Source organism: Callionymus lyra, chromosome 18, assembly GCF_982586985.1.
Source record: "Callionymus lyra chromosome 18, fCalLyr1.hap1.1, whole genome shotgun sequence".
In the NCBI taxonomy this organism is placed as follows: domain Eukaryota; kingdom Metazoa; phylum Chordata; class Actinopteri; order Syngnathiformes; family Callionymidae; genus Callionymus; species Callionymus lyra.
The window spans coordinates 22,612,365-22,684,453 of record NC_141835.1 but is presented as its reverse complement, the minus strand read 5'-3'; positions in this window follow the sequence as shown (position 1 = coordinate 22,684,453).

Below are 72,089 nucleotides of genomic sequence, written 5' to 3'. Positions count from 1 at the left end.
AGAGAGAAAGAGCACCTTTATCTGCCAAAATAAAGAGTGTGATGGCGACAGCTCAAGATTTCAAGACATCTTTTAAAAGTTATACATTTATATATATGTACTGTATATATATAAAAAAATATATATAAGTTGTATATCGTGTTTTGTAACATTATACATATTTCACAGGTTGCCAAGCAACGAAATTTCATTGCCAGTTTCACTGCTGTGTTCTTCTGTGCAATTTCAATAAAATAAAGTTTAAAGTCTAAAGTTTAAAGTTTTGACTTAGAGGAGCCTTTTCTGAGCGATGACATCTCCGTCAACCATTGAGCAACAACCAATCCACACAAGCTCCGGTGATCCTTCTCCTGTCTTTCCCGTCACTGACGTAGCAGACGTCCCAGACCTGCTCGCTCAACTGCTTCAGGATTTATTCCTCGTAACAAATCTGCAACAGCTGGAGAGCCGGGGAATGCATGTAAACTTTGTGTGTGTAATTTGGTGACAAGTCAGGCTTAATCAAGCTCCCAGTGGCTGGATGAGAGGCGTGCAGAGGAGCGGCATATGGGGAGCTGAGTGGCGAACAGGCAGCGGGCAGGGAGGGACACCGAGCCGATTCAGAGTCATGGACAGCCGGCAGTTAGACGACCTCATCTCCAACAGTTGCTGACATGAAAACTGCAACACACTATCAAAGTCACATTGTGGTTGGTATCATTTCAACTTGAGTCATATCAGCAGAATTGTATTTGAGTGTATGTGGAAAACACTGTTTGGCATCTGGATGGAAGTTGAATTCCTTTATTTTTTTAATACCCAAATGGATGCCTGTCGAGTCAAACCTGCCAGGTGTCAAAGAAGATCATTAAGTATCTGTAAGATCTCGACCATACTTACCTAGTTTCCCTGGGTATCTCTCTATATATATCCTTCAAGGCTGTTGCTCCTAAGCTTTGGAACAATCTTCTTCTCTCTTTGCGCTTGATGGATCTACTGACTCATTCAAGAAACATCTTAAGACGTTTTTATTTGTTCAGGCTTTTCATTGATTTTCTGGAACTCCTGCTGTATTATCAGTTTTATCTTGACCTTTAAAGTATATATTTTATTGAATATTGTTTTGATTGTTTAAGCATTTTGTGACCCTGGTCTGGAAAAGCACTATACAAATAAAAAATTACTTGCTTACTTAATTATATCCATGATAAACATTGAACCTTCTCTTAAGGAGAAGACATGTTTGCTATTTCAATGTCATTTCAAACTTAACAACCAGATTTGTTTGTATTTTAATAAATGTTTTAGATGTTAAATCCACCGACTTTAAAGTATATTCATGAAACTGCAAAAATACTTTAAATTAATCGATTGATGATCGTGAGAAAAAACACACAGCACACATCTGTTCACTTACCACGTCTATAAGGTCGTCGGTCAAGTAAAGATTACCAGACTTTTCTCAATCCAGAAATCCCCTGCTGCCCCTCTGTGAGAACATGGTTCCCAGGAGAACTTGGAGGGATCATCTGGCTCGAGCATTGTTTCTGGGTCTGCCGCAGGGCCTCCTCTCAGTTAGACATGCCTGGAACATGAGGGAGGCGGACGGACAGAGAAACTCATAATTGTGGCCTCTATCAGTATTTCTTTGTTTTTACTCCCAACGTCAAGTACAAGCAGGAATTAAATTTAGTGCTAGGAAATTGAATCACTCTGTCTGACTTCAGGTACATTCACACCATGGGGAAATTGGCAACTTTACAACTTTCAGCCTAGAGAGTTTATTCTTTATCTTCTTGCTGATACATGTTTCCTTTCTGTTTACCAGGCTGTGATGAGTGGTGATGGTCTGATGAAGCTTCATAAAGCAGTGTCAAGTTGTTTAGAGGTCATTAGGTGGCGCCATCAGTTTGAAAATGATGTGATGTTTCATTAGAACAATTGTTCAAAACAAAGTAAAATAGTGCAGAGACCGCCATCTAGTGGGCCCTGAAAATAATGACGCTGCTTCATGAAGCTTCATCAGACCATCTCTACTGGTTGCACCTTAAAGGTCATCCCAGTTCTAGACCTGATGGAGCCGAACGATCAACATCAGCTACAAAATCAAATCTTGAGGTTACTTATCCAAAAAAACAAACAGCCTAAAATTGTTTCCATACAGATTCTGAACGATGGAGGGAAGAACTGCGGTCAAATCTCTCTGAAGGTCATAATTCGAATAGACCTCATCTCCTCTGGGCACCGTTCTTTGGCTCCAGCAAACCATTACCCTGCCTTGTACAAAAAACAAAAAAACATTAGATATACAAGAAATTATTCCATCCATATTTTTAATTTCACTTTAAAATGCCTCCCACGTAGCAAAATATTGGTGGTGCTTTGCATCGACACACAAAAGAAGGATATTTAGAATGGTTGGCTTATTAATCTGCCTTTATTAGACTCACTGGCACCTCTTTTTTACATTATTGTACCTGTTATAATCACATGCTGCTGTCACTTCAGCTGCTAAATCCCACGTGATTAGCTCTAATTGTTTTATGCACACAAACCCACACCACCTTCAAGAGAGTCGCATGAACATGCCCTGGAACAGCTATCCTTACCAACCTGCTTACTTGGTCACGTTATAATTGTAGATCAGAAAACGAATAAAAAAAAAATCATCTTCAGATTTATACATTTGCTAGTGAGTTGTATGTAGATAATGATCAGTTTCCATGCTCTTGAGGTGTTTTAAGGTGTGTATTTTTTAGTTCAAAGACCTGATTGATGGTTTTTTCGACTTAAATTACATTGTAAATGTTCTCATTTTGTTTTACAAAACCAATAAACCTATGACTAAAACATCAGCAAAGGAGGTTATGTGCTTTTCAGGGTTTATCCGTCCCAACAGATTGCGTAGAAATCACGAAATGTTTATTATGGCAAGAGATGATTCAATCTTGATCACATTCATAATCACCATCTGGTCCCTCAGAGCATTTGAAGATCCTTCAGTCTCTATTATGCAGATTGAGCAGATGAAATTTGTGTTTCCAACTGAACTACTGTCATCAATGTTATTTTAAATGCTAAAAAGTTAGTTAGACAGAATTATTAAAGGCTGATATATAAAAAATATTCTGGTAAATTGGTGTTGTGTAAAAGATCAAGTCATCATCTTTGGAAGTTTAAAGCTATACATAAAGGGCATATATTTGAAAATGTTTTACAGTTTTTAGCAACATTTAGTACCACTTTGGCACTTCGTGGTATCGTTGATAGGATTTATATTGTTTAAGATCTGATGAAAGTTTAAAACATTTTTTCATTTTAAGTCACAATTATTGTTGGAATTCATTTAACAGTTTAAGTTTTAATGTGTGTTCCCCCAAGTGTTATCAACAGTGTTTAAGTCTTGTTGGGTAAAACACTGGGTCAAGGTGAACAACCTTGTTTTTAAGCCTCCGGGTCATCTTGACCCAGATACAACAGGGTTAAGAACCAAAAATAAATAATTCTATGGGAAAGAATGTGTACCTTTATAAATGGACCTTGACATTGGGTACAAATGTACGGTTGTCAAGAAAGTTAAAGCACAGATGTGCATTCGAAATATAGGTCATGCAATACAAGTAATACAGTGGTGACTAAACCAGACATTGGTAAGATTGCTTTGAAGGACAGTCTTCTTTGACCTTGGTCTTGCAACACAGAGGTCACTTGTCACCATCTTCTTTCTGTTTTTCTCTGATTTTGCGCTGCACTGGCTTTGAGTTTTTATCTTATAAAAGCCTCCCTGGTTGTATTCTGTACAGTATTGGACAAATTGCCTGTCGCCATGGTTACACATTAAATGAAATAGGACCTTTGGCAGCAGCCTGCTGATACAAAGGGAAGAAAAAAAATGTATTACAAATGCTGATAAGTTTGACTGAAGGATGTGGATAAATGGTTAAGCTTTGATTGATATGCATGAAAACATGATCTGTGGTTAGCCAATACAAACAAGACTTAACGGGGGATTCTGAACAGACGGCATAAACAGGGTGAATGATATGAATATGTCGTGCAGGGCAGGGCGGATGTGCGTGTTTTGTCATGATACATTGTAGTTTCTCCTCAGGAACACATGGCAAGGTATTTACCAAGCCATCTGCTAAAATTGCCCGACTGCATTGAGCTGACGTCCAGTTGCTAACGAAATGGATGATTTTCAAAGAGGTAGCTATTGTTGTAAAAAGATCCAGTCCCCCTTTCTTTCTTTAGCTCTGCGTGTGAAGAAAGAAAGAAAAACATCATTTTAAAATTATCTGATTAGTAATCCGTTTTTCAGCTAAAATTTTGCTGAGAAAAGGTCGCTAAATAAAAACAAAAAACTAAATTTGTCGCAAGCAAAAATGTTTATAAACAGGAAAAATATTTTTTTGGAACAGACTTGAACAGATGCAGTTGTAGTCAGTTCCATGTTAGAGACTTGAATAAAGATGTGTTCTTTTATGTCAACATCAGGTCTAATTAAAGTACTAACACTCGTATGCCAAAGTTCATCAGGCATGACTTCACCAAATCCTTAATAAAAAAGTTTTGAAAATACAACTAAAGATGGATGGAGTGGACATGATCTAGTGAAGGGTTGGCCCAGTACTGCAGCAACACACTTTTCCCTGAAGGAGTGAGTGATTTAGAAAGTATATCTGGTGCGATGAGTGAGAGGGGGACTGCGGGGCAAGGCATGACCTTTGAAGAGAAGCTTTGTCATCTCAGTCACAGTGTCCAATCCCTGTATGGCTGACATCTATAAAGGTCACCACAGGACCAGACTAGTGGTCATTAATCAACAAGGAAACATGGGAGGTGGTTTTCTTTCCTTATGGTCTCATTTCTACTTCCATGGCCTACATTTCATATATATATATATATATATATATATATACAGTATATATATATAAACAAAATACAGATTTGGAGATGGGAAGCACATCAGTCACCCTGCATGGGTTACATCACTGATTCACACTAGGATCTACAGAAATGACATGGGTAAGTTGTTCAGGCGGGAGAGGTTTAGCAGAATGGTGGCAAATAAAGGAAAAGGAAGTCTACAGAGGGTATAACAACAAAGGTATGGAGTTTTGTAATTTTGATAAAAACTGAATTATGTCGTCTGCGAATAATGCAATACGATGCTCTACAAGTCCTGTCATAATGCCATTAATTAAAGAATACGATCTAACTGCAATTGCCAAAGGTTCAATGGCTAACACAAAAAGTATTTGAGATAAAGGAAAGCCTTGTCTGGTACCATGAAATACCTTGAAAGGATGTGATGTTAAATTATTAATTCTTAATAATTCGGGGCCGTTGACCCAGCAGGATTCCAAATACATTTCCAATAGTGGCTTAAAAATAGAACCCTCATGAACTAGACTACATTGTAACATACACACTCTAACTATTAAGATAAATCTGTGCTTACCGGCACAAGGTGTAAATATCACGATATAAAATGAATAATCTGTGTAAAAAGATGAAATAGTGAACGTAATTTGTCAACTATATAGGATCACAGACTAGACTGGTCAGCACAGGCGAATGCGTTTTTCAGAAGGTGTCAGAGCAGACTCTTTTTCCTGAGGAGGCTGAGGTCTTTTGATATGAGCAGTCAACAACTGTTCCACCTTTTCTATCATCCTGTTGTAGCTAGTGCTGTGTTCTTTGGGTTACGTGTTAGGGCTGTAAAGGCTTTTATGCAGGGCATCCGGAGTAACCCTCAACACCCTCTGCATGTCACCATGGCGGCTCAGTAGAGTAACCGCATTAACATGCTCCTCTCCATGCACTGCAGAACGAAACACTTTCACATCCTTTACTCTTCTGCCATACGATGCTTCAATAGAACTCTCCCTTATGCTTGACACACTTTTTCCTTTTTTGGCAACTTTTAAATCTTTTTTTAAATTTTTTTGTATATATTTATTGTATTTATGTATTTCTTTGATTGTAATCATGTATTTCTTTTCGATTGATTTTACATGTATTTAAGGATGTTTGTATGGATGGATGTGTTATTGCTGCTGGACAAAATAATTTCTCATCCGGGGATCAATAAAGTATATCTATCTATCTAGTACTGTTGCCTTATAATGATGGCTAATAAAACCCAAGATGTCAAATACATTTAAGAGTAGGGACTATTTCTTTTTTTCAAAATTAGAGAAATCAGTTAAGATGGGGAACATTTCAACACTTATATTTTTGGAGAAATAGTTGTTTTTTCAGATTTAACTACTTGTCCTGTAATTTTAAGCTTTAAAGGTGTTGGACAAACTGTTCCGCTCCTGTTGAAGAGTAGAACTCACAAGTTTATCCATCACTTGCGATCCTAAGCTTTGCAGGGTAAACAATTCTGTAGTGATTGTGCATTGCCTTTAGGTCTCTCACCACGTCAGAGAATCTGTGTAGCCTGAGAAAAAGAAGAATTTCATTTCCTGATCGCCAAACATCACTCTGCCTTTAGATCTCGTCACTCCCATCGCGCATAACTTGTCTTGAAAGTTGAGGAACTTGAAGATGAGAACCCTTGGCGTGACATTTCGGTTCATCAAGGCTCGGTTAGAAGGAAGTCGGTGAACGGGTCAGGTCAATTTGAAGCGTTATCTACTCAAAAAGCAGAAAATAGTTGTTTTTTTATGACCAAGGAGAAATAAGTAAACTATTGGCATGACCAATAAAAACATTTTAATAAGCCATACATTTAATGAAGAATTTTTATGGGGACATAGCTAATAATCCTTTAGAGATAAACAACTGTTTTGAGTGACTTTCTCTAAAAAACTTTATACTTCTGAATATCCAGTTAATCCAATCCAGGATTTAGCAACCTTAGCACCGAGAGCTCAGAAAAATATGTCCGTCTAGTTCAACGCCATGACCACGACCTCGCTAGTCCCAGTTTTAAATTTACCAAGCCGTGGGGTATTTATTTTTTTGTGTGTTTATTTCTTTCTTTATTGTATATGTATTGTTTTATTTATTTACCGGAATCGGACTGCAGCCAAAGGATGAGGCATCGGAAGACGGGTTGGCGCAGCACTTCAAAGACACATACAGATACACATTTATTTCTAGTCTTTATTCTTAGAGCTTTTTCACCACCAAACCATATAAGACAATTGCTCGGTTATGAAAACATTTCTGGTAGATGCTTGTTTGTTGATAAACAGATTCTTCTTCCGGTGTTTAGACTAGGTATCGAATTTAAATGGAATTTAAATGGTAGCTTTTATAAAAAATCTTGGGAATCGGTTAGCTAGTGCTGTGTTCTTTGGGTTACGTGTTAGGGCTGTAAAGGCTTTTATGCAGGGCATCCGGAGTAACCCTCAACACCCTCTGCATGTCACCATGGCGGCTCAGTAGAGTAACCGCATTAACATGCTCCTCTCCATGCACTGCAGAACGAAACACTTTCACATCCTTTACTCTTCTGCCATACGATGCTACAATAGAACTCTCCCTTATGCTTGACACACTTTTTCCTTTTTTGGCAACTTTTAAATCTTTTTTTAAATTTTTGTTGTATATATTTATTGTATTTATGTATTTCTTTGATTGTAATCATGTATTTCTTTTCGATTGATTTTACATGTATTTAAGGATGTTTGTATGGATGGATGTGTTATTGCTGCTGGACAAAATAATTTCTCATCCGGGGATCAATAAAGTATATCTATCTATCTAGTACTGTTGCCTTATAATGATGGCTAATAAAACCCAAGATGTCAAATACATTTAAGAGTAGGGACTATTTCTTTTTTTCAAAATTAGAGAAATCAGTTAAGATGGGGAACATTTCAACACTTATATTTTTGGAGAAATAGTTGTTTTTTCAGATTTAACTACTTGTCCTGTAATTTTAAGCTTTAAAGGTGTTGGACAAACTGTTCCGCTCCTGTTGAAGAGTAGAACTCACAAGTTTATCCATCACTTGCGATCCTAAGCTTTGCAGGGTAAACAATTCTGTAGTGATTGTGCATTGCCTTTAGGTCTCTCACCACGTCAAAGAATCTGTGTAGCCTGAGAAAAAGAAGAATTTCATTTCCTGATCGCCAAACATCACTCTGCCTTTAGATCTCGTCACTCCCATCGCGCATAACTTGTCTTGAAAGTTGAGGAACTTGAAGATGAGAACCCTTGGCGTGACATTTCGGTTCATCAAGGCTCGGTTAGAAGGGAGTCGGTGAACGGGTCAGGTCAATTTGAAGCGTTATCTACTCAAAAAGCAGAAAATAGTTGTTTTTTTATGACCAAGGAGAAATAAGTAAACTATTGGCATGACCAATAAAAACATTTTAATAAGCCATACATTTAATGAAGAATTTTTATGGGGACATAGCTAATAATCCTTTAGAGATAAACAACTGTTTTGAGTGACTTTCTCTAAAAAACTTTATACTTCTGAATATCCAGTTAATCCAATCCAGGATTTAGCAACCTTAGCACCGAGAGCTCAGAAAAATATGTCCGTCTAGTTCGACGCCATGACCACGACCTCGCTAGTCCCAGTTTTAAATTTACCAAGCCGTGGGGTATTTATTTTTTTGTGTGTTTATTTCTTTCTTTATTGTATATGTATTGTTTTATTTATTTACCGGAATCGGACTGCAGCCAAAGGATGAGGCATCGGAAGACGGGTTGGCGCAGCACTTCAAAGACACATACAGATACACATTTATTTCTAGTCTTTATTCTTAGAGCTTTTTCACCACCAAACCATATAAGACAATTGCTCGGTTATGAAAACATTTCTGGTAGATGCTTGTTTGTTGATAAACAGATACTTCTTCTTCCGGTGTTTAGACTAGGTATCGAATTTAAATGGAATTTAAATGGTAGCTTTTATAAAAAATCTTGGGAATCGGTTAGCTAGTCCCAGTTACATGGGACGTACGAGCGACAGATAGCTGAAGAAGCCGATATGAATATGGTTGAATATTCTTATTTATTTTGTGTTATTTTTTTTACTTTCACATTTATTATTATTTTTGTTTTAATCAATTTTGATAATGGCCAACCACCCACCACATCAACCCCTTTTTCAACATTTATTTTTCTTTTCTGTAGCTCTTTTACTCCTTCATTGTCCCCCACAACAATAGCACCATTAACCTTCCATTAGTGAAATATTAATATGCATCTCGTAAAGATAATTGCCCTCGCTGCTCTCATTAACCAGACGGCATGTGAACCTACTGTCCGTCCACTACATGATAAAAGAGCCTTGGATGGAGAAGAAATATCTTGATTTTGCCTCAGTGAATTCATTAGAGCCAGTTATGGCTGATGCCCATGGGGCACCTGGGATTCGCCAGACCTGTTTGATGTGGTCTTATTCAAGCACTCTGATCATCCTGGTAAATTGAGGCTAATGGACAGGGCCTGCCACTTGCCTAGACCCAAACAACGAAGGGACAATTTGGTGACAGACACACACACACCTGTCCTTTGTAGTTGAGTGAGATGTTGTGTGTTCAGGCACATTAATCTCTGCGCTGCTCACACAGGCACTGTGGCCTGCAGCAAAGCCAGAGCTCCCATTTAGGCCTGACTAACCCCAGGTGCTATTACCTTGTGTCCGTCCAGTCAACACACACACACACACTCCAGAAAAAAAAAATGCTGCTACCTGGTGCGTGTGTGTGTCGGCTATTGTGTTCTCACACGTTTTTGTCCTTTCCATTAGTAGTCAGGACAGAGGCATAGCTGCACCTGTCTGCTCAATGAAATATGTCATGATAAAGGGAACGGAAGGCCCCGACCGCATTAAAAACGGGTTCATACTGGTTCTGTTCTCTCTTCAACCGACTCTCCCAATGTTACTTTGAGTCGCAAATGTTAACAAAAATAATTTATTTTACAATGTATTGACATAAATGACAAAATGTGTCACCATATATGATCTTTCAAGATGTGGAAGGCTCTACTTTGAGTCTCCCCTGAAAGACTAGCTCCTGTTAAAGGGGGTCCAAACATGTTAAGAGATGTCTTATTTGACTTGTTGTCATTTTATTTACTTCCTTATCCTGATAATTTGTTTCCAGCTTCGAAAAAAGCAACAATAGGAGGTAAGACCGGTAGGACTCACAGTAGCTTATTAATTACTTTAATACTGTACATATATATATATTTCGAGCCCCTCCGCTCTCACGTGATCATATTACATGTTATTGTTTTTCAGAACACAGTTGCACATAATTTTGTCTTTGCCTAACCAAAAAGCGTGCAGGGGTATCTGTTGCAAAATTGAGGCATATATGAAACTGCTCCGATAATAACTTAATTGAAATAATTAATCTAATGTTTATTATCATCAGTGTTTACCTGCAAACTCCACCCTGCTTTCCAGTTTGAGAAAATACAGTCCATTGTCTTGCGTGTGAACAAGAGGTGATGCCATTTAAAACTAATTTATTGACTTTTGTTCATAATCAACCGCTATTAAACACCTCTGCTGTGACATTTACACTCTTGGAAGTCCTTGAATGAACCCAAACCCACGACCATCTCAACCCCCTTTGTTTCTAATCAGCGACAACCTTTTTATAAATTAAGCGGAATCATTATTGTTCCTCATCAACATCCAACGATTAATAAAAGGACAACATGGCCCAAGTATACAAAAAAACTTTTTTTTTCTGGAACACAAACCAAGCAGGTAAGCGAGAGGGGCCTTTGAGAGAAGTCCGAGTCCTGGCGCAGAGACAAGCCCATATTGAATGGCACCTAACAGTTTTAAATCAAGTCTGTGTGCCCAGCATCTGATGTGGGAGGGACTGGGAAAGGCTTTCTGCGAGCACACCGGGAGATTTTTATATTTTAGCTTTTGCAATGTGTGCGTGCATGTGGACGCGTGTTTGTGTGGACAATGACAGTATCTGTGGTGCCAGAGGAACTGATGAGCAGGTGGTCTGAGTGGGATTCAGCATACTCTCTCTCCCCGCTCTTCACACTCGGCTCTCGCTCTGCTTTTGTACGTGCGCATGTGTATCTGTCTGTCTCCTGCCTTCTCCTTTATTCTTTCTGTTTTTCTTCAAGTCTTGCTAAAGAGAGAAAACTCAACTTTTCAAAGTATTTCTTTATTTTTCTACAGTTGGCACCATATAAACTGAAACGTATTTGACTCTTTCAAACCTCTGTCCAGTTAGCTGTTTTTGATTCTACAAAATAAGGTTATTTCATTTTCAATACATTATCCATCCTGATGGTTTCACTATGAAGATAAGAACTAACCCATGTATTGTCGTTAACTTTTTTTTTTAACACTTTTAACACTCTTTATCTTATTAACATTTTAAGCTTGTAAAAACATGTTTTCCTGCTGGTCCATCCATGTAACACATTCTGTCTTGAATCTCAAGAATAGTTTGGCGTTGCCTTCTGTCACTCACTCATGAGCAAGGCATTAGAGTTTGTTTTTTTGAAGCATTCTATGTTCATTATGTTACGGCTTTATATCGCCACGGATCCCCTTCTTCCTTGTGTTCATCCACATGAATTTTGTCATTGAAAGTCCACTTGACCTACAAAGTGAGGTTCTGGCACACGCTTGAATATACTGTATGTTTGATGTCCAGATGAATAAATAATCACAGGAACTCTCCTCTTCTGTTACAAAGACGGTGTAGTGTTACATGACTCTCTCACACACGCCGCTCACACACAGTCACACACAAACATGCTCCTACATACCATCACTAACCAGATGTCTGTCTATTGATTGCTTCAGTGACACGGTCCAGTGCAAGTGTGACATGCCAACTGCGGGAACAATACACAACAGCAGCGTTCACTTACACACACTTGAGCAGCTCAGCATAATACACTGTACGCTGTGGCTTGCACAATTCATGGAAGGGCTAATATGACCCATATGCTCTGGTGACCTGTTTAGACACTGACCCAGTGTTGAGTATCAGCTCCATTCAGAGGATCAGGTTGTGGATCAGCACGAATGTCTTCTGCCTCTGGTACATGACAACCATCAGTATAATGATCATGAATAACTTTACACAAGTCAATTAAAAATATTTTTTGTTGAAAATGTTTTTGTTTTAAATATTTTCACATGGCAAGCTGGTCCTCGTCAATCTTTGGTTATTTTCTTCTCAGTATATTATTAATTGCATTGGTTTTCTCCAGGCACACACTTTTCCTCCCTTGTGTCAAAAGTGTCCATGTATTTTGTCTGGCTGTTGTACCAAAATGTGTGTTCTTATATCTACTGTATTGTGGTGAGCACCGGTGGCCATGAAAACCAATTGACGTCACACTGCCTTCAGACTAACCTAGAAAACAAAGTCAGTCATTAATTTATAACATGCAAAAATTGTATTTGGTGAGGTACCCTCGGTACCCAAGATGAACATGAACATAAATAGGATTTACCACCCCAGCCGTCCAATCACAGATGCTGATCACTACATATCCCCCACCTAGGGGGTCAGTCATACCCGGTAAGGCAATCATCAAATACATCCCTCAGGTGTCTTGTGTCTTAGCTGGCATCTCTGTTGAACAGGTCTTTGAGGGGAAGAATAAGCCTTGGAAGTTCCAGTCGGGAGGACCAGTGTGTCTCTCAACCACAACGTCTTTAGCAGCTGAGGGGCCTTGGGGACTGTAAGGTGAAGGTCTGTCTTGGTGTAGCACAACTAAACAACAGCTGGCAACTACCCTTCAAGTGGTTAGACAGCTTTGAAGAAAGTCCCTTCTTGCACTCTAGAGGAGAGTATAAACAAAAGCCCTTTATTTGCACCTCACATCATAATCTCTCTTCTGTAACATAGCAGGATAGTCAAGAATGACTCGTAAGCCCTAATCAACCTTCGAAAGCAGCCCATCTCTTTCCCGCCAGTAACTTCAGGCTGTGGTGGTACTGCAAACACTAATTCCACTGGGGTTCTAGACCAAACACAAGAGCTGCTGTTGAGGACCTACTAGACTCATGTCCAGCAGTCCAATACGACCAAAATATTATGAACAAGTGGCAATTCAAGTCCTTCTGGGTGCCGACTTGCGAGGATGCCAAGTTGGGTTGCCAGGGTTAGATTTATCTCGACAAGACCATCACCTTGGGGGCAAAGGGGAGTCATTATTTTCCTTCTTATACCCAGTAAACAACAGACATTGGCAAAGACCTCTGCCATTGTTAATTTTTCCTGGAGAACCAAAGAACATATTCTCAACCAGCTTATCCGCAGTTGTGTTGACATTATGGTTGAGCATTGCATATGCTTCAGGCAACTTGTTTAAATATACCACTGCTACAAGCACACAGCGATTGTCAGATTCAGAAACAGGGAATGGCCCAAGAATATCAACCACCACTCATTCCATGGGGGCCTCTTGTCATGAGTCGAGCAGGACAAGAGACCCAGATGCGGAAGTGCGGCTGGAGATCGGGGTCTCGAACAGCAACTAAAAACAAAAGGACAAAAAGACTCACGTGAGTAAAGTAAAGAGCTGACAACGTCAGGGGTTCTCATAGGATTAAGAGTTCAGACTTCAAACGCGGAGCGAGATCAAAGCTTGCTAACCTGGTCAGGAAACTGAATACTCTGGCCAGTTCTTCCGGGTAGAGATGCTCCTTATCAGTAGGAAGAACCCGCCACACAATCATCCCCAGCCGCGCACCTGCCAGCGTCTGTCAAAACAAAACACAGGCACGTACAAAACGGAAACACAACTTAAAACAGGAAGGAACATAAACATGACAGTACCCCCCCCCCCCTCTAGGTAGCGCCTCCAGGCGTTCTACCCGGTCTTTCCGGGTTGCTCTCGGTAAAAGTCTCGGAGGAGGGAGAGGTCCAGGATGAGGGAGCGGGATATCCAGGAGCGTTCCTCTGGACCGTAGCCCTCCCAGTCTACCAGATACTGGAAGCCCCGACCTCTGCGGCGAACCTCCAGGATCTTGTGGACTCTGTACGCGGGCGATCGTCAATGATGAGAGGTGGAGGTTGACCTTGGGCGACGGAGGGAGCTTGAGGCGCATGGCAGTGGGACTTATGATCCTCTCGATCTCGAGGAAGGGGGGAGGTCCCGGGTGGACAACCAGACCTTCTGGCCAGGTGAGTAATTCAGCGCTGGCACACGGTGCTTGTCAGCGAGACGTCGATTCCTGGTGGCGGTGCGGGACAAGGCCGCCCTGTTCTGGTGCCAGACAGACCGACAACGTCGTAGGTGGGCATGAACTGAGGGAACCGCTGCCTCCCTCTCCTGAGAGGGGAAGAGAGGTGGTTGATACTCGTAAGCAGCCATGAATGGTGACCTCCCAGTGGCAGATGACGTCAGGGAATTGTGAGCATACTCCACCCAGGGGATGTGCTGACACCAGGAGGCAGGGTGACGAGCCGACACACAGCGTAGTGCTGATTCTAAGTCCTGGTTAGCCCGTTCCGTCTGTCCGTTGCTCTGCGGATGGTAGCCGAAAGGCTAGCCTTAGCCCCCAGGGACTTGCAGAATGCTCTCCAGACTTGCGAGGAGAACTGGGGTCCACGATCCGAGACGATGTCCACTGGGATGCCATGGAGTCTAAAAACATGTAGGACCAGCAGGTCCGCTGTCTCCAATGCGGACGGCAACTTGATCAGGGGGATGAAGTGCACCATCTTGGAGATGCGGTCCACCACCATAAGGATTACTGTCCTACCCATGGATGGAGGAAGACCGGTGACGAAGTCCACTGAGATGTGCGACCAAGGGCGACTCGGCACAGGTAAGGGTTGAAGGAGTCCAGCTGGGGGGCGACGAGAGGACTTTCCGCGAGCACATGTGGCACAGGCAGCCACAAACTCCTTGACGTTGCGTGCCATCTCCGGCCACCAGAATCTCTGTCTGAGAAACGAGAGTGTCCTCGAAACGCCAGGGTGACACGCTACTCTATGGTTGTGCCCCCACTGAAGCACTTGGGCAAGAGCTGGCTGCGGAACAAAGAGTCTATCAGGCGGTCCAGAGCTGGGTCCTGGGTGACTCTCCTGAGCCTCCAGAACTACCCTCTCTATATCCCAGCTGGCCGCCCTAATAAAGCACCGCTTAGGGAGGATGGTCTCATCCGCAAGACCCTCCTGGGAAGGAGCAAACTGTCGGGATAAGGTGTTAGGCTTAATGTTCTTACCTCCTGGGCGGTTAGTCAGGGAAAAGTCAAATCGGCCCAGAAACAGGGCCCAACGGGCCTGGCGGGAGTTCAGGCGCCTGGCCTCCTGTAAATAGAGCAAGTTCTTATGATCTGTTAGAACCAGAAAAGGTACCTCTGAGCCCTCCAGCCAATGCCTCCACTCCTGAAGTGCAGCCACCACCGCCAGGAGCTCCCGTTTGCCAATGTCGTAGTTTCGCTCTGCCTGAGACAGTTTCCGGGAATAAAAGGCACAAGGATGTACTTTGTTGTCCCTAGAGCACCTCTGAGACTGCACCGCTCCTATGCCGGTGTCAGAGGCGTCCACCTCCACAATGAACTGACGGGCTGGGTCAGGGTGTAGTAGGATGGGTGCAGAGGAGAACAGTGAGCGCAGCTGGTTGAAGGAGTCTTCCGCCTTGGCGGACCAGATGAAAGGACTCTTAGTGAAGGTAAGCTGGGTTAGTGGAGCGGCAACCTGGCAATAACCCCGGATAAATCTACGATAGAAGTTAGCGAATCCCAGGAACTGTTGCAACTGCTTGCGGCTAACAGGCACCGGCCACTGGGAAACTGCCTCCACCTTCATGGGATCTGGCCTCAGCTGACCCTGCCCTAAAATAAAACCAAGGAAACTCACGGTGGAAACTCCAAACTCACACTTCTCCGCCTTGACAAAAAGTCTGTTCTCTAACAGCCGTTGGAGAACGCGGCGGACATGGCAGAGGTGTTCATCACGGGAACTGGAAAAAATCAAAATGTCATCAAGATAAACGTACACAAAATCATTTAAGAAATCCCTTAAGACCTCATTAATGAGTCTCTGAAAGACCGCTGGCACATTGGTCAGGCCAAATGGCATGACCAGATACTCGAAGTGTCCTAAGGGAGTCTTAAATGCTGTCTTCCACTCGTCGCCCTCCCTAATACGAACCAAGTGATACGCACTTCGAAGGTCCAGTTTGGTGAAGACCATGGCCTTGTTCAGTGGATCAAAGGATGGGTCTATGAGTGGGAGGGGATAACGGTTCTTGATGGTGATACTGTTTAACCCCTTGTAGTCTATGCAGGGTCTCAGGGTCTTGTGCTTCTTGCTAATAAAAAAGAACCCTGCACCAAGAGGCGAAGAAGAGGGGCGAATCAAACCGGCCATATAGGTGTCGATGGCCTGACGCTCAGGATGAGAAACCTTGTAAAGCTGACTACAGGGGAGTGGAGAACCAGGAAGTAAGTCGATGGCGCAGTCATAAGGACGGTGTGGTGGTAGGGATAGCACCCTCTCCTTGCTAAAAACCTCACCCAAACTGTGATACTCCGGAGGAACGGTGGAAAGATCAGGAGGGGGAGAAATGGGAAGTGGAGGACAAGAGGTAGTAGGTGCAGAACGAAGACACTGTGAAAGACAATGAGGGCTCCAACCAAGTACAGTAGAATTCACCCAGTCAAAGTGAGGATTATGGATACGAAGCCAGGGGAGACCAAGAACGATAGGAGAAGAGGGAGATGAAATGAGAAGAAAACAAATGACCACAGAGTGGTTACCCGAAATAGTTAGGGAAAGGGGAGTGGTCTGGTGAGTCACGTCGAGGAGAGGTCGGCCATCTATGGCGCAGACCAGGTGGGGAACGTCAAGTCTAACCAGGGGGATGTTAAGGGAAAGGGCGAAGTCCCGGTCAATGAAGTTGTCATCTGCGCCGGAGTCGATCAGAACAACCTCTGCAGTAGAAGTCAGGTCAATAGTCAAAAGTCCGGGTAGAGTGATCCGATGAGTAGGGTCAGGAGAAGAGAGGGTGTGTCCCACCTGAGTACTACCACGTTCCCGGCTGCGTTCCCTCAGCCTATTATCAATCCTAATCGCTAAGCTAATAAGTGCCTCTAAACCCTCCGGTTCATCCCGAGTAGCGAGCTGATCCCTGACGGAGTCACTTAACCCCTGGGAAAAAGCAGTTAATAGCGCGGACTCATTCCAGCCACTCTCTGCAGCTAATATTCGAAAATCTATAGAGTAATGCCCCACAGACTCCTCTCCCTGTCTTAAACTAAGTAACTTTCGAGCGGACACCGCGGGTGAGCGATGTGGCAGGTTGAAAACCCGGCGCATCTCGTCAGTAAAACACTCATAACTAGCTAGAGCCGGAGAGTTAGACTCCCACAGAGAAGTTGCCCTGTCAGCTTCTCTTCCAACGGAGGAGATTTATCAAATACGCGATCTGGGCGCGACCAGTCAAACGATGATGGCTGCTGGCTAAACACTAGTTGGACCTGGAGCTAGAAAGGTGCACAACCACCCACATCTCCATTATTATGTTCCGGCGTGGGTATCGTTGGTTCACGTAGAGCCGGCAGTCTTTCAGGGTGAGCATGAGCGGAGACAGTCGGCGCGCGCACAGAGGCTGCGGCTGCTGCAACAGGTGCGGGAGGGGCCAAACGAAGCTCACCCACAGTAGCTGACAGCTGGACGAGCGCTGAGTGACTGTCCCGTGTCACTTCCTCGAGAGTACAAAGTCTGGTTCCTTGAGAACCGAGAGCTCGGCGGAGCTCCTTCACGTCCGCTGGGTCCATCTGGTGGCCAGAGTATTCTGTCATGAGTCGAGCAGGACATAAGACCCAGATGCGGAATTGCGAATAATCCTCGGAGGAATAGCTCAGAAAAAGTCTTTTAATGATCCAAACGGTCGGAACGGACCGGAACAAAAAACAAAACAGACGCTCGGGACGGAGGCAGGGCACGGCTGGAGATCGGGGTCTCGAACAGCAACTAAAAACAAAAGGACAAAAAGACTCACGTGAGTAAAGTAAAAAGCTGACAACGTCAGGGGTTCTCATAGGATTAAGAGTTCAGACTTCAAACGCGGAGCGAGATCAAAGCTTGCCAACCTGGTCAGGAAACTGAATACTCTGGCCAGTTCTTCCGGGTAGAGATGCTCCTTATCAGTAGGAAGAACCCGCCACACAATCATCCCCAGCCGCGCACCTGCCAGTGTCTGTCAAAACAAAACACAAGCACATACCAAACGGAAACACAACTTCAAAATAAAACAGGAAGGAACATAAACATGACACTCTACCACATACTGGGGCGTGCGACTGCTGAGTTGGACCTTTAGACCTTCTTTAGAGTCAAAGCAGTGCAGGTGTTGTTGTTCGGGTAGAATCTCCTTCACATTTAGTGGAGGTTCTTTGAGTTGCCAAAATGCACTGCCCCGACTAAACCATGGACAGCTAAGAGGACTTTGTGCTCCTCGCAACTGCCATCTCTGTAGGAGCAGGAGGATGCTCACTTGAGAGTAGTAGGCTTTCACCTCTGTTACCAGGGCCGATACTTCTGGCCACTCTGTATGATGCTCTGCTTCTAGCCAGCCTTACACCAGATCCAGCATTGGGTCCCCTCCTTGTAGCTAATTTAACTGCTGAGTGGTCAGTGGAAGCAGTCATTCATAATAATCACCTGTTCCAGCAGTTGCCTGAGTCTCTAACGCTTACATCTTAACATAGAAAGTAGCTGCAGTAGCTGTAGGCTGTCTTTCTGTGTCCCTATGCTGAATGTTAAATTATTATTCTTGAACCTAGTGAGGGCAGCCTTGAGTTGGACAAAAACAGTGGCACAAAAATCATCCCACTGTAAGGAACTGTCTATAGTGGCAATGGTATGTCTATTTTGAGTTACCACTGATTCACAAGAAAATAAAAGTTTTGATGTAATGTATTTTCATCAACAGCCTTTCTCTGTTCCTTGCTGCCAAATTGTGTGGAAAAACCCTGACTGTGGGTAGCACCTTTAGAAACATTGGTATTTAAGGGAAATAGATATAGTTGTTCTCTTTGCTTCTTTCAATCCCTTAAATCAAGTTCAGATGGAAGAGTTGTTGTATGTTTTAAGTGGGATTAATGGACTTGTATTCATTCAATATGGTCAATACTAGTAGAACTGTAGTTTTTATCGACAATTTTCTTTTAGTTTTTAATCATTTGTTAACGTTTAATTGAAAAAAACACAACCCTTCATACAAGAGATGGATATACTGGTCTAAAGATATATACAGATTCACTAAACTTGAGGTGCACAGACTTCACCGCAGGTTTCTGATTTCTTCATATGGTGGAAACTGCCAGATCTGATTACACCAGGAAACTGTTAGCAGCAAATAAGAAAAACCCCAAAGTGTTGTTTGACACGATCAATTCTCTCATGTCTCCTGCTCCTCAAAGCACGCCTGTCTTCTGTGAAGCTGACAGCAATGCATTGTTGAGATTTTTCATTGACAAAATTAAATTGATCAAAGAGAAAATCGCTCCCCCTTTATGTGAAACCCCTGCTGTCACTGAGCCTGTCTCCTCCTTGTGGTCTTCCTTCAGTGCGGTATCTCTGGGTGATATTTCGGCACTGGTGAGCAAGATGAAACCCTCCTCTTACTCAGACGACGTCCTTCCTTGTAGGCTCTCAAAGTATTTGATGTAATTGGCCCCTGGGTTACCAATATGGTGAACCTCTCCCTTTTCCACAGGGGTTTTTACCAATGCATTTAAACATGCCATTGCGGAGGCTTTGCTTAAAAAGCCAGGCTTAGACCCGACTGACCTGGCCTATTTTTAAGCTCCCTTTCTTGTCCAAGATCTTGGAGAAGGTGGTGTCTGAGCAGCTTTCTTTGTTCCTGGATCAGAGCGACATTCATGAGAAGTTTCAGTCTGGCTTCCGTAAACATCACTCTATGGAGACAGCCTTAATGAAAGTGTCCAGTGACATCATCATGTTGCCTGATTCGGGTCAATACACTGTTCTGGTTCTCTTGGATCTGTCCTCAGCCTTTGACACAGTTGATCACCAGATCCTGCTGAGAAGACTGAAGAATGAAGTGGGACTGTCTGGGTCTGTGTTACAGTGGCTCTCGTCATACCTTTCTGGGCGTAGTTTTAGTGTATATGCCAATCAAATGAGGTCTGAATCAGCGGATCTGTTGTGTGGAGTGCCTCAAGGTTCTGTTCTGGGTCCTTTATTGTTTTTGCTGTACTTGATTCCCCTGGGTAAAATCATTCAGAGATTTCCTGATGTTTCTTATCACATTTTTGCTGATGACATCCATCTCTACTGCTCTTTTGATCCAACTTAGTCCCAGAGGCTGAACAGCATAGTCAGTTGTTTGCTGGAAATCAAACAGTGGCTGAGTGAAAACACCTTGCAGCTAAATGTGGACAAAACTCAAACTCTGGTTATTGCTCCTGATGATAAGGTTTCAGGGTTGAGTCAGTACTTGGGTGACTTAGGTCAGTCTGTCAAACTGAGCCTGAGAAACCTGGGTGTTGTATTGGACAAAGACATGTCTCTTGTTCAATACTGCAGAATACTGACCAGAAACGGTTTCCTTCAACTGAGAAAAATCTCTTAATTTAGGAAAATGTTATCACAACATGATCTGGAGCTTATAATCCATGCGCCTGGACTATTGCAACAGTTGTTTTTCATGTCTTAACAAGAAGGAGCTGTCTCGCCTACAGTTGATTCAGAACTCTGCAGCGAGAATTTTGACCAGCTCAAGTAGAAGAACTCACATTTCTCCGATCCTTAAAACTCTTTACTGGCTTCCAGTTTCTTTCAGGATCAACTTTAAATTTCTGGTTCTTACTTTCAGAGGTATTCATGGTCAGGCTCCTTCTTACATCAGTGATCTGATCCAGCCTTACACCCCAGCTCTGGCTCTCAGGTCTTTGGATCAGAATCTACTGATGGTTCCTCGCACACGGTTCTGGACCAGAGGAGAGAAATCCTTCCAGGCTGTTGCTCCTAAGCTTTGGAACAATCTTCCTCTCTCTTTGTGCTTGATGGACTCTACTGACTCCTTCAAGAAACATCTCAAGACATTTTTATTTGTTCAGGATTTTCTAAGACTCCTGTGTTTGTCTAATGTCTCTTGGCCTTTTAAAGGATGTATTTTAGCTGTATATAGTTTTCGATTGTTAAAGCGCTTTGTGACCCTGGTCTAGGAAAAGGCGCTTTACAAATAACCTTTACTTTACTTACTTTCTTACTTTTGTACTGATTTGATAAAATCTCATACTCAGTCTTATCTTCAAGTGAGGATTACACAAATCGTGATCGGCTCTTCCTTGTTTTTCTGGAACTCCTGTGTTGTTCTCGGTGTTATCTCGACCTTTTGAGTATATATTTTATTGATAATTTTTTTGATTGTTTAAGCGCTTTGTGACCCCGGTCTGAGAAAGCGCCATATAAATACAAATTACTTACTTACTTGCTTACAGGTATATCCTGTGGATCAATGATGGATGCTACAGCCTGTATTGCAGCAGACAGGATTTGTTTTACTTGAACTCCAGCTGACTCCTCGGCGACACCATTAAATGACTCTTAGACAATTTCTAACTGTCAATAAAAAAACAATTTAAATAAGAGGCAAGAAATTTCATAATGTTATATTTAACAGATCTGCAATTATTTTCAGTGTCATCAACAATGTTCTGTATGTGGCACAAGACCCAAAGATCATTTGGGGTGGCAAGGCCATCAGATTTGAAGGGATGATTATGATGTTTATGTTCTTCCTGTTTTATTTTGAAGGTGGTTTTCCGTTTGTATGTGTCCTGTGTTTTCTTTTGACAGACGCTGGCAGGTGCGCGGCTGGTGATGATTGAGTGGCGGGTTCTTCCCATTGATAAGGAGCGTCTCTACCCGGAAGAACTGGCCAGAGTATTGCGTTTCCAGACCAGGGTGGCTATCCCCTCAATCTAGCTCCTCGCCTTTGAATCTGAACTTTGTAAATCCTGTGGATACTCCTGACGTTGTCAGCGCTTTATTTTACTCACGTGAGTCTTTTTGTCTTTTTGTTTTAGTTGCTGTTGAGACCCCGATCTCCAGCTGTGCCCTGCCTTCGTCCCGAGCGCCTGTTTTTGTTTTTTGTTCCTGTTCCTTCCTATTACGGACCGCTCTGGATTTATTAAAGACTTTTCTTCTGAGCTTTTCCTCTGTGGATTATTGACTCTTCCGCATCTGGGTCTCCCGCCCTGATCGGATCGTGACAGCCAGTTCAGGAAATAATGTGCACAAAACAGCTACTACTATCTGAACAGCCAAATCAAATGCTTCCCTCAATGTTCTACAATTATTGAGGTTGAATAAACATTATTATGGGGCAAAATTTCCATTTACCATGTTACCATTTACCATTTTACAAAATAACGGAAACCAATAACGATTGTTCCAAACAAAACTGATCGGGATATATATTACCTTTATTTCCCAGCGTTTGTTAGTTTCCCTACAGTTCCGCCATTTCGCTACCATCACAGGATTCGTAATATTTAGATTCATACTTGTTCTTTGAAAAGGTTTAAACTTTTTTATCTGTAGTATTTTATTTTTTGTAGATGATTTTAGGACAAATCTAGAAAAAAGGCACATATTTTATAATTCAAATTCAGGTTCTGACCATCACACTAACAAACTCTGGGTTTAAACACACACACAGGTCATTTTGAAAGATTCCTTACCTCACCTACCTACACATGAGAAAGACATATGTGTTCTTGTTCAAATATTTCCAAGCAGAGGTATGAAAACAATACACTTTACTCAATAGTTTCAGTATTTTCTTTCTGTGGTCCACTGATTAATTGACTGGTTTCTCATCGTATATCTGTCCCTAAGCATGTCATTTAAGTAGTCACTCTTGTCTTTAATTCTTAGTATTTTGCTGAATTCTGAAACTTTTTTCCAGTCGTGGCACCACAAGCGAAGCCCAGTGAAGCGTGCCAGAAACTGTCGACTGGACCGTGGATGTACAAATGATCTGAAATGGTCCATTTTCTTTTATCTCCGGCTTTAATCGTACATGAAATCTGCCACTGCAGCGACGTTTTCATCATTTATGCCTTCACACTCTCAGCAAATATTTAATTGAAAGCCTCGGTTAAATGATCTCCGTAAATAAAACCCTTTAATGGGACTACAAAGTGTGAGGGAATTCATCATTCCTGATCAATGTTTTGATATGTGACTGTCATGTGTTGATGTTTTCCGTCAGCGCCGGCATGCTTGTTAATATTTATTGGCTGTTTTATAAAGCATTGATCAATATCTGCTGCACTCAAGGAAATTACTGAGATTATTTATTTTATTGGCACTAACAAGACTGCAGAAAACGATTAAACTCGTTAATTACATTTCTGCTTTGATGAGTTCAAACGTGGAATGAATTGTAAATGCTAGTAGTTTCAAAACATTTGATTTGTGATATTTCAAACAACTTACTTTTTTTGTTTAGTTAACTTCTAGATACGAGAGCAAAGACTATGCTTGTGGTAAACTTTAGAATGGCAATAAGTCATTTAAGCAAGTTCTGGTTCAAATGTAAACATATTTTGATTCATTAGGATATTTCACTTTTGTAGACTAGGAAGGTAATTAATTATGTTGAAAATAAAATAGTTAAATCCACAGCTTTTAACAACTTTTTGCTCAAATGTTACCTGAATCAAAAATACATTCATATATTAACATTGTCCAAAGTCAAACACAACCGTTATTTAAATGTTTTACTGAAATGTCATGTTTGTCATTATCAAGGTAACAGTGGTGAATTTTTATGTTGTTATTTCTATTTTAAATATTACGTTTACTTAATTTTTATATATATTTGTGCTCTTAAATAAAAATAATATATATGTTAAAAATATATTTTTTTAATGTAATGTATTTGCTCACAAAATATTACTATATAATGGTATTGCTTTTTTTGTCTTGTGTGCTACAATAACACTATTTCTAATCTTGATTAGTGATTTCTATTTCATAATATATTTATTGTATCATTGAAGTATTATTTATTACTTGCCACTGTTCCTGGTCTGTGATTGGGATTATTGTCCATTGTCCAGTGGTGGACAACACTCAGGCAGGTGTGTGCTCACAGAAGTCTCTCGTCCAGCCTGTTGGCCAGCCAGTCATCCACAGACACACACACACACACACACACACGCACCAAGACCCACACACACACTCACACCCCCCCCCCCCCCCCCCCTACACACACACACACGCATGGAGGGAACACAGCTGTCTGAGCAGGCCTCCATTATCCGGCACCATCTATTGATTCACCCTGTGGGATTTTTTCCTCTTTGGCACAGCATCATCTGTGAACACACTCCAGCACACTAACATGCAACCCATCATAAAGACCAGCATGTAAACGCAGTCACTTTCACACAGGAGCCTCAGCCCATACAAGAGCTGAACACTATAAAAAATGTTCTTTATTTGCTGCTTTATGTCTCTGATGAACATGGAAGCATGACGTTGTTGCCAAACATAAGATAACAAAGTGAATTAATGAGCTTAATAACAGTTCCTGTGTAGCTTTGTATTGTAGTATTTGGGTCAGTTTCAGGGAAGAAAAAAAAACACAGAATGCAGTGAAGCACTTGTTTGCATTTTTTTGAGGCTGCCATGTGCAATCTAAACTGACAACCTCAGGAGTAATGACCAAACCAACGAGCATCTTAATCAGCGAGTGTATACAAACAAACCAGTGGATACAGTATGAGCGAGTGTAAACTCCAGATGATGCTGGATTAATGTATTCCTTCAATACAAGCACTCATCATTATTACTGCCAATAAATAATGCATGAGGAGCAGCATTTGTTTACGGTGAGATGTATAGTGAGCACCCTCTATTCTGCCTCCTTGCCAACAAATATGTATCGCTGCAATGCGCTCCTCCATCCTCCCCCATTCCTCACTCGTGGGGGATATTCGGCTTGTGCAAGCAGGATAAACAAGGCTTTGGGAAAACAGAAAAAAAAGTTAATAAATAATAAGAGCCGTTAATCTCTGATAGAAAACATCTTTTCATATGAAAATCTGCAGGTTGATCTGACAATCCAGCACATTGTCAATCTGTAATATGGAGGCCCTGGAGGGAAAAGGCCCTGTAATCTGCCCTAAATCTGTGTCCTGGTGCCCCCTCCCTCGACGGCAGCTGTTTAGCACGCTTGTTTTTATCAGTATGGATTGTCTTCAATATCGCTCCGACAGTTAAAGTGTCTCCCTCCCGAGATCGTCTCGGCGAACGACAGGACAAACAGTCGAGGCCACGCAGAGACGTCGCACGCACTTGGCTGAGCTCGTGTCTAATTTGGAAATTATAGTGATTAAGAGCTAAATATAAAAAAGAAGAGGATTTTGAGGCTGTAAGAGGCCTACAGCGGGAGCTTACATTATTGTTCGCCAGATGTGTAATGACTGGCACACAGATAGGCAAATGTTGCAGACTCACAACCATGTGTTGCCGTGTTGTTACGCTCGGTTGGGTCTCGGTCTCACCTCAGGTCATACAGGCGTCAAACTCGTGGCCCGGGTTGTCTAGAAAACAATGTAGATTAATGTTGATTCTGTCAAAGAATAAGGAGTTCGTTCACCCAAAATTGAAATTTTACTCATTTTAAATTCACCCTCATTTCGACTAAGAGTTGGGATTATTTTCAGAGTAATCCTTTCAAGAGTTATACGCAAAAATGTATGTTCATTTTAATTTAGCGACAGGAACTCAATGAACAAACTTCCTCCAACAAGATGCTAAAAAATTCCAAATACCTCCATACTGCGCGTCTGTAATGTCTATAATAATAATAATAATCTTTTATTGGAAACTCGGCATTAAGAATTGTTACTAAAAAATGAAATAAGTCTGTATTTTAAGCTTGTTTAATATCGTGAGCGCACACAGTCTTCTGTCTCCATTGGTGGCACCCGATATAAACCCGGCGCTCGCCACAAACTAGCGTAAAATATACAGTTATTCGATTTTTTTTTCCCAGAACAATTCTTCTCGTTTAGGATTCAATACAAGATATACATTACAGACGAGCAGTATGGAGGCAAATGGATGTTTTAAAGCATCTTTTGGGTGGGAGTACGTCCACTTGGCACAAGTTCATGTGAGACCTGAAATACATCCCCAAACATTCATGGTTCTCCCGGTACCTGAGTGAGATCCCCCGGCTGTGATGGACAGTCCTAGTAAGGGACCCTTATTGCCCTCCTCCGAAAGTGATGCAGATTGGCAAAGACGATGGCAGATGAATAGTTCTAAGGGGAAGATGATTGTGTCCTTTCATAACCTACTTCTCTGCAAGAAGCTGAGGCGTGCAGACAGGATTAACCCTTGTGGATTTATTTGAACTGCTCCTCTCAAGCAGGAGGCCGAGGTCACTCTGGACTGACCCTCACAGAGATACCAGCACAAGAACACAAAAAATTTCCTTTTATGTATACATTCCATGTATGTGTACAGCCAAATAAAGCTGCTCTCTTGTTTTATTTCAGATCGACCTCTGCTCAATGTAGACGACAATATTCATTGACCCTTCTATTAAGACACAATATACACTTCATTTGGATTTGATTTCAACCCAGTCCCTCACCATATGTTCATCTGTGTACAAGTCTGAAAGGGTGAGAGTAGTGAAGCTCATCATGCTCCATCAGACCATCACTAATACAATAATGTGCAATATAAATTGTGTTTCTATCCAAAAGTCAGTAACTAATAAGTGATTTTTACTAATGAATCTTTCAGTTGAGTCCATGTTTTAGTGGTACTAGTGTTTATTTAGCAGTCTCTCAGAGGAAGAGTCAGTTAATGCGTCTCCGTGGTGGATATTTGGACTCGGTAGCTGCATGTTGACTTTCTAAAAAAAAACAAACCCTGCTAGGTTTATAAACTGAATAAAGGGCTTGGTTTTTTCCTCTTCAAAGCCGTTTTGTTGTATGTCGTGTCCATTTCAATTAGTTGTGCGAGCTGCAGAGACTTAGCGCTGCCTGTTGAGCATGTTACTACGGTGTATTTGGCACGGACTCGCGGGTATATCGAGTTTATGCTCTTCCACTGCCAAATGGCTCGTAGTTCAGAGAGACGTCCATATTTCTCTGCAGCTTCCCAACTCAAGTAAAATCATCAACTTTTAATATCATTTAGTTTAGGAAGAAACAGGATGTTTTCTACATGTCTTACAGGGAAAAGCTTGACACGTGATTTATACACTTATTAATGATACAATATTCCATTTGTTTGCTTACATTCATTACAGCAGATTAACGATCATAAAAACAATGTTTTTTTTTCATTTACAAGGCTTATTGAAACATTCAGAGTGGAGGATGTGCATTTATATATATTGTGTGCATGCGTGTGATTGTGCATGTGTGTGTGTGACAGGGAAGCGTGACGAGAGTCTGCTGTGGATATAATTAATAGGCCACATGTGGCTGCACCAAATGTGTCACAGTTAGAGGAAATCAATCGATGGTGTCTGTTTGAATAAGTGTGTGTATGTGTGTGTGTGTGTGTGCCCATGTGTGCATGCGTGTGTGTGAATGTGTGTGTGTATTTGTATGTGTTTGCTTTCAAACATGTGTGTATACATTTGTTTGCGTACGTTTGTGTGTTCATACATGTGTGTGTGTGCTTTTATACACGTGTGTGTACTTTCATACACGCGTGAATGCATTTGTTTGTGTGTGTACTTTCATACATGTGTGAATGCATTTGTTTGTGTGTGTACTTTCATACACGTGTGAATGTATTTGTTTGTGTGTGTACTTTCATACATGTGTGAATGCATTTGTTTGTGTGTGTACTTTCATACACGTGTGAATGCATTTGTTTGTGTGTGTATTTTCATACACGTGTGAATGCATTTGTTTGTGTGTGTACTTTCATACACGTGTGAATGCATTTGTTTGTGTGTGTATTTTCATACATGTGTGAATGCATTTGTTTGTGTGTGTACTTTCATACACGTGTGAATGCATTTGTTTGTGTGTGTACTTTCATACATGTGTGAATGCATTTGTTTGTGTGTGTACTTTCATACATGTGTGAATGTATTTGTTTGTGTGTGTACTTTCATACACGTGTGAATGCATTTGTTTGTGTGTGTACTTTCATACATGTGTGAATGTATTTGTTTGTGTGTGTACTTTCATACACGTGTGAATGCATTTGTTTGTGTGTGTACTTTCATACACGTGTGAATGCATTTGTTTGTGTGTGTTCTTTCATACACGCGTTAATGCATTTGTGTGTGTGTGTACTTTCATACATGTGTGAATGCATTTGTTTGTGTGCGTACTTTCATACACGTGTGAATGTATTTGTTTGTGTGTGTACTTTCATACATGTGTGAATGCATTTGTTTGTGTGTGTACTTTCATACACGTGTGAATGTATTTGTTTGTGTGTGTACTTTCATACACGTGTGAATGCATTTGTTTGTGTGTGTACTTTCATACATGTGTGAATGTATTTGTTTGTGCATGTACTTTCATACATGTGTGAATGTATTTGAATGTGTGTGTACTTTCATACATGTGTGAATGCATTTGTTTGTGTGTGTACTTTCATACACGTGTGAATGCATTTGTTTGTGTGTGTACTTTCATACACGTGTGAATGCATTTGTTTGTTTGTGTACTTTCATAAACGTGTGAATGCATTTGTTTGTGTGCGTACTTTCATACACGTGTGAATGTATTTGTTTGTGTGTGTACTTTCATACATGTGTGAATGCATTTGTTTGTGTGTGTACTTTCATACACGTGTGAATGTATTTGTTTGTGTGTGTACTTTCATACATGTGTGAATGCATTTCTTTGTGTGTGTACTTTCATACACGTGTGAATGTATTTGTTTGTATGTGTACTTTCATACATGTGTGAATGGATTTGTTTGTGTGTGTACTTTCATACACGTGTGAATGCATTTGTTTGTGTGTGTATTTTCATACATGTGTGAATGCATTTGTTTGTGTGTGTACTTTCATACACGTGTGAATGCATTTGTTTGTGTGTGTATTTTCATACATGTGTGAATGCATTTGTTTGTGTGTGTACTTTCATACACGTGTGAATGCATTTCTTTGTGTGTGTACTTTCATACATGTGTGAATGCATTTCTTTGTGTGTGTACTTTCATACACGTGTGAATGTATTTGTTTGTATGTGTACTTTCATACATGTGTGAATGGATTTGTTTGTGTGTGTACTTTCATACACGTGTGAATGCATTTGTTTGTGTGTGTATTTTCATACACGTGTGAATGCATTTGTTTGTGTGTGTACTTTCATACACGTGTGAATGCATTTGTTTGTGTGTGTATTTTCATACATGTGTGAATGCATTTGTTTGTGTGTGTACTTTCATACATGTGTGAATGTATTTGAATGTGTGTGTACTTTCATACATGTGTGAATGCATTTGTTTGTGTGTGTACTTTCATACACGTGTGAATGCATTTGTTTGTGTGTGTACTTTCATACATGTACTTTCATACACGTGTGAATGCATTTGTTTGTGTGTGTACTTTCATAAACGTGTGAATGCATTTGTTTGTGTGCGTACTTTCATAGACGTGTGAATGTATTTGTTTGTGTGTGTACTTTCATACATGTGTGAATGTATTTGAATGTGTGTGTACTTTCATACATGTGTGAATGCATTTGTTTGTGTGTGTACTTTCATACACGTGTGAATGCATTTGTTTGTGTGTGTACTTTCATACACGTGTGAATGCATTTGTTTGTGTGTGTACTTTCATAAACGCGTGAATGCATTTGTTTGTGTGCGTACTTTCATACACGTGTGAATGTATTTGTTTGTGTGTGTACTTTCATACATGTGTGAATGCATTTGTTTGTGTGTGTACTTTCATACACGTGTGAATGTATTTGTTTGTGTGTACTTTCATACATGTGTGAATGCATTTCTTTGTGTGTGTACTTTCATACACGTGTGAATGTATTTGTTTGTATGTGTACTTTCATACATGTGTGAATGGATTTGTTTGTGTGTGTATTTCATACACGTGTGAATGCATTTGTTTGTGTGTGTATTTTCATACACGTGTGAATGCATTTGTTTGTGTGTGTACTTTCATACACGTGTGAATGCATTTGTTTGTGTGTGTATTTTCATACATGTGTGAATGCATTTGTTTGTGTGTGTACTTTCATACACGTGTGAATGCATTTCTTTGTGTGTGTACTTTCATACATGTGTGAATGCATTTCTTTGTGTGTGTACTTTCATACACGTGTGAATGTATTTGTTTGTATGTGTACTTTCATACATGTGTGAATGGATTTGTTTGTGTGTGTACTTTCATACACGTGTGAATGCATTTGTTTGTGTGTGTATTTTCATACACGTGTGAATGCATTTGTTTGTGTGTGTACTTTCATACACGTGTGAATGCATTTGTTTGTGTGTGTATTTTCATACATGTGTGAATGCATTTGTTTGTGTGTGTACTTTCATAGACGTGTGAATGCATTTGTTTGTGTGTGTACTTTCATACACGTGTGAATGCATTTGTTTGTGTGTGTACTTTCATACACGTGTGAATGCATTTGTTTGTGTGTGTATTTTCATACATGTGTGAATGTATTTGTTTGTGCGTGTACTTTCATACATGTGTGAATGTATTTGAATGTGTGTGTACTTTCATACATGTGTGAATGCATTTGTTTGTGTGTGTACTTTCATACACGTGTGAATGCATTTGTTTGTGTGTGTACTTTCATACACGTGTGAATGCATTTGTTTGTGTGTGTACTTTCATAAACGTGTGAATGCATTTGTCTGTGTGTGTACTTTCATACACGTGTGAATGCATTTGTTTGTGTGTGTACTTTCATACACGTGTGAATGCATTTGTTTGTGTGTGTACTTTCATACACGTGTGAATGCATTTGTTTGTGTGTGTATTTTCATACATGTGTGAATACATTTGTTTGTGTGTGTACTTTCATACACGTGTGAATGCATTTGTTTGTGTGTGTACTTTCATACACGTGTGAATGTATTTGTTTGTGTGTGTACTTTCATACACGTGTGAATGCATTTGTTTGTGTGTGTACTTTCATACACGTGTGAATGCATTTGTTTGTGTGTGTACTTTCATACACGTGTGAATGCATTTGTTTGTGTGTGTACTTTCATAAACGTGTGAATGCATTTGTCTGTGTGTGTACTTTCATACACGTGTGAATGCATTTGTTTGTGTGTGTACTTTCATAAACGTGTGAATGCATTTGTCTGTGTGTGTACTTTCATACACGTGTGAATGCATTTGTTTGTGTGTGTACTTTCATACACGTGTGAATGCATTTGTTTGTGTGTGTACTTTCATACACGTGTGAATGCATTTGTTTGTGTGTGTATTTTCATATACGTGTGAATGTATTTGTTTGTGTGTGTACTTTCATACATGTGTGAATGCATTTGTTTGTGTGTGTATTTTCACACATGTGTGTAAGCATTATTTTGTCATACTGTGTAAAGTTGTTTATCTTTTTGTGTGTGTCTTCATGTGTTTGTACAGGTGTGTGTGACGTCTAGTCTATTATTGTGACCTTCAACTACACAAGCTGCTCCAGAAGATCGTCTGCCCTCAACATGATGAGGAGGAGATGATCTGTCCTTCTGATCAGCAGCTCTTCTCTTCTCTCTGTGCTGTGGACCAAAATAAAGTTCATGACATCGTCTCAACGTAGATCAGAGTGGAGGAAGGATCCAGCAGAAGATCCAGAGGAGGAGGATGGAAGTGGAGCTGCTCTAGCAGGAAGAGAAGAACATCAGCGTCTCTGCTGATAAAGCAGTGAAGACCAGTCAGGAGACCCTCAAGCTTCCGATCCAGAACCTCCAGAGAAGAATGTCTGATGTGGAGCAGCAGATCAGATCGCAGAAGAAGTCTGAAGACTTCCGGAGCAGCTGGAGCAGGAGAACTCTGAGCTGCAGAATGAAGATGCTGAGCTGCATTAACTGTTACACTCCGACAGTTACAGTCCTTTTCCAGAACTTCCTCGCTCCTCCACGACACACAATCAAACTCAATCATTGAGGAAGTGACAGCAGGTGTGTTGGACAGATGAGAGACTCCAGGACCTTCTGAGGGACACCTGCACCAACATCTCACTGTAGCTCCATCAAGAGCCCAGTGACCAATCCCTCACATAAGGACATCACTCTGGATCAGAACACAGCAAACTCATGTTCAGTGTTGTCTGAAGCAAACAGGAAAGAGACAAAGGTGTGGAAAGATCAGTCATTCAGACAGATTCACGGATTGTTTTTGGTTTTGAGTAAAGGGAGTCTAGCTTGATGTTGTCTAATGTTCATGTCAAAGATGGAGAAAGAGGTTGCTAGTCAGCTTTGTGATTATCTTCATGACAACGATCAATTTGGAATGTTTCAGTCTGGTTTTAGGGAAGCACACAGACAGCTCTGGTAAACGTTAGCAATGCCCTTCAAATGTCCACTGATCAAGGCTGTGTTTCAGTACTTCAGTGCTGCATTTGACACTGATGACCACCAAATACTAGAAACCAAATAGGTATAAGTGAAACCGCCTCAAAATGGTCTTATCTATCAGACAGCCATGACTAAGTATCCAACCTTCAATCTATATGCTTGAACAGAAAATTTCACTGATGGAAACCAATTGTATTTGTCGATGAAGCCTGATGAAAGTAACACAATTACAGTCCTGCAGATATCAAGTCCTGGATGAACCAAAAACTCCCATTTATCGAGGTTCTACTAGTTTGTCCACAGCATCTCAGACAACCACTATCTAATGTATGTGACATGAAAATTGACAGTTAAGGCAATCGACATAAAGTGGAAGTTGCTTCACACACAGGTGGTGTTCAGTGTCAACTCTCTGGAGACCGAATTAAATTTGTCTCTCGTTTTTGTTTTTGAATGTTATATTTAAGCTACTTATCTCTATTTTAATACTGTTTTCTTTAACCAGCTCTATGTAGAATTGTATTAGGTTTCCATGTATTTTTTATAACCATTGTGTTTAAAGATATAGAATTATCTAAATAAAGTACAATAAATGATCTATCTGGGCCCGCTTGCCAGAAACAACATGACGTCAAAATAAGTTTTCATTTAAAAATGAAAGTATTTCAGCTTCTCCCCTAGACGCGGTCACAATGGTCATCGAAGCGCACTTTTAATTTGGCAGAGATTCCAAGCCGGATGCCCTCTGTGTCCTTTATCACTTAATTCCTGAGTGCTCTATAAAACAACCTGCGGATGTGGAAATAAATAATAAGGTAAAAACCTGCTTCATCTGACCTTGCTCACAGGAATTCAACTTTGCTGCATCTGCTTAAAAAAAAAAGAAACAAACAAATGAAAATGTTTAAAAAAGAGTTTCTAATCACTGAGAAGGAAATAGAAATACTTTGTCAGTTTTCCTTATTATTATTATTACTATATTACTTGCTCTATCTTCCTGCACAAGGTTTCCCAATTTTTCACCATTATACTTACTGTTACGTCTGTCCAACCCACATCTGATCAAAGTGAGGCCGTTATTAGCTCAGGTTAAAACTAACATTTTCATTTATTATTTTTTTCTGTTATTCATTACAGGTTCAACTTTAATTATGGCTGTAGGAGTTTTGTTTTACGACTTTTGTATTTGTTTTGTTCGATTTTTGGATAAAAGCTCTTTTTATCAAGTGTACTTTATAATGAGACTTATAAGTAATAATAATTTTAGAATATTTAGCTTGATCGGATTTCTTTCTTAACCCTTGTGTTATCTTACGGTGAAGGTGACCCGAAGGCCCAAAGACAAATGTGTTTGAGGTATCCCTTGTGTCACCTCAGTAGCCTCTGTAGCTAGGGGGGGGGGGGGGGGGGTGGGATTCTGGGCCTTCCTGCTAAAAGCTGCTGCCTCCGCGACCTGAACACGGATAGACGTAAGAAAATAAAGGAGATGATGACAAAGGCCCCTCACAGAAGTAATGGATGAACATTCTCTCGAGTTCTAGCTGGATTCAAACTGAGCTTTAGAAATAACTATTACTTACTTACTAACTTACAAAGTTAGACAGAGTCTGGCTCTGTCAAAGTCTTGCCTTTAAACACCAGTACACAAGATTGATTTTTTTGGCTCCCCCCAGTGTCTGAATGTTGTAACTGTATATCATGACTCCTGTTGACACCCACAACATGTGTATTTGTTTACAAAAATAAGTTAAAGCAATCGATTTCAAAGTTTTATGGTAGTCATTTTACTGATATCGCAAGAGAAAATTCCCGCCTTTGTTTTTTTTTTAGGGAAGCAAAAGTAAGTTTGTAGGCAGGGGAGGAAATGGAAGTCGATAAGAGCTGGATAGAGAGCTGTTTGTGGAGCTGGCTGGCAGGAGACTGAGAGAAGCAGCCTGTCACCAGCTGCAGAGACGTGTCGCTCTCTCTTTCTCTGTGTGTGTGTGTGTGTGTGTGTGTGTGTGTGTGTGTGTGTGTGTGTGTGTGACACAGGGACACATCCAGGCACAGTCACTGATAGCACTGCCAGGCTCCAGACATCCATAGATGAGACAGGGTGTTATCGCACGCTGCTGCTGCTGCTGCCTTTGGAAGTCACCGACATACAAGAGCATCCAGACGTGTTGGTTCTCCTTCTAGTTTGGTTTCCTGTCTGATGACTCCAGTTATTACAATATATATTATGTTCCTTCATTTCATAAAATTCCTTCACCTAACGTTTGAATGCTTCACTCAACACCGCTGAAATAATTTAATATTTACATATACACATATTTATTGTAAAAAAAATGTGTGAAGAATATTTTGAATGAGGCAAACAGTCGGTAAGAAAAAGTTTTGTCATATTGATATGTGAAAATGCCAAAATAATGATATTGTTAATTACATTTGATAATAGGGTTTTCTCTTTATATGTATCTTTTGCCATATAAACCGGTTTCGCCAGGTAACAGAGATCAGCACTGGACAGCGCTAAAATGGCAACACAAATTAACAAAGACTTAACAAACTACCACCTAACTAGTTTAAATGTATTATTTGAACTTTTGAAAGAAAATCAATGGCAAATAAACTTCTAGTAAAAAACTTTTTTGACCGAAAGACTTGTGAGCTGGACATATCATTGCCTTCTTTTGCTTTATATTTATCATTATTATTCATTGTTAGCTGTCAAAGTGTCTAAGGTTAGACCACTAGTTTATTTTATTGTTAAAGGCAGAGAAATGTACAGGCACAAAGAGGTCCATCTTGAATATTTTTCCCCAACTTCCCCTGACGAGCATTAATCACTGCTGGTGGTTACACAAGATGTAGTTTAGACGCATCAAATCAATGATCCCATATGAGACCTGGTGTGTTTACCTGTGCCATTGGTTGGAAGACAACAAGCATTTACATTAGAAGTATTTTATTGACATGTTATCTGAGGCTAGAGCCCATCCCAGGTACAATGGGCGATAGGCTGGGGTAACAGCATGTGCATGGTCCTAGTCCAGGACAACATAATCATTGTTTACCTTGGTTATTTTCTTGATCTTTAAAGTATGTACTTTTTTTGAGTATTGTTTTGATTGTTTAAGCGCTTTGTGACCCTGGTCTCGAAAAGCGCTATATAAATAAATATTACTTACTTACTTACTTATTTTAATTTTTACTCAAGATCGGATCAACAATTTATGAGCCAGCAGATTTAGTTATGAAATTTTGAAGGTTGATAGAATATAGCCTAGCATTGCTATCATTGGACATTACAATGTATATAAGAGGTCTTCCTCAAACTGTAAACTCAGCTGAGAAAGGCGGCAGTGGGCCGACGTGGCTAGAGGGCTTCGAACTGATCGTAGATCATGAAGTTATGAAATCGATAACTCAGGGGTTCTACTTCTTTTGGTGATACGCCCTCTAACCGCATTGAAGAAGTAGAACCTAAAACCGGAATGAAGTGGAATGAAAACCATCCATGAAGCTTCAAGAAGCAGTGTCATTATTTTCAGAGCCCAATAGATGATGGTCTCTGCACTATTTTCCTTTGTTCTAATGAAACATCACATCATTTTTATGATAATAGCGGCACCTACTGACCTCTAAACAACATGACACTGCTTCATCAAGCTTCACCAGCCCATCACTACTAATGGGGGGGTATTGGCATTCACACAGCTAGCATTCGTATGAACACAGCTAGCATTAGTCTTAGCTGTTTGTGGTGCTGTTTTGACTGGATGTTCTGGTCGGGCAAGGAAAATATTGAACACATTTCAACCCTGCAAGCATTCGCTGGGTTAGCATTTTAAGCCAAATTGGGTTCATTTTAACCCATGTGTTATCTCTGGGTCAAGGTTACTTGGAGGCCCGAAAACAAATTTGTTTGTTGTATCCCATTTGTCTTCGGGTCACCTTGACCCAGAGATAATGCAAGGGTTATGATGTAGGAAGAACTAGGATGGGAAGTCATACATCTCCCTAACACTACTAATGATCATCATTATTTTTTTACAAAACAGGAGCAAATATTTTTATTTTCTAGTTTCTACAACCTTTTGTAGTTATCGATTGGTCCAAGGAGCACGAACCCCAGACACGGTACTGCCCGGTCTGAGAAACACCCCTCACTGTCTCCCTCTAGTAAACAGTCCATTAGCGCAGTGCTCCAAGGTAAACATATTTACTGGCTGGTGACGGCGTGCCAGTGTGGCTCCTCGGGCCCCGTGGCAGAGGGGATTTCATTAAGCAGAGGGCAGGGGGAGAACGGAGGAAATTAATGTGCCATTCAAGATGATTTCTTTGTTTCCCATCAACGTGATCACAGACAGGCCGCGGGGAAGAGATGATTTACGCACACAAAGGAAAGAGACGGGGAGAGAGTGGGCGAGGGGGGTAAAAGGGAGGCAAGAAAATATCACAAAAGGCTTCCAGTGCGTGAAATGTCTTCTTTTTGGATGAAAAGGAAAAATGCTCTTGTCGTGAGTTTTTGTTATGGCTTGAAGTGTCTTGGAAAAAAAAAGAAATCCTTCTCTTGTTTGTCATTAGCGAATGGGAAATATTTCCGAGCAGAAAGCACCAATAGGCACAACAATGTAATGTAATTCTTTCCACACTATCTACACGCCGTAATCCGACCAGCACCACAGTGTCCTGCAGCTTTATGACGAACCTGTTCGACTGCGGACTTTCTCTGACGCCTGCAGCTTGTTTTGTTATTGTGGTCTGCCTAGTTTTTAATAACTGAGCTAAGGAACTACTGTGTTTCAACTTTTAATCAAATTTCATGGAAGTAAATGAAAAACATGCAGGAACATTTGTTTTCTATTTGGCAAAAAATACACTCGAACTGCAAAAACATGTGAGTTTATTTAAGTATTTAATAAAACATTTCACTTATTTCATCAGTTTCATCATCTGTTGCTTATTTAATATACAATTTAATGATTTAAATGATCAATCTCTAAATTATGAGTGAAATGTGAGGTAGCTACGTTTGTAAAAAGCAACAAAATGCTAACACTGATAATGGAGGTTCAATTGATGTTATATGTAGTCTGAGCTACGGTGAAGTTTCCTTGTTATGCTATTTTAAATATAATGCATTTCTATCAAGCAGCTTTGGACTTTAAACACTTAAAATTTTGAATTTGTGAATTTATACTAAGTCAATGGATGTAGCAACAGTAGACTGAAAACATGGTCCAAAGGCAATCTAAAAATACTTTGCAAATTTGCCATAAAGATTGATGTTTCTGTTAAACTTATCATAAATGTTAATTTCAGAAGCAATTCAAGAGTCTTCAAAGTAAACTTTTATTCACCAAGAAGTACTGAGACACTTTTTTAAGATACTGTAAAAGTAGAAAACGAGAGTTGTTATCCATATGTTAACAAATGTTCTACGGTCTCCTCTTCATGTCCGCACAACCACGACCCTACACGAATATAAACATGACGAAATGTCTTAAGATTTTTAATTTAGGCAGAATACTATCTCAATACTGCATGTTGATCTTTTCATAGTGTTTTTGTTTTTTTGTAGGCTTCTCTCCATCCTCCTTTCATTGAGGTTACATTCAGGGTTGTGTGACACCTCTAAGCCATGAGCAGGGAGACATGTGCTGCATATAAATGTCTGGAATAGGAAACTTATTTTTGTATACTCAAACACACACATGCAATTGTGTGTGTGTGTGTGTGTGTGTGTGTGTGTGTGTGTGTGTGTGTGTGTGTGTGTGTGTGTGTGTGTGTGTGTGTGTGTGTGTGTGTGTGTGTGTGTGTGTGTGTGTGTGTGTGTGTGTGTGTGTGTGTGTGCGTGTGTGTGTGTGCAGAAACAGATTTGTGTTGGTGACCTTAGACAGTGGAGCAGGTGTAAAGATTCTGATAACATCATGACTGACTGCAGGTGTGACTACATATAGACAAGAAGGACACACATTCACACAGAAATAGACGACACAAATCTCTTCCAAATGAATTCAAACAGCTTATTCATTTTTGGATACAATGTGTGCTATGAAATGTGCACTAGCTCTGCCACTCGCCTGCTTTACATCATTTTTTCACTTTTCAAAATACAGAGCCAAGGCCCTTTTACCGAAACCATTCATGAGAGTCAGTGTTGGAGTTTATCAGCAGTCCATAGAAATGTTCATGACGTTATCATATGAGTGTGTTTTTTAATCAGCCTTAGTTTGTTTATTTGTTTGTCAAGATTATTAATCAATGTTTATGATGACAACATGTGTAAGGTAGCTCTATGAAGTCTTTGAAATACAGCAGATGCAACAGTCACTGGTGTTAACAATGTAACTTTATTTCACACAGACTTTCTTAACAAGTTATCTATCTATTCTGTTATTATTTTCTATTATAGGAGTGAAAGGTATTATAAACTTAAAAACAACCTTACTAAATTCAAGATTTTTTCTTTACGTTTAAACATTTTCGGGAGTAGGTTTGGTAAGGGTTTTTCTGGGGTTCGACGAGGCAAAAACCCTGGTGTGAACGCAATGACACACCGAGGTCAGCCACAGACTTCAGCGTAGCCGGATATGTCAAGCGTGTACGAACTCAAGAGGTTTTAGCCGGTTGAATTATGAAGAGACTTTTCAACTGGTTACGATAGGCTTAGTATGAACAGGGTGTAAGTTATACCACTTATCTCTAAATGTAGATATGGAGGGCCTTCAGTCTTCAAGCCCTTCTGATGTGAAACCAACTACGGGCTTCTGTCCGGAGGGTGATTTTAAAACTTTTCGATAGATAGATAGAACTTTATTGATCCCTCTGGAGGTCTCCTTCGGAAAATTGTATAAAGCCTATTGTTAGGACTGACTCAGGATCTACCTGAACCAACCATTTTTTTTACGCTGTTGTAGGCTTAGATTGTTGGAGGAGGAGTTTAAGACACCTCTCTCTCTGTGTATCCATCTTTCCTACGTTATGTGATCACCCACACCTTTCTTCTCCATCTCTCCCGGAGCACCAAGGATCTGGCTCTGGTGTGCTGCTGGATTCAGGATCTCCTCCACAACGATGTCAACGGACCCATATTTCTCTCCATCACCCTCTCTGGACTCTGCTGCCTTACTCTATACTCTCCTCTCTCCCCTCACTTTATCCTCCCTCTCCATTTTGTCCATCGCTTTGTCAAAGTCAAGGTCATGTTGCATTGAGTCCATCAAGTGCTTAAAGTTTGTGCTGACACCCAATAATAACCCAGCACCAAATCAACCTTAGAAAAAAAAATCGGTCCGGCAGGCAAATCGGAAAAATCCTGAACATGCGGAATGGGATAATGATCATGTGAAATGATGTTGTTTAAACCGTAGAAATGTCATGTTTCATTTTTATCTGGCTTTTCTCCCTGATCTCTGCTTTCCATCTTCCTGAGTTGACCAAGGGCAAGTGGCTAGACCTCAGCAACTATCAAGAACCTTCCCCCTACTTCAACCTCCTGTGTGCCAGATCAACGATTTCCCTTTACTGGTTCTTTGTTAGGTTCTGTATAGTTTTTTTTTTTTTTTTCATCTTCCCATTCACTTTGCGCATTTTCTTCCCCATCTTATTTCCCTGGTTTGGTGGACACTTGTTATTTCGACATTGAAATTGTTTTGGATTCCGCAGTGTTTTTTGAAATGTTATTTTCAAATTTTCATATTTTTTCTGCTGACTACAACCACCTGCAAATGGGTTTCCACCTTTATAGATTGTCATAACTTGATCTGGCCACACTATGCACCCATCGTTTCTAACCAGGAGAAAAGTGTCTCAGGCTGTTTTTGAGCAATTAAAGAAATTCACCTCCAAGATTGAAATGCTCACGACTTATCCAAAACCAAGGACGGACTCTTCTGCGGAAAATACCCAGGAGTCGCCACATGGTGGAGGGGAAGTGTTGTACCTTTATTTCTCAGTGTTTGGGACTTGCAAACTTTCTTATCTGATAGTGGTATAGTCACTGTTGTAAATAATGCGTCCAGGTGGCAGTCATGGTCTCATACCCTCGAATGCTATTGTGTCTGATCGTTCTGAAGGACTAGAACTGAAGACAATCTTCTTAGAGTGCTTCATCAGGGGTCTCAAATCTTGTGATCGTCTGATTGAAACTTCATGAAGCAGTGTCATTATTTTTAGAGTCCACTAGATGGTGGTCTCTGCACTATTTTACTTTGTTTTGAACAATTGGTGTAATGAAACATCACATTTTTAAACTAATGGCGCCACCTACTGACCTCTCAACAACATGACACTGCTTCATGAAGCTTCATCAGACCATCACTACTCAAACCGGTTCTCAAAGGGCCGAGATGTTGCCGGTTTTTAATCCAACCGGTCAAGCACATATAGTTGAACCAACCAGGTGTCTGAAGAACTCATGAGTGCTTAAATGGTTGGAACAAAAAGCTGCACATTTTCACCTGTTCTAAGCTCCGCCTCTCAGGCTTCTGCTCGATCTGGACTGCCAGCGGAGGCTACGTGTGAAGACATTCGCAGCTGCTGGCTGTAGGTGTGTGGCTCTGGGCTGTAATAGCGTGATCAGACTCGAAAGATGACGTTTAGATTTTCTAAAAATTGACTCACATACAAGGCTCTCTGATATTAGAAGTCTGAGACTAGAAGTCTCTTTCATTCTAAATCATGCAGGAGCAGTTGAAAAAAGTCCAATCAAACCTTGTCTGTTCACTGCACCGATTATTGGTTAAGCATATTCAGGCATGTTTGGTGCTTGTTTTAAGAGAGGATATGTTCAATTTTCTCTGTTTATTTGTTGTTATATTCCATATTTGCTAATGACACATTGTGATTTAATTAAAATTTTACCAGTATATGTTTATATAACAGTTCATCTTAAGCTTCATTGATTAAAGTATCTATAAAACTGCAATACTATGACTTATTTCATGTGACCTAAGCATATGTCGGCCTGCAGGTTAGCGTCAACTGTTCCGAGGGATATTTGATCTCTGAACCATCATGTGGAGAAATGCAGAACAGCATTCCAACAGAAAGTAGAGGAGTAATCCGTCTTTAGTGAGTATACTGTGTCCATTTGATCCTCGCCAGGAAGTCGTAGCCTAAGGATGAATACATATCTCCAGCCACGAAGAGACGTTCATGCTCTCCAACTTTGCTCTAAAGTGGAGAGAGGCTGATGCCGTGATATCTTGCTCTGCCCAGGTACAGCCTCGATAAGGGCCGACGTGCAGAATGTTTTTGTCTTCCCACTTTGCATGGAGCATGACAGAGAGGATTTCAGAGCGACTGCACCACCAGATGGGAGATTGTTCCTTCATGGATATTGTCTGCGAAACGCCTCGGAATATGTCAGCTTTATCAGCGTTCCAACATACCAAACATTTTTGCATGCGATACTGTGCCGCCGAAGCTATATGCCTCTGCCGCATCTGCACCAAAGCGAACTATATCTCTCTCCTGCAGCCTCCAGTTTACACGGCAGAAATAGCTGCTGATCTGAGGGAAAGGCCCGCCACTGCCAAAATTGTTGAAATGTGTGAAATATTGTGATATTGAGACGTGGTTCCCGGGAGATTATGTACTATCAGTGAGCTGTGTTTTATCCGCTTCCTTTTCCTGTCTCTCTATCTCGCTCGCACACACACAAAAACCTTTATCGTTTCCTTTATCCCGTACAGGAGGTGTGAACGGTAAATATACGCTTCTCTGTGGACAAAATACCGAGGTCATGAGAGGAATGTTAATGAAGTTTTTACCTCATGACTCTCTATCAGTGGTCACACACATGCTTCACCTTCAATAATTTGCAGTCTGAACCACATTATATACAAAACAAACTTTTATTGCCACAGTTTTGTTTGCTTGGACGTCTTACCCATGAGACTGACTTCTGTGTCATGATGGGTGAAGGAAGGGGCTGGTCAAAGAGGAGGCGGCGATAAGAAGAAGAATCTGTGTTTGAGTATCTTATCGTGCCTGTCGCCAGCTCACCTTGGCTTCATTGACTTTCTGTAGGGATTAGAAATAAAACCCTCAACGTCTGATTATCGAGGATAGTAAGCTGCTGTGTGAAAACAAACACTGGGATTATTTAAGTCACAACACTGCTCGTTGACCTCAGTTTTTTTTAGTTGCGTGTGTGACTCTACAAGGCAAGTTACTGTATGTTGAGTGTTGCTTCCCAGACACACCATGGTGAGGTGGAATAATACATGGTTATTATACAGTTTATGATTCATTTATGATAGCATGTCAAAAGGTGTAAATAAATATATCTAAACTACATAAAAAGTCTGTCCATCCATCCATCCATCCATCCATCCATCCATCCATCCATCCATCCATCCATCCATCCATGCATCCATCCATCCATCCATCCATCCATCCATCCATCCATCCATCCATCCATCCATCCATCCATCCATCCATCCATCCATCCATCCATCCATCCATCCATCCATCCATCCATCCATCCATCCATCCATCCATCCATCCATCCATCCATCCATCCATCCATCCATCTATTCATCTATCCATCCATCTATCTATCTAGATATCAAGTTTTTTTTCTCTGCGGCTATGGTTTGGCATCTTTACGCTTGTTAAAAGCGAGGAGTAAAAGCATATTGGGAGTGAAGGAGAAAAGTTATTTTTATCACCATCACAATAACATCGTACCAAACAGATGGGAATTGTGCGAAAAGCGCAGAAAAAAAACAACAAGTATTTATAAACACAAATCCTCAGTAAGACGCTAGACTTATTTTTACCACAACCTCCCTGTACATTTCATTTCCCAGAGAGTTAACAGAGGCTGCCAGGGCGGCTGCATCTCCAGATATCCATTCCAGATGCTGGCTAGACATGGTGGAGCCGCGGCCTGCCGGACTGGGGAATGGATTTAGTTGTCTTTTCCGCCAGGTGTGATGCCTCATGCTGATTCCCCCACATGTTGTACTGGTGTTATCCAAACAGAGCAGGGCCGGTGACAGCGCCAGTAGGACTGCCCTCCCTCCTGCAGCCCTGGCTTTCTATCTCTCCTGGGCCGCCTCCCCTGGTGGCCCACCCACACTACAGCAACTGCTGCCCACTCTCCACCACTCCGCACTCGCTGTCACCACTGCCCTTGTCATTTTTCGGCGAAAACCTTTACTGGTTTATTCCCAGTAACCTCTCTAGATCTCATTTCTCCTGCAACATGAGTGAGGATTCTTACTGCAGCTCCGCAGGCCTGCTCCCACCCGCAGTTCTTGCTTTGGTTTCTGGACTGTGCCACACGACGTGGTCAGTTTCAGGACAACACATCCCATGGAATGGAAACAATTAGGATTTTTTTCGGTCTTCGTCTTCATCTTCCTCCAAATTATGCTCTTAAAACATCCACTGCTCGTATAAAATGTCCATATCGTATTGAAGCCTCAACAAGAAGAATTGTTCCGGAAAGTTTTTTTACGTCTATATTTTACGTTTGTTTGTGGCAGAAGTTTAAAGAATAACAAGCAATATGACCCAGAAGTACACTGGGTAAATATTGCGAGGGCTTCCAGAGCACATACAGTCTACTGTCTACTGTACACTAGAAGTTTAATGTTAACTAACCCTTTAAGAGCCATTAACATGTTTTCTTTATTTTTACCACTTACGTTTAAAAGGATAAGTTCCTTATAGACAAAAATATATGTTAATTTTAATGTAATAATTGTAGCACAGTTCTCTTGGTCTTCATCTTCTTCCAAAATTAAACACTAAAATCCCAACCCTTAGTGTCGGTAAAAAATGAGTGAAATTTGAATTTTTGGTGAACAAATCATTTAAAGTTAAACTAATTACTTTATTTGAGTATCTCTAACATCGTGGTTCTTTATTGTACTCACCAGTGTCTGTCTGTTCGTACAAAACTCTCTTTAATTGAAATATTTACGTTGCACCTCGAAGAGACTCATATGAACAAAGCGTGGCAGGATTACAACTGGCTGGAAGAGGTGAAGCCCATTATTACGTCATAATGGACTCTACTCCGTAACCTCACTAAGATTTCAGACAGGGGATCACTCTATAAAGTCATAACTTCAAAACATCATCATGATGAGGGATTTAATGCATCTTGGAGAGAAATACTTCAACATTTGCAACATTTGAGTCAGTCAGGAGAGTTGAGTTTTCACGTTAGTTTCCCTTTATGTTCAGTCACACCTGCATGTAGGTAAAACAAAACAAGCCTTGACTTAGGATAAGAAGTCTGGGCACCAAAGTTATTTCTTTGCAGACTTGTCGATTAGCTGAGCGACAGACAATTCTTGGATAAGACAAGGATTTCTGTATTTTTCTGTCAAGTGAAACAGTAATTTTAGAAACAATTTGTTTAGAGCTGCTGACCAAATAACACACAGAACTGACCAGAGGCGTTTAGCTGAACATTTACTTTGCACCTTGCATTAGAAGATGTCTCAGGCAATAGATCTCAGCTTTTAATCCGGGTTAATGATCCTGTAAATTGTTATACCTGAGGGAATATTAAACTAAACAGGCATTTTCCCTGAAACTCAATCCTGTGTCTGTGTCCTTCTTTTACCAACACAAATTATTAGAGACCGGGGAGGTTTGGTTGAAAGAAACTAAACTCAAAAATATAAACTTAAAGACAAAAAGGATGATACAATGTTTTATATAGCAAAGAATATTCCTAACAAATAGATCAAACAATGAAAGTGGAAACAAACGTTTCTTCATTTTTTTGTCTAAACTCTGTGGACGTGTTTTTGAGCTGCAGCTGTTTCCATTACATGTGTGGGTGACAAACATTCTGTTCTAGCTCCACAGCAAAGGCCACTTTTGCATTTGTTTTTCTTCAAATCATGACTCCATCCTCTACCACAAGATGAACTTTTCTTTTAGTGTACACGAGTTCCACCTACTCACTTCGTATTTGTCCATGGCAGGAACAGATAGATGCAGGGGGGCAAACATTATTAGCGAGCCCACACAAAATATGTTGCCACTTGGCTTGAGTTGGACTCCATCCAGATCCACAAACCTCTCGTTTATGAGAAGCAGAAACATGTCTGCCTTAATTTCTTTGACAGAAGATTATTATTGACGCCACAATAGACAGTTGGCTTCTTTTTTTTCTACAACAAATTTACCAAACTCGTTCATTATGAAAAACATTAAGTGAAAGTAGAATTAATTAGCGACAGGGAAACATGCTGTTATTTAAAGCAATCAAGTTTAGAAATTGAAATAAATAGATTAAATGTTTTCCAAAAGCTATAAATGAAATTAGAAGCCGCTCACAAATGTAATTTATTAAACTCCCCTCAAGCTTTGTATTAACTAGGAGACACAAATCAGGCAGGAGTGTGTTGTTTGAATTGCAACACGACACGTTGAAAACTCTGCATGAGTCAAAGAGTGAAATGATTTCCTGATGTTAAAACCGTTCCTTCTAGACTCGCAGGATAAAGATTTCATTTTGAAAGAAAACGTTGAAAGCAGATAGAACTTTCTTGTTTTTGATGACCACCATGAAGGCTAAAGTATTAACTGTCTAATGTGTACAATATAGTGTGAAAACTCACAAAATGGAGAGAAAAATCACTGCCAGCACTTGTTCATACATGTGTGAAATATTCCAGATGTTGAGACTCCAGGGGTATAGACCCCTGTTGAGACTTTTTCCTTGTCTGACTGTGGACCTCCATGTTTGACTCAACCTTAACCTTTCTGCCAAGCTGATAACTTCAAGCCTGTAACCCTTGTAATATCCTTGGGTCAAGGTGACCCGGTGGCCTGAAGACAAATGTGTTTGAGGTTTCCCTTGTGTTGCCTCTTGGTCAAGGTAAACCTCTGCCAATGCATATGGATTTCTGGATGCCTGGGTGGTGGACAACACAAGGAATACCTCAAACACATTTTTTTTGAGCCTTCGGGTAACCTAGACCCAAATTTACAACAATATTTATAATAATCATTTCGCGAATTATACATGACGATCGTTCAACTGAGAGGACGTGTGCAAGGATGAAGAAGAGCTGATTTTTGACACATTTATTACAAAATATGGGCGTTGGTGAGACTTTCCGTGGGATTTGAAAATGTAGTCGTCATCACGTTGGCCGAGGTGACCAAATAAATAATCAACCTACAGTACATCTGTGTTGAATCAATTGTACGGTCCAGTATCAGGTTGCTCTGACGGGAGTGATGAATTTGTGGCGTTAAACTGAATCCAGTTTGACATGAGGTGAGTAACAACTGTCAAGAGTCTGAGGGCGGCTCTGGACGTTGTGGTCTTCTTTAAGCTCTTCATCACTGTCATGTTTCTTAGACTTTAAAGGCACTGCTGAATCCATTCTAGGACGAATCCAAGCCCAGTGCAAGGAAATATAAGTTTGGATGGAACTTTGGAAACTGTTCATGTGTACTTTGATTGAGATTCACTGTTGTCAACTAACTCAGCCTGGTTCCTCATTAGGCTCTGTTTTCGTTGATCCCAGGTAGAACTGTAGCAGGGAGTCCCAGAGCATCAGAGTCTTGTGACATTATTGCCAGTCATCCAATTCCTCCTCTCTCTTCCAGCTGGAATTTGGACCTTGCTGAGGCCCCAGTGATGGTATAAATTTTTTGGGCCTGTTGGCGCTTTCCCCCTGGCAGTTGCTCCGTTCTCAGCAGCCTCAGCGTCAGCTTCGGTTCTGTCTCCATGTAGGAGTGTAACTGGAAAGCCGGCCAGTGGGATCTGGCTCTTCTAATCATTACAGGCTAGACTTGCCAGCATCTGCAGGATTCCTTGTAGGAGACAAACTAGTGCTATACAGCGAGGAAAAAGTGAAAACAGAACGTCTCGTTCTTGAATAATAGATCGCGCTTGTTTCCATAAGATATGACTTCATACACCAACATGGGTAAGTGTGTGTGTTGCTTTTTGTTGTCAAAGATCCTGAACAATTTAATGAATGTTTTCAATTTCTAAGCTATGAAGAGTCATTTTTTAAATCCAGATACAGTACGGGCTGAAAAGTTTGTCCCACCTTCTCATTCAATTCTTTTACTTTATTGTCTTGATTATTTTGATTGTCTCTATTATTATTCATTATAAATTCTCACTGAATGCATCAAAACTATGAATGAACACATAACAAACTATGTATTTAACCCTTGTGTTACCCCAAGGTCAAGGTGACCCACAGGCCCAAAATTGTGTTTGTGGTTTCCCCTTTGTTGTCTTTGGATCAGAGTGAACAACCTCCATGGCTTCCCGAAATACATATGCACTGGTCGAGGTCATCCACCTTGTCCCAAAGACAACACAAGGGTTAACAAAAAATGTGTGAAATATCTGAAAACTTGTCTTATGTTCTAGTTTCTTCAAAGTAGGCCTTTTTCTCTGATGACTGCTATGCATACTTTAAACATTATTTTGATGACCTTAAAAAATAGAACCTGAAATCGTTTTTACTTCACAATACTTGTACTTCTACTTTCTTTTCAGGGTTGAGACCATTAGTTATGTTGTGCAGAAACCAGGTTGATACAATAATATTGGACAACCTCACAATACAATTTATGGAAAAAAACAATCAGTTAAGTAAAGAAAGATTTGTTCCCATTGTTACTTTAACCCTTGCGTAATCTTAGGGTTAAGGTTACCCGGAGGCTACCATTTGTTTTTGTGTTGTCTTTTCACTGTTGTTTTTATCATTTGTCAGAGTGTTTTTTTAAAAAGGTGCCTAAAATGAATTATCGGCTGTTATGCAGAGCACAGCCCACTATTGTTATAACCTTAGCCTCTTCTTATTATTCATCCTCCTTACGTTTTTGGCACTTTTCTCGCCCCGCGCCAAAAAATACATAAAACGTGCGTCTCGATCGAACTCGCTCTGCTATAATTTTTCTCACCAGAATATATTTTTGCGATGTAATTCTCAAATAACTGTGATAAATTATAAGATCAAAAAGGTCCCAAATCCGCAGAAGTTTTTGAAACATCTCCTGCTCTGGCATTAGTTCATGTAGAAACACCATTCAAACTGTAAAATGTAGGTTAAAGTCCAAATTATCAAAGCGGGATTTGACTCTTTTGTAGCTTTCATGGTTTTTTCTTCACAGGGCAAAGTGCACAGACCAATGTCGCGATTTCCCAGCGGAAAATTGTCTAATTTTTATTGTTATTCTCTGTTTTGTTTTTTAAACTGGACAGTAAAACCTCTTCAATTCTCAATGGACGTTCAAATCCTTACTAAAAGTAGTTTGTGAAAGTGGAATAATCATGTGACTTTTTTAAGGTAATATATTTGTATATGAAAAAATGTGAGAAACCTCAACTAGAGTGGCGCCGGTTATTCAAAAGGTATTCCTCTTGCATGGTGATGCCTCATTACCTGCCTTCTTTGCCCTGAAGTGGTTTACAGCTGGGTGGAGCCCATCAAGGTGACCCGAAATGCCCCGGGATGGCGGGCAGACTGGCAGAGAGAGAAAGAGGGCTGTTCTCTCTGTCGCTGTTGTTGTGCAGCTGGCGTATGTTGCCCTGGCGCACTCGGCCTGAGCTAGTTTCAGCCCCGTATACTTCCTGGTGAGCAAGCAGCTGATCTCATTTTTAGCTAACAGCTGCCCCAACATCAGGCCCAGGTGAAGGTGACTTCTACTTTTATTCTGAAGATGAATACTTAAAGATGTTCGAGGAGATTTTAACAAACAAAGTGCATTAGTGAGCCCTTTATTGAATATAAAGTCAAACAGCGAGAGCGCATCAATCAACCTCGTATTCACTTTATCAATCCATCCGTTGCATCCCTCGTCTCATTTGTCTCCCTCCCTATTCCCAGTATCTTCCCGTCTCCACCCTCCACCCTCCACCCCCCCTTTCTAAAGCAGGACAGATTGGGAAGCTGTGATGGCGGCACAGAAGTTGAGGGAGAAGCTATTTATCCCAGACGGATCAGGAGGTGTGTGACGGAGGTGTGGACGGTTGCTGCAGGTCAGTGACGTTGGCAGGCGCCAGGCAGGCCTGCCCACATGGCTCGGGGACTGTGGGACTATAGACAGATGGCACCTGGTGGGTGACAAACAATTAACAAACCAACAAGAATAGCTGGATCGGCAGTATACCCACAAGCACAGGAGATTGCAAGAGAGAGGGTGCATCTGTGCTCTGAACACTTTCACTCTTTACTTTTCCTCTTCCTTGAATCTTGTTTGGTGTAACAGTTTCAACCCATGTGTCTTTTCACGAAAAAACACTCTTGTTAGTTAGATAGAATAATCTAAATAAAACTGTGTGGAACATATGCAGCCAGCATATGTTTGTGTTTATACCAGTGCAGCATTGAGAGCAGTCAGTAATTTACATGTACACTGAATACCTTATGTTGTTTCACTCTTAAAAACAAAAGTTATGAACCAGTTAAAGTTACAAACTGCATAAACATTACATGGTATTGACATTAGGAATGAGTGTCTAGTGGACATTGTTTTAATTTACTCTGGCGCGTTGAATTTCCTCCGAAGTAAGAAGATTTCTTTACACGAGTCACATGGTATTGAGTGTGAATTATAAGGTTTACCTCAAGAATTGGATTTTGCAACAATGGTAGCGGTGCATTTTTGACATTTTGTGACTGTTTCCTGCTTTATTATAAGCTTTTCTTAGTGAGAATCCAGGCACTCATGCAAACACTCTTCAGTGTATCCTCACTATTTACAGATGTACATTGAAAACATCCGTGGTTCTTCATGTTTAAAAAAGTCCACTGTTTTGAGAGAAACAGCTCATTTAGAGGCTTGTGTCGGGATACAGTACTTGGTAATCATAATTATTGGTCTAAGTACCAGTGTATGCGTGAACACATCTGGAGTCCAGACTGTCTGACTCGGTGGGCCGGCTCCTATCTCCAAGCAACATTGAGTCGGGAGCCGGGCCATGTTGACATAGGTGGCACATGCATACCGGCATATGTTTCAACAGGCACCCACAGAACCCCCATTTCCCCCCCAAAAATGTTTTTACTATCACTCTATGTTGAAAAAGAATGACAGAGAAAGGAGACGAGTATGGTTAGAGACGAAAATATCAGAGAATGTTGCTCTTTGTATCATCCAAAAGAAGCATGTTGTCATATTTATGCTTGTTATGTCTGAGTGTGCTTTAACTCTTATCTGGAAGTCAGACAACAGAGCTCATTTTCTCTGGAGGAATTATGTTTAATCAAGAAAATGGCCCAAGTGTAGTCTTCGGGCAAGATGTTCGTGTTTGTAACTGTTTGTGTGAGTGCCAGTGGGCTGCTTTGCAGAATGCAAGCTCAGGGAGCCTTTAGCGCCTTCAGATTAGGGCGTTTTATTAGCCAGTATCAAAGCACTGCCACTTGTGATTTGCATCTATGTGATGTCAACTCTCCCCAGCATACACACTGCCGATTATGTATGTACACATTCATGTTCATTCACTCTACACTGACGAAGGAAAATAGACCAGAACGAAGGTAGTGAGTTTGGTCAGTCAGTAGGCCACTGATGCATAATTCTGCTTGATACTGAAACATGAGCTTTATTGGTCAATAAGATATTAGGGCAAAATTAGAAACTGACAAGACTGCTTTAATAATCGTGGTGATAAAGTGAGAAGGAAAATGTGTTCGAAGGACTCTCTCTTTATGAGTTTGTATAAATAAATAATGACGGCAAATAGAATGGTTCATTTTTCATCATTCCCTGCAGTGAATACAAAAGCCAATAATCTATTTTCATATTAGGCGCTTTCAGAAGAATGCAGGAGTCAAGATGTTGACAAAAAGGGTCTCTCAGCAATGTTACACACAAATATATCTCCCTTAATAGAATCTGGGTTATAAATTTTCCTGTCACTTTCGTTACCTCTGAGGAGCCTCTCGGTCGATAAGGGAGAGATTCGGTTGAAAATTGATTTTGCAGAATAATTGCTATTCTCTTCGTGAGAGGGATTCAAGTGTCTCTAAGGTTTTTTTTTCCTATTACGGCTGCAGGCTTTCAAAATTACCTACCCTGAGGAAATTACCGAGAAGGGTACAACCTTTGGCCTCTTCAATCATGAAGGCTCGGAGTGTGGCGAAGATAAATGGATTTACTAGATTCGAACAATTTGGCGACTGGATTGCATAGAATGATAACGTTTGACCTCAGTGATGACTGTGAGTCCTTGCTTTTAGTCTTTGCTTGAAGCTGAAATGTTGATATATACCTTTTACTTGCAAGGTCTGTCAGATAATTGCAGTAAAACCCGTTTGAATCAGCACGTTGTCTCCCTGGTGCTGCTCTTCACATCAGAGGCAGGATCATCTGAGTTCTGGGGCCGAGGTATATCCAGCAAACTTTCAGTCGTCGCCTTTAATGTAGAAAATACATTCGGAACTTTGACGAAAATCATCGGAGACGTATCCGTGTGACTTTTTAATGATGCCACTTGTGATTAAACTTTAGAATGTTTTATCAACAGCTATCCAAACTTTGATACGAGGATCAAGTCATCTGGCAGGATGATTGCACAACATTCCATTAGCATTCGAAGAGTAAACAATGTTGTGTCAAAGTTAATATTAATGAAACACAGAATGTGGCATCTCATTGAATCCAGGTACTTAATATTTCACCGTTTCATAGAGACACCTGAGAGCCCAACATATGACGGAATCAAACGTTAATGTGGAGCATGCAACACACTGAAATGATGGAGTCAGTGGGAGGAGGAGGTTGAATGATGACACAGTTGAACTGCAGTCACTTTTTATTCAAAATATTTTGTAGTCATTCTCTAGAACGTGTAGCATTTCGCAATAACGTGAAATGTTATCAAACCAATCTGAGCTGGCAGATGTTTTCAGCTTCTTAGATGTTTTTCACCTTCATCGTATGCAAGAAACCCCACACTTTGATTTGCACCGCGTCTTTTAAACATTCATAAACCCACCAGGAATCCATGGAAATGTGTGTGTGTGAGTCTCCTGCATGTATGTGTTCAGTATGACGTGGCAACCCGCTGCCCTGTTCAAACACAGTGTTGTCTGTGCAGGCAGCCTCATCGCTGGTCTTGTCTTGCCAGCGGTACACGCTGTGCCTGGCACCCCGCGGAGAGGGAAGGAAGAGGCGCAGCGGGGCCAGGCCGCCTCCAACACCTCTCCCACCGAGCCAAAGGCCCCTCTGGTGGGGTTCTGAACGCTAGAACAGGCCCAGGGAGGAAGGATAATGAGGACCGAAACTGCTCAGGATATCTCACAGGGACTCCATCACAGCCTTCAACTACGCAGAGATAAACATGGAAATATAGAAACATATGCGCTCAAACACGCCTGCGTACAGCCAGCCTGGCATGAATGCAGACATTTGTACAAAACTCTTCTGAAAGAGACACCGTCACTTTGGAAACATTTTTTTTTAAATGTACATTTTGTTCAGGGTGGGTTGTCGTGTGCTGCCAGCTTTATCTGGGCATTTTATCAGCAAAGCCAGCTCAGTGGGATTTAGTTGTTACCAGTCTGGTGGAAATATAACATTATTCCAAATTCTGTTGAAAAACAATCCCACCACTGCTGAAGACACCATTATGAAGTACCATGTGAAAAAAAAACAAGTCAAAAAGTTTGTCAGACAGATATTATTATATATATTGTTAGTATTTCAAAGATACATCATATTTTCTGATACCAGCTGCGATGAGGAAGGTTTGTTATCGGCTCTTTATATATTTTGCTTAAAAACAACCTTCAAACAAAGATCTCTGTTTGCAGGTATTAAACAGAATTAAAAAAAACATGTGCAAAACATTGGAGATTCAAATCTGAGATTATCTAGTTAGGTTAGGTTAGGTAGAACTTTATTGATTGTTTTTTTCCAATTAGCCACAGCAAATACAGCAATTTTTCATAAAAAAATAAATTAAAATAAAATAAGAACAAGAACAAAGAGAAATAAAGAGAAAGAACAAGATAATACAATCCAAGTCTAAAGATAAAGATAAAGAACATAGATCAAAGAAAAATAACATAGTTGAGGCTTAGCAGTGTTGTGTGTTTGAAGAAGTAGAAGATACTACCTAGCTCTAAAGTCCTAACAGCTGAAAAGGGACTGATAAATAAAGGATCAAAAAAGGAACACAGTTGCCAATATTTGCCGACTATACACGATGAAAGACACATACAGCAGTTAAGAAACAAAATTACATGATAAATTTGCATTTCGGGAACGTTTACTTCTCTTTATTTATTTATATATCTTTATATTATTTATCTATTGAGACTAAGTTGTGTAAGATTTTTTTTTTTTAAGTTGAATGATAACTATTTTCATGTACCCATGGGGTTGTAAAACAAATTAAATGTTACGTTTTATAGATTCTCACTACATTACTCAAACATCATTGTTGATCACATGACACAGATCCAACATGTGATTACAGCAGCGGTGGGGATAAAATATGGATTTTGGATACGAAGCACAGCACGCATGTGTGAGTGCTTGGCGATATGTAAAAGATGAGAGCGGATGGAAATTGGATTAAATTGTGTGTGGCAGCTCACTGTAGGGAGGTAATTAGGGACAAACATTGAGACGCAGAGTCTGATCTCTCCTGCTGGAGGTTAAGTGAAATCGGAGCTGCGACTCCCAGCGTCCCGGTGGCACAGTGATTAGAATTTCCTAACATGGGGCTAATGGGATGTCGGCCGGGAGCAGCACCCCTTACAGAACCCCTCGTGGCAACAATTGGTCAAAGATCAGACCGGATTCAAGAGAAAGTGACGCGAAACACAAGCAAACCTTTTCACACGGTTTACTTAACTTGTAAAACTCTTTTAAAACTGTTTGAAAACCAGTGATTTATATGTCTGGTCAGCTGTAAGAACATGTCCAAAAGTATTTTAAAGTTGTCACGGACATATAAGAAGTATGTGTTTTTACAATAATGAATCAGTTGCTTTTAGTTGTATTTTTTTTTGTATCGTTTGCACTTGAAGGCCATCATAAACGGACTTCATATAGCTTTTTTGGCAGTTTGAAAGGTTTGTCAGATTTAAAACCTCATAACACAAAATAGATGGAAAACGATTGAAAAGAAGTTGAAAGAAATGTTTTTTTTTGTCAATTGTAAAACTGACAAATACACTCTCTGGAGTTTGTTTATGTCTTAACAAGAAGGAGCTGTCTCGCCTGCAGTTGATTCAGAACTCTGCAGCGAGAATTCTAACCCGCTCAAGTAGAAGAACTCACATTTCTCCGATCCTTAAAACACTGGCTTCCAGTTTCTTTCAGGATCAACTTTAAAATTCTGGTTCTTACTTTCAGAGCTATTCATGGTCAGACTCCTCCTTACATCACTGATCTGATCCAGCCTTACACCCCAGCTCTGGCTCTGAGGTCTGTGGATCAGAATCTACTTATGGTTCCACGCACACGGCTCAGGACCAGAGGAGAGAAATCTTTGCAGGCTGTTGCTCCTAAGCTTTGGAACGATCTTCCTCTCTCTTTGCGCTTGATGGAGTCTACTGACTCCTTCAAGAAACATCTTAAGACGTTTCTATTTTTTCAGGCTTTTCCTTGATTTTCTGGAACTCCTGTTGTGTTCTCAGTTTTATCTTGCCCTTTAAAGTATATACTTTATTGAATATTGTTTTGATTGTTTAAGCGCTTTGTGACCCTGGTCTGGAAAAGCGCTATATAAATAAAAATTACTTACTTACTTACTTACTTTTATACTTCAGGTATCAGGTATAAAAGGAAGGAGTTTTTAATGTTAGTTTTACCATTACCTTTGCATAAAGTATGTCGGTGGCTTGAATACATGATTACCTTTTTTTGGATCGTGGCTCACAAAGACATCCCAGCATGCAACAACTGCTAACATGAACTGTCAAGATTAGCAACGCCGTCTGAGCGAGTAAACAAGCAAACACGATGATTGTGTTTCTGGTCTTATCCACTCTGGTTTCAGAAAGCATTTCAAATCCTGCTCTTGTGAGGCCTGTGGTTGGAATAACAACAATAGCAGCAGTACTTGATTGCCAGTCCCTGATGATGAAACAACATGGGGAACAAAAGCAGCCCCAGAGCTGCAGATGTTGATGCTGAAAGCTGTTTGTTGTGCGGAGGTGTTGGTAAGGTGGAGGTGCTGCGCTTCTGTGTGAGGATAACATTGTGTTTGATAGTGTGGGGGTGTACGAACACTTGTACGGTGTTTTTTTTCGTGTGAGTCTGCTGTATGTCTGTACGTGCGAATGTGTGTCACCGCTGTGGCCCTTCGGCGAGCGGGTACCCAGCTGGGAGGATGAGCGAACACATTCATCCTGGCTCCTGGGGCCGGGGGCCGCACAGGTACCCAACGAGGGGATGAAAGGCTTCTCTGCAGATGTCACCCGCTGGGGTTCAATGGCCCAGCCAGCACATGTCATGTTTGGCAGCTGGCACGCCACTGCTCTCCCACCAGTTGTTGGCAAGGAAATCTTCTAAAGGATGCTGGAGCGGGATGCGAGGGCAGGCAGCACCCTAATGGGAGCAACATTAAAGAGAGTTGCTGGCTTCTGTCTGTCATAGAACATTAACCTTGTCCTTAGTGGTGGCGAGCACAACATATACTCTTTCACTTTAAAACCTTTGAAACAGGAGCTAGCATGTCAAAAGCTTCCTTCAGCTTGCTAGCATGCTGTCAACAACTAGCCAATGAAACATGAGAGTCATCAGTCTAGTATAATTGAACGCAAATTAAACATGACTCAACGACATCTGTAAACTATAGGATAATGCAAAAAGAAAGCAGTTGTAGATCTCGTATCAGTTTGCGCTGTGATTGAAGTAAAATAATCATAAAATTGCTCCATTTAACAAGATCTCAAATGAACTGATTTATTATGATAATTGTTATTTGCTATTATTTTCACCCATCCTGTGAAGAAAATAAGTTCAAGAGGTCAATTCTACGTGAGTGAACCCTTGCTATGAGGTCATTTTGGTTTGACCTTCAACTGCATATAATCAATATTAAAGTAATGTCCAACAACTTGCGTTTGCGCCTCATTTAACATGGCGCCCTAGTTTGGACGTAGCTGCAATTGAGCGAAATAGTTATTACACGAGGTTTCAATGGGGATTGAGGTGGGCCTTATATTTCACGCTGCTACTTCCTGGCGACCTGGATGAGTGACGGCCAAAAATAATGACATTTGGCAAGTCAGTATTTTTTTAGATTGAATACAATTTGTGTGATTAGCATCCTTTTTGCTAGCATACATTCTAATGCAGGCAGGAACTAGTACTGGTCCCTGGTCTTTTGATAGAGCATCAGTGAGATGTTGGGGCACGTGTCCCTCAGAAGGTCCTGGGGTCTCTCTGCTGTCTGAGAAGGCTGCTGCCTCTTTTCAATGAGTGAGTTTGGTCGTGTGGCGTGGAGGAGAACGTGTCTCCACTGACTTCTGAGAGTGAGGACAAGTTCTGGAGAAAGACTGTAACTGTCGGAGTGTAACAGCTGCTGCAGCTCAGCATCTTTCTTCTGCAGCTCAAAGTCCTCTTGCTCCAGCTGCTCCGGAAGTCTTCGGACTCAGTCTTCTTCTGAGGTCTGATCTGCTGCATCACGTCAGACATTCTTCTCGGGAGGATCTGGATCAGCTGCTTGAGGGTCTCCTGACCTTCATCATGATTCTCGAAACCTTGTGATGATTCTTGACTGTGACACAACTTGATTCTATTACACACACAAACTCACGCACACACACGCACACACACTGACACAAACACACATACCTCTACACACACTCACACACAAGCCTTTACATACCTGTCACAAACACACATACAGTATACATGGAAACAAAGACACACACACAGACACTATTTTATATTTATACAGATGATGGCAAACAGACACACCCACACACATATACACGCACATACACTTGCAGGCAAACGAACAGACATACACACATGCTGGCACACACACAGACCCACAATGGCCGGCAAACAAACACATGTACTCACACAGACATGCACAAACACACACAAAAACACAATTACATTTGAACCAACACACACAAGCACAGACACACACACAAAGACACACACGCCCGCGGACACATACACTCACACCTACACAACACACTTGCAGGCTAACAAACACACACGTGCCAAGTGGACAAATCACACTCAGGGGAGTTGGATGCATGCAATTAAGATTATGATCAATGACAAGTCAATCATGAGAGCCTGTTCTCCACTCCCTTCCTCAACTCTGCAATTATTCTCCAGCTGGTTGGGTCTGCCCTGAATCATTGGAGGGGACATTAAACTCCTCTTTTCCCTTAATTTCTTTTTCCCGACTACCTCCTCCCTCCCACCCTCTCTCTGTGTCCCATTCTTCGTCCGCTACACCAGTCTGTGAGGCACTTAGCTGTGTCAGTCAGATCTGACAGTCTGGAGCCCTTCACCATTAGCCCCCTGGCCTCCCATCCTTAGACTGCATGTTAGGTCGCGAACCCCTGGTGCTCCAACACTTATCAGAGGGTCGAGGACAAGTTTATTGTCTCGGTATGTTCAAAATGTTTCTCTTTTTCAACATCACATTTCGTTCAAGTCTTTATGTTGAGCGGCCATGACAGCCGCAGTGTAACATTATTAGGTTTGCAAATATTTTGAAAATGGAATATATATATATATGTATAAACATATAAAGTGACAGACACAGCAGCCCCAAGAAAATGAAGAAAAAGCCTGCACAAATATATCAGTCTTAAGGTGTTTCTTGAAGGAGTCAGTAGACTCAGTCAAACGGAGCAAAACCGCCTGGAAGGATTCCTCTCCTCTGGTTCAGGGTTTGGATGCGTGTGCATGAAACCATCAGCAGGTTCTGATCCACTGACCTGAGAGAGATTTTAACTGTGTAATGTTCTGTTGTTTAAGCACTTTCTGATGAAGCTTCATGAAGCAGTGTCATTATTTTTCATTGTCCACTAGATGGCGGTTTCTGCACTATTGACCTTTTTTTTTTTTTCTCCTGACTTACTGACATGTTTCAAATTTTTAAGTCTTCCTCTCGAAAATGCTATGTTAGTCCCTCATCATGACAATGTTTTGAAGTTAGTACTTTATAAAGTTCTCCCCTGTCTGTAATCTCGGCGAAGAGGAGGTTACAAGAGCGAAGTCGATTATGAAGTCCAAATGGTCTTCTCTCCTCCTCCCGACAGCTGTAATCACACCCTGCTTTGATTACACAACAAGTCCCTTGGAGGTAGAGACTTCCGGGATTGATGATGCTTGACCAATCACAACAGAATGGGTGTGGATCGACTTAACTTTTTTTGGGGGGGGTTCCTAACGTAAATATTTCAATTAGAGAGTTTTGTACGAACATAAACACATACTGATGAGTACGATAAAGGTTCAAGATCTATTTAAGAGGCACTAAAATCAACACGTTATTCGCCCTTTAATAAACAGTAACCCAGTGTATTATTTTTATTTTATTTTTATTTTTTATTTTTTCGGTGGTGAAATGGTTAAATTATTTTAGTGATTGTTTGTTTTGTTTAAATTAATTGGTTAATCTAATCTTATTATCAACATTTACTAATACTCTCTCAACCAATACATGTGGATACCAAATATATTACAATTATATTCTTTAAAATGTCAAACGATGACAAAAATCTCAAGAAAATTGACAATTTCATAACATTCTATAAGAGAAAATAAAAACAAGTTCCAGTGACTCACAAAGAGTGAGGATAAACTCCCTTTCGACAGGTAGAAACCTCAAGCAGAGCCAGTCTCTTTCTGTGACCACCTGAAGGAAAGGAAAGGAGACATGAGAGAAGAGGAGGAGATGCAGGTAGAGAAAAGAGTTCAGTGTAAAGCAAGGGAAGCAGCATTTTAGACTCAATAGATTTTGTGTCTAAAATCTATTGCAGTGAAAGAAAAATCCGCATCTTACTGGACTTCCTGTGAGAAAACCAGCCTGGTGGTGCGGACAGCAGGAGAGGAGCTGCACCTGTCCTCTTCCCCTTTATTGACTTGGCAACACAAACATGCTGCATTTCACAGTCGCAGGTACATTTGCCACTCTGCCTCCAACTGCACTGAATAATGACGCCGTGTGTGTGCAGAGGAAGCATCGTCGCCGCGTGTCCATTATTCATCGTAGAATGGCGGGCGGGCCAGCCGAGCCTCTGCTATCTGAGCGCAGATAAAGAGGCAGGTGTGGGGAGGAAATGAATGTAAATCCATCAGTCTTAAATTAGTGCTCACACCCAAAATAAAGACGGGCAGCGCATGAACCCCCCCCCTGCATTCATATCCACACCCCACCTGCCCACTGGCCGCAGCAGGAGCTCCGGCTCAGGAGCCGTAAGTGTTTGATTCAAAAACCAGTGGTTCTCCAACCAGAGTGCACTTCTCCATGAGACCGGTCGCCTGGCTGGAACGGGGGAGATGCTGGGGCTCTCTGTGGAGCCCGAGCTGGGGGAGAGGAGCAGTTTAACCTAATTTGGTTCTAATTATGAAGACAGGAAATCCACCTGCCACTGTTCCACTCTGCACTGAAAATAGGAGGCAGTGGGGGGTTGCAGAGAGCGAGTCTTTGTGTGCGTGCTGCTCCCTCACAGCGGCACGCCACTTTCTACAATGAAGATAAAAATACATGAATAGCTGAATAATAGCACAATTTAAACTTAATGCTTAACCCGCACAATATAATACAATATGTGATAAAACACATCTTCCTCCATCCATCCGTCTTTTTGTAAATCCATTTTAAAAATCATAACACTGTTGTTAACTTAAAATGTACATGTTATATGCGTTCAACCCTTATCGCGGGTTCAAGGTGACCCTTAAGGCCTGAAAACAAATGTGTTCGTAGTATCCCTTGTGTTATTCGGGGTCAAGGTGAACAATCTGCACCACTGCATATGTATTTCTTGAAGACAGGGAGGTCGTTCTTCTTGACCCAGAGATAACAAGAGTTAAATACATGAAATCATCAGATCAGTCTCTCTTATGTCCATCCATCCACATGCAGATCCTATTTCATTTTTTAATTCAGTTATATTACTTTTAATAAACATCCACACTAACTACAAACTTTTTTCTGCGAATCCCAATTTCTGTCTTCAGTCTTTTGATCAAGAAGCCGTGAAGTTTGAAATGTAGTACAAGAAAATGAACAACGCAAGACTGCATTATTAAAGGGCAACTAATGTGTTGATTTAAGTGTCTCTTAAATTGATCTTGGACCTTTATTGTACTCCTGAGTATGTGTGTGTTTGTACAAAACTCCCTTTTAATTGTAATATTGACATTAGAAAATGTGCTTAATCTCCGACCATTGCTTATTTTTTCTAGAGAAAATTTTTACTTTACTTTAGTTTACTATAGCCACGCCCACTCTGCTGTGATTGGTCAAGCATCAAGGTATGTCACCGCACATCATCAACTCTGGAGGTCTCCACCTCCAAGGGACTCGTTGTATAAACAACAAGGGCATGGTCACAGCTGGCTTGAGAAGGAGTGATACCCATTATAACGTCATAATGGATTGGTCTTGTAACCTCTTGTTTGCTGAGATTTCAGACAAGGAGGACTTTTTAAAGTAAAAACTTCAAAACATCGTCATAATGAGTGACTTACTGCATCATTTGAAACATGTCAGTAAGTCACAAGGGTTGGGTTTTCACATTAGTTTCCCTTTCATGTATCATTATTATTAGTTTGGCTTCAACACTGTAAAACACCTAAGACTAAAATACTAACATATACAAGTATCTCAACAACAAGAACAATGTACACAAAGGGATTACATCAAAATAAACTTTCAATTCAAGCTCCTGTGTACGTCACAGGTGTCATGTTTGCAGCCACTAAAGTGATGACTGTTGCTACTTTGACTTCTGGCGGCTTAATTCCTCTCTGGGATTTACACGTCTGCACAACTTTGATCTGGAGGTATTAGAGTCAACAGTATCCAAACAGGGAGACGAGTAAAGCAGGGTTTTTAGGAGGTTTACTGAAACACTCAGAGAGCTTTGTGAGGCCAAACAGAGGCAGCTGCTGTGAGTTGACGGGGCGGAGATGGTGAGGGCGATACATACTGAAGCTATGGACATGTTGGAGCTACAGTGTTGTGCTCAACATAATAAGAGTTGTTTATACTTTCTATAGAAACATTTCATTCAAGTGAGCTATTTGGCATTTTTGTAATCTCTAACAGATATAGTTCAATGTATATGTGTTACCACGGCAACAATTTGAATAGATTCTGCAAAATACAGATAGTGATGAGCAGCACGAAAAAAGGACGAGGCACTTCTCGTATATCCCGGCATGGTCTGAGGCGGATGCGGAAGGGTCTGCCCTCAAATACCGTCCCAGGTGCACCTGTCAAAGGTTCCCCCCCGAGTGCTGCTCACAGTTGCCAATGTAAACATTGTAAATAATTAAATATGTAAAATGAAAAACATGACCAAATTATAAACGTTGGTAGTGCTCCTTTTTGGGGTGGACCACATATGTTTGGATCATTTATTCAGTATTCAATGTATCAGCCTTAGATTAGATATGTTTAATATTTGCTTGATTCAATAAGAGAAAATACATTTTTTTGAGTTCAAATGCGAAAATTGATAAATTAATAAACACCTTTATACTGTTCAATTTAACAAGCTGAACTTCAATAAGTGTAAATGGTTTTATGCTCTTACACACAGTTCTAATAATTAAACATTGCTGCTATAAATAAAGTCTTTGTATAAGCATTTTATTATTCCAGTCAATGTGGTTTGTTTTTTGATTATTATTATTATTATATAATATATTGTAAATATTTATGTTTTTTGACATATTAAGTACACCATTAGAATAATAATAATAATAACAACAACAACAACAACAACAATAACAATAACAATAATAATAATAATAATTATTATTATTATTATTATTATTAATTTTACATAGTTTGAGAAGTGACCTTACAAAATATTTTGCTATGTTGAATACACCTCCTAGTTTATAGTAATAGTGGTGTTGTATGGGTGTGTGTGTATAGGTGTGTGTGTGTGAGAGGTCCAATTATGAATAGGAAGTGACAGCCTTGATAAAAAAATTCTGATTCAAATCTGCTGCATGTTTTGATGGCTCAATATCTGAAGTGTGTTTGGCATCCGTGTGTTCTTAAACGTACTAAAATAAATTAAGTCTGTGATTTCTGAAGAGGAAACCTAGAAGTTCTGCCTCTAACTCGCTAACTGACTGACCATCTGATTCACACCCCGTCTCTCCAAGACATGGCACATATTTATTTCCAGGACTTGATTGTATCAGATTTGTCCTGTTTTTAACTTTCTCCGGAGGAAAGCATGTTTGGCAGACACGTTGTGGTAGCTGCAGGGAGCCAAGAACACTATCTATGTTTGGACGGCTTCTGCTCCGCACAGGTGATGAGCTTTGGGCTCCGAACTCCAAACCACCTTCTAGACCAGACCAGTCCATGTTAGAAATGGACAATTTTCTTTGTTTTTAGTGTATATTAATTCATTGTGAGGAAGATTGTGTATTCCTCATTTGTCATTGGTCTGTACTTACAAATAAATAATTACTAACATGATTATAACTCATCACAAAAGCTTAGCAGAACACAGAAAACCTGTCAAATCTTTTGATTTTTTCCAGAGAGAAAAACCTTTTAATCAGAGAAAAACCATTCAGACATTTCATAAATCAGTCCTTGGTTCTGTTTAAGCTTCCACAGAGGGACCAGTGGCTTTAATAAGGAGTAAGTAGGGATACTGGAAATGAAATAAAGCCACCTCAAGTCATAGAACTGTAAAGCTGAGAAGTTTTCTGAAGATGAATAATGGTGGACTCCGCTGCCACCGGCTAATCTTCTGTGTTGAGACTTTTCCACTCGAAACTTGCTTAAGGAGGTGAGCGCCGAGCCGAGCGACTCGTGGGTGTGATGCCAGCCAAGAGCAAATTCTCATCTTTCCCTTTGCTGGGCAGGAGCGGTAGATCGCTGCCAAGGTGTCGCTGTGTTCTGACGATCCAAAATTCCTGACTCACAAGGTCGGCGTACATCTGCTCCAGGCAGACTCAGAAATAAAACCATCTCCAGGTTTCAATCACATTCTTGACTTTCTTCTCTCATGTATAAATATATGATTTAAATCTCATTTATTTATAAACCGAAGAGAGTCCAGCCACCTTACAAGGAAGCGAGGAACTTTTTAGTTTGGACCGGAGCTCTGCAGGGTCTGCGGAGGCTCAAACTTGTAGCCTGGGTTTCCTCAGTCCAATGCAGCAGGACGCTGGGAAGAGACAGGTTCAGGTCCGGCAGGCGAGCAGTGCCGTCAACGTACAGATAACGATAGATACTGCGACTAATTTGGTCATGTGCAGTGCAGCAGCTGATAGAGGAAACATCGCAGACAGGCAGCAGGGATGCTTGGACAGGATGTGAATCTGGAATTTAGTGTCCACTTGAGACTGCCCACTCATCAGTCTCTGTGTGGTGGTGAGCCAGCTGATGTGTTTACCATTCATGTGATCACTTGATATGTATTCGTGTCATAAGGCAAGGAGATTAAATCATCAGTCAGTGAGAAATATGCTACCAAATAAACTAGTGATGGTCTGATGAAGCTTCATGATGCAGTGTCATTATTGTCAGAGTCCACTAGATGGCGGTCTCTGCACTATTTTCTTTTGTTTTGAACAACTATTCTAATGAAACATCACAACATTTTTAAACTGATGGCGCCACCTTCTGACCTCTACACAACATGACACTGCTTCATGAATCTTCATGAGCCCATCACTTAAATGAATATTTAAATATTCTTTAGACTGCATTTTTAATATCTTCAATTTCATAGACAGTTTCGAGCAACATGATCATGTTTTTTTTCCATTGTCTAGAAATGTTACTTCGTGTTTTCGCTCCCAGAAGAGCAGCATTGGCTCACGACTACAAAGAAGCTGCTGGAAAATGTCTTTTCTCCACACGTCACCCGAGAAACGTTCAGTTTTGTTGCTAAAAATAAAGCATGTGAGTCCTGACATGCTGCAAATGTACTGCAGGTGGCATTTATGAGCTCTTCAATATGTATTTGGAAGTTTTATGAGTGTTTGATGGGACGGGAAGTTATAATTGTCATACAGACACAAAACAGTCGTTCATAGTCGTAGCTATGAAAGTTGAGGAAGAAATGGATTCATCAGCTTTGATGTCCATGTGTTGACTCTGTATTCTCCCAGAAGGTGTTGAGAAGGTTTGTCTTGACCAAGAGATGTTGAGAGCAGCAGGTTAATTGTCACCGTTGTTTGGATACTAGGTTCAGAATGAATACCGTGTTGTTGTGAATACTAGTAGAAACATTGTGGCATGTGGACTTGATTACGCTTCTTATCCGCAGTGAACCTGGTGTGAACCTAAGAGGTCTTGGCCAGCTCACTTCAATTACAAAGCCTGAGCACAGATCTGGAAGTCCTGCAGAGGTCATAAGCCTCTGACAGTCCTGGTCTGCTGCTTCTGACACAGAGCCTGTGGTCTTGTGAAGGAAAGACAGTGTTGTGAAAGCGCCTGTGTCCCAGTGTGTGTGTGTCTGTGTGTGTGTGTGTGTGTGTGTGTGTGTGTGTGTGTGTGTGTGTGTGTGTGTGTGTGTGTGTGTGTGTGTGTGTGTGTGTGTGTGTGTGTGTGTGTGTGTGTGTGTGTGTGTGTGTGTGTGTGTGTGTGTGTATGTGTGTCTGTGAGTGTAGATTGGCTCCCGGAAGAGCAGCAATGGCTCAGGACTGCAAGGAAGCTGCTGGAAAACGTCTGTGTCACCGGTGTCACCCAGGCACAGTAGATACACAAAGCAGCAGTCATGGACACATTCTTGGCCGGACGACCGACTCCAAACACAAAACTCAAAATCTCTCGTCACACGTCCAGTTCTCCTATCACACGGATGCTCTGTCTCTTCCCTCTGCACTGGCCTACACTGCAAACATATACTGTAGCCTTTTAAATTTGTACGTTTCTCACCAGCACCACAAACACAATCCCTCATGAAGTTAATGCCAAAACATTAACACTATCTTCTCTCTCAGTGCTTTTTCTTCTCAAGTCTGGACTGTAAATATACTGTAAATTGTAAATGGTACATAAATAAAAAATGTATACTTTTACATTTATTTGCATATACATTTATCTTTTGTCAGATATATATTATACTCTGTACACAGACATGTAGGGTTTAAGTAAAGACAATACATGTATTGTTTGGGTAGAGCTGAGGTGCTGCAGGACACAGACGTGAGCAGTGACAGTAGAAGGGAAACAAAGCTAACTAGCACCCCCTTTTGCAAGTGCATGCTCGTGCAGGAACATGAAGCCGTCCCTCTGAACCATGTGCACGAATGATGAATGACAAAATGATCCGAATTAGCGATGATTTCAATTATAGCGTTTGCACACAGAGTTACTGCTCGAGTGACCTTTCTGGTTGTGTGTTTACATGCGAGCAGATCATCTATGATTAATGCAGATTATTGGTGTTAGAGGTATTTTGTTATGAACGTCTTTTTCTAACCAAAACAAATACATATCTGACATTATCTTGATGGAAGACACAGTTTAGCTTTAAGATTAGGGATTCCGGTTCAGTATTCAGTGTTTTATCATTTGCTTATTTAGGTTTCTTATTTCAACATTAGGTGGATATAAATCCAGGAGTAACCAGGGATAATTTGAGTGTGGCAAAAAAAAAGTTATTTTAATATTTGATAACATTCTTAATTTAATGTTTTGATTTTGTTTCTTCTTTATTTGTTGCAAAAGAGTTTAGCTTTAGTAAATTGGTCACTGATAACATCGTTATCACTTTATTATTTATTCATTCATTGTTTTATTCAGTACATTTAATTTATTAATTTATTGTAAGATTTTAAACAAGACCAATATTTAAACCCGGATAAGTGTGTTTACCACATATATAATCATATATATATATTTTTTATGACCAGTAACTTTAATTCATCCCTTTAAGTTTGGATTCACTAACGTAAAACTAACAATACACTCAAGCTAACAATGGAGGCGTTAGGGCTTAAAGGACATGTATAAAACTTAAAGCCCGTGGGCCTAGACCGACCACAAACACATTTTGTCTGGCCCGCTCGAGGTAATACCCATTAAAACTGAGGTTGAAGAAAGGAAATTTGATTGACACTTCCAGTTACAGTTTTGTTCAGCTCACTTCTACTGCTACGAAGTTTTGGTCCCTTGTGTGATTGAGTTTGACAGCCCTGGCTTAAAAGTAGAATGCTACCTTTGAAGGGGACTTGTAGTCAAGACCATCCCAATCGGACCAAGACAAAACCCTTGAGGCTATATAAATAAATAAAGTATACAAGTCCTCTTGAGACAACTATATCAATGTGTGTGTGAGACAGAGAGACCCACAGACCTTGAATAAGTGGTCCAAATATAATAATGGAACCAAGACAGGACATGGACCATTTCTTAACTCTGGATTTGAACCATCATGTTTTGAAGTAGTTTTTTGGTTGAACATATTTTAAATTTATTATAAAAAATAATGTAAACAGTTGTTTGTAGCACAGAACTGTCTCAGAAAGATACCTCAAATATCCTTCACCAACTTCCTGATACTATTTCTAACATGTTTAAAACTCTACTCTTAGTTTGAACAGAATGATTTTAACAGGTGGCGTCTGAGTGTGAAACTTGTTTTTGTTGCTCACCTCCGTTTCACTGCAAATACAACCAGTGTCTATTCTGAGTTCTGGAGCGTTGGAGGTCAAAGAGGAGAGAGAGGGAGGAAGGGAAGGAGGGGGCTGAGCGGGTGTTGAGCTGGTCGGTCGGTCAGGTGCAGCGCCACCAGTGATCATTAGGGTTACAGCTGCCCAGGCCAGATTGTGTGCTGCCTGCACCAGGCGAGATGTTTTGCCCAGGGAGAAGAGCGAGCATCTGTCTGTCCCTCCCCGTAGACAGCAACCTCCTACCAGCCTGTCCAACTCAACCCAACTGGTAACAAGGTCACCCAACTCCTACTTTCTCTCGCTCGCTCACGCAACTTCCCCGAGCTTCTCTTGCACTTTTTGCTTACTCCTTCCTTTGCTGACGGCGCCATCTTTGGCTCACTCTTCAGGACAGGCTGTGAAAGCAGCAGGCCCTTCGTGCTGTGAGAACTCTGTGCATATGATATCCAGACTAAAGAGGGATTTCATACTTTCAAATACATGCACACTTCCCTTTTTCAAACCGGAGAAGTTTATGTCATATCTTTGTCCACTCATAATTACAGAGTTTGATTGTTGTGATAAAGGACACTTTCATCGCCAGAAAATAATTGGCTCCGGAAGCTTAAGAACTAATTATCAAACCGTTTTCACTTCCATTGTTTATGCTTATCAAAGACGTTCAGTCATTATAATTATGTGGAGGGCCCAGAGGACGGCTTGTAGCACCAACCATTTTAGGAGCCGGTTCACGTCCTTTTAATGGTCTAGGCAAAGGCTTTGAAATTAAATGTAATTGTCTGTCTTTGTGTGCCCTGCGGCAGACTGGCGTCCTGTCCAGGGTGTTCCTTGCCTCTCGCCCTATGATACTGGGATAGGCTCAAGTCCCCCCGTGATCCCTGTAAGGGATAAAGCAGTATACAATGAATGAATGTAGTAGATGGTGTTGACCTTGTTCCTGATCACCCATAATGGGGTGCTGGATTGAACTTGAAGGGGTGATGATTTACACCTTTTTGCACCGATGGACTAGTGAAGCTTCATGAAGCATGGTCATGTTGTTTAGAGGTCAGTAGGTGGTGCCATCAGTTTAAAAATGATGTGATATTTCATTAGAACAAAGGAAAATATTGCAGAGACCACCATCTAGTGGGCTCTGAAAAGAATGACACTGCTTCATAAAGCTTCATCGAACCATCTTTAACTTTTCGTCTTAGCTTCTATATTTTTTCACCATAGGGGACAGAGGATTTACCATCACCGTACCTACCCACTCGAACTCCATCCACCTTTCCGACTTTAAAAATAATCTCAAAACTTTTTTCAATTTCACTTACAACACAAATAATTGTCCACTATTACACGGTATTACTGTATGTTTTATCCATCTGCATCTTATTTGTTTGTTTTTGTAAAGCGTCTTTGAGTATCTTGAAAAGCTCTATTAAAAATGTATCTAAAACGTATGTATTATATTTTAGCATAAAAACTCATCTTAATCCTGGATATGATCACCGCTCTATCACTAACATGAGAAATTATTTCAACACTTTTGTAGAACAAAGCTATATAAAAGGGGTTCTCAACTTTTCATCAATACAAACACACACAAAGCTTCTTTGAGCTATCATTGCAAAGATCTTTAAGACCTACCATGTTGAAATGCAATTTATTTAGTTCATAATTACTGCATATGTTTGAAAATATTGTTTGTGGCTTCCCCGAGTGTCAGGACAGTGTAACTGCAACATCGTAACTCATTTCTCAAAAAGCACATGTGAATTTGTGTAGAGGAGAAATACTACCGTTGTTTTGGTTTACCTGTTTTACATTTACCGCACAAGATAAAACCTCTTATGGTGCTACTCGCTTTGTTTTTGTTGTCAAATTCAATTTAATCCAATTTTATTTAAAGTGTCTTATCACAACAAAGTTATCTCAAGACACTTTACAGTTTAAGTAAGACTATAGTTGAGAAGGAAAAACAGATCCAGCAACTCAATAATGAGTAGATCACAATGTGGCATCTTCTCTCGCTGCATACTTTTTTATTTCATTGTTTAATTTTGTCCGTTTAGTTTTTCTCACTGTATGTGATTTTGTTACATGCGTGAAAGTTATAAATGAGGTCAGCAGGATTTATTCATATATGCTCGGGTCAGACTGAAAAGCAGCATGCGTCAGTTTTAGAAAGAATGTCTTGTACTGACGTAGATGAATTATTATTTTTGGTTTGTTTACAGACGATTCAAAAGAGGAACTCTCTGATAAAAGGGGCTCCTTAATGAATGAATGATCTCAACATGTTTCTTCTAAACAATGGAGGTGAAACTAATAATACAATTTATTTAAAGGCGCCTTTCTAGAAACTTGAGTCAATATAATTAAAAAAAACTAAAATATCTGTAACCTGTAAGAATGAATACCAATATCTTAGTACATTCCCATGAATGTGACAATATTAAACCCAAAATCTAAAATAGGAATATATTTTTCTGATTTTCATTGAGATTCAAACGCACATAATTAGATGATGATATTTGATAACGTTTATTACATATTTTAATAACTACACAAAAAAACACACACACAGGCAACACACAACACACACTAGCCACATGCACACAAACCCACTGTGACATACAAGCACTAAGACACACACACACACTGAGATACACACACAAAGACAAACACTGAGATACATGCACACACAAACACTTGGCCACCACAGACACACACACAAGCCTACACAATGAAACACATAAACACATGCTGAGACACACATACAAACACGAAAATGCAAAGACACGCTGAGACACACACTGAGTCAACCAAACACGTAGACACACAATCAACACACACAAATAGAGACAAACATTCACAGACAGTTATATACTAAGACACACATACGCTGAGACAATAACACACATGCAGTGACTCACATACACACCATGAGACGGACACACACACACACGCACGCACGCATACACTTACACACAAACACGTGCACACACAGACACTCAACCCTCACAAAAACATTATTGCCCTCTAAATTAATCAGATGTTTTATCCTGAAAAGTGTTTGCTTGTCTTGTTAAGTCTTGTTGTTTGATTTGCTGTTGTTTTCGATTCACTCGTTGATCTGCCCTAATCTCTCTAATCTAGCGGTGTTTCTAAAATAACAACAGGGTTTTGTGTGAGGACAGAAACTCTGAAGCGACAACAAATGACATATGGCCAGTGTTGATAAACCTTCAAATACAATACCCTTGTGTCAATAATAATCCTTTAATTAACATGTTGACGACTTAACAAGGCTAAAAAGCAATGTCAATCCAAGGTTGTAAATAAGCAGCATCTGGTTTTCACTTATAAAACTGTTTCACACGACAACCTGCGCTTGCTGTTGTTGATGGGGGGGATTACAAACTAGAACCACAGAGCACTGTGGTCGAGGCTGGGCCCGACTCTGACAAGAAGAGCCTCCCAACAGGTGCGGCGCCAACTTTGCGCCTCACACGAGACGAGGAAGCCCTTGGTCAAGGGCAGAGCACCTGGACCATTGTTTTGTTCGAGCAAATCCTCTTTTAAGTGCAAATGTCCAATCGGTCCTAAAGGAGACGTGGCCTCTGCACTTGCTTCCCTCGTCTGAACCAATATGTGATCCGGCCTCATCTGCATAATGGGCCGGATGGAAATGAGGGGGCCAGCTTTGTCAGGCCAAGACAAAAAGGAAGAAGGAATAAAGGAAGGATGCCATTTGTTCAACTGCATCTGCAGCACACAATGTCTTCAGGCGCATCTGACCACGTTTAATTAGCATTGCAGGTTGTGTTGGACACTCTTGAGGTGTGATGAAGACATTAGAAACTGGTTTTGATGATCCATGCAGATTTAAGCACATTTAAGGAACCCCTGAACACACACACACACACACACACACACACACACACACACACACACACACACACACACACACACACACACACACACACACACACACACACACACACACACACACACACACACACACACACACACCTCTAACAGCCCCAATCCATGCAAGACTCTCTGGTATTTACCGAACCCGATCTCTGAAATGACAAAGGTTAATCAAAAGTTTAAGTTAAATGTTGAGTCTAATTTTACCTAAATTCTGAATTCTGAATTTAACATTTTCTTCATATATTAATATAGTATATGCTAAAAGTGAATAGGCAGAAAATAATATATATATATATATATATATATATATTGTTTTTTTTTGTTGTTTTTTGGTTATTTTTCTCATGTGATCCAACTGAGCCCCAGAGGTTCTCTCAACAGCTTAGTCAATTGTTTAGTAGAAATCAAATAATGGCTAAATGAAAACATTTTGCAGCTAAATGTGGACAAAACTAAAACTGTTTTGTTGTGCCCGATGATAAGGTTCCAGGGTTGAGTCAGTACTGGGGTGACTTATGCCAGTCTGTCAAGCTGAGCCTGAGAAACCAGGGTGTAGTATTTGACAAAGACATGTCTCTAGTTCAACACTGAAGGAAACTGACCAGAAACCGTTTCCTTCAACTGAGGAATATCTCTAAATTTGGGGAAATGGTGTCACAACAGGATCTGGGGCTTTTAATCCATGCGTTTGTGTCTTCTCGTTTAGAGTATTGTAACAGTTTATTTTCATGTCTTAACAAGATGGATTTGTTTCATACAAAACTCTGCAGCGAGAATTCTGACCCGCTCTAGTAGAAGAACTCACATTTCCCAGATCCTTAAAACTCTTCACTGGCTTCCAGTTTCTTTCAGGATCAACTTTAAAATTCTGGTTCTTACTTTCAGAGCTATTCATGGTCAGGCTCCTCCTTACATCAGTGATCTGATCCAGCCTTACACCCTAGCTCG